This window comes from Pecten maximus, chromosome 12 (genome assembly GCF_902652985.1).
Source record: "Pecten maximus chromosome 12, xPecMax1.1, whole genome shotgun sequence".
NCBI classification, from domain to species: domain Eukaryota; kingdom Metazoa; phylum Mollusca; class Bivalvia; order Pectinida; family Pectinidae; genus Pecten; species Pecten maximus.
The window spans coordinates 30,738,840-30,810,928 of record NC_047026.1 but is presented as its reverse complement, the minus strand read 5'-3'; the positions used below and the strand labels follow the sequence as shown (position 1 = coordinate 30,810,928).

The window sequence follows — 72,089 nt, the reverse complement described above, 5'->3', positions numbered from 1 at the left end:
CACGAAAATCATTGCTAGTTTATAAGTTTAAGTATTAATTATGATTAATCACGATGAAATAAATTGTATGTGTTTTATCATAAAAAACTGAGCTAAAATGATGGTTTTTAATAAGTACCTATGCTTTATACCTGTACAGAAAGTATCAATTATATTATAATTGTTGCGAATCACTTATATAATTTCAATGGCAACGATCGTATATAAATTATATCTTTCTCAAGTACAGTCAAACTTCGATGTTTCGAAGTTCAAGGGACTAACAGAAAAACTTCGATACAGCGGGACTTCGAATTATTCATGGTTGACAATAGATCGATGTTTTCTTGATAATTAAACAGAATATGTATCGGTTACAAAACACTTATATCGCGTTTAACAGATAAAACAAAAGAAGTACAATGCACACTTACGTAAGTCGTTAGGCTTTTCTGCTAAAGACACGTGCGTTTACGTTATGTGCATATAAAATACGGAATGCCGATCGGTTGGAGAATGCATGATTGAATGACAAATAATCGATTTACTTGGATATTTATGTATAAGTTTGAAACGTGACGCTTTGAATATGAGTGAAGCCATCGCTAATTGTTTGTGTTTAAAAATGGTCCGGTTGTTTTACAGTTCCGTAAAATTTACTCACCGAACGCTGATTTCAATGGCGGCGGAGATTATCAGAGACGACTACCGAAATGTTTTACCGGAGTGATTAAATGTCATGGCTTCTAAATACACTTTTTATCTATCAATTTGATCTGATTATTAATAAACCCCATGACCGGGAGTGACAACACACGCTATCGTTATCCCTATTGTCAATCAGGGCATTTGGGGGAGAGGTGTGAAATCTTGCCGCAGGGGTCACGACAAACACCTGTCCAGTGGTCAGTACAGGTAAATTTTTTGTTCGAATCATGAGATGTCAATTACCTATAATATCATAGCTAACGGGTCATGAAAAAAGTTCGATACATCGAAAACTTCGATTTATAAAAATTCGAATCATACATAGTTTCGTTAGTAGTGTTATATAGTGAGAAAATTCGGGACCAAGCAAAAAGTTCGATACAGCGAGAAATTCGAATCAACGAAGTTCGAATCATCGAGGTTTGACTGTATTTAATCGTCCTTAATCCCTGAGACCATGGCATGTAAAATAAGGGATAAAATCTGTATATGTAGCAGTTTGTCGTAGACTTCAACACTGGTATTCATACGGGAGAGAGATCTAGTCTATTGAAGATCATGATGATTATAATACAATGTATATTACTTTCTAAACTAAGTGTCCTTCATGACTAGAAGCGGGTTTTGTATAGAATATAACGCATGAATTTACTGTACGTGTGCTCGTCTTTTCTCACAAACCAGAGTGTCCAGAACTGTTGTATTGTTGGTATATTTATTTGAATATTAGACTGAAATGGCACATTATTTTATTTTAAAATGTTGATGCTGTGTTCCTTTCTTTGGTAATGAGTAAGAAATGGTAAACACATAACTAATATACATTTATTGGTGATTGACCGATTATTGCACCAGTCTGTGTTAACCAAGCGGTCATTTTCAGAGTCAATTTCACTATATATTTTTTTTTTAACTCAAACTTATATTGTTGGATTCCGACTTCTTGCCGGCAATATTCGCCAAATTCAACAACCTCAACTCTCATGTCCAGATCGTATTCAGACATGTTTGTGATGCTACTGTTCACACTGTCCTCTATGCTACTGGCCACCATAACGGTCACTCCGTTTAACCTGTGACGTCATAGACTGAAGAGTGACTGACCGATACGCTGATTGGACCGAGACCACAATTAGCTTCGCTATATGTTTCATTGTAACATTAAAATTCATAATAAATTCCCAACATCTCATATGCAACTTTCCATCTCACCTGGCCAAGACCAACATCTGAGATGCAAAATATAAAAGTTTCAACCCAGCATGTTCGGCATTTTCTGGAGATAGCTGTCAAAATGTGTCACCAACGTGGATTATATACATCCGGGTCAGGGGTAGAGGTCAAATCAGGACTCATCACACAGGGTCCTGGAGCACATAATAAATGATCAATATTATTATTTTACATCACAAAACCTAGATTGACATCTCTGCTATAAATCCACATCAAATTCATCAACAGAAATCAAGTTCAAAGAGGCATTTGGTTTGTTTTCCTGAAATACATACATTTTTGAGGGGGACTTCATTCGGGGGGCCTGAACCCGGAAGTACTTAATTGTGGTCTTAGTCCGATTAGCAGTCGACCGACAGGTGAAAATCGCGTACTTCGATGTGCGATATCTCGGCGTTCGGCCAACCGATTTTGATGCGGTTTGCGACATTCTTCTTTGGTGATTGCAAAGAATAACATATTTGATTATCGTTTTCCGTTCAGGGTATACTTTAAATTAAATTTAACATTGACCTACCTCCGTGCGTTGTGAAAATGTTCTTCAATTAAAATTCAGTCGACCGTGTCCCAGATCGATGTTGCATGCTTTTAGGACATACGTGACAGAGGTGATTGTAAGCAACTCCTTTTGTGGTAGGAAAGCCAGGTGTGCATCTGACCGTGAAAAGTGAGAGTTTCGGGGAAATTCCTTAACTTGAAAGGCGCGATTCGTATAAAAACGCCAGCTTAACGAGCTGTTCCCTTATTGCTGGTCGGTGGAGTCCGAGTGTGGACAGAATGGAAACACTGGAGGACGACTCCATTTCTGCAATTTTGATGAACTGCGAATAATTCTGGATTTATTATTGGCAATATTTAGTCAAGGCGAAATATCTTACCAGCTGCACTAAACAGCCTTTCTACAGGCGCTGAAGTTGCTTGAATAGCCAATAATGGTGTTCACTTTACATTACATCAATGAGTCTTCCTTCCTGTTTAAAAGCATTCCTCTGACATATATGTACTGGGTTCTGACAATGTCATACCCGAAACCTGTTGACTTTTATGATGAGTGTAAGGCAAAAACTGATGATTTGTGATTTTTTTTATTGAAGGAAAAGACAACTGGTCATCATCTTGAGTAAAGGAATCGGAGACTCCGTTCACTTTCTCTTTCAACAGCTCAACATTTCTTTCATACTCTTCCTTACCTCACCATAAAACCCTAAAACAAGGATCTAACATGGTGGCTAAAACAAAAAACTCATTATTGAAGTACATTGATAATATCTTGTCAATGGATGATTTTAAACTTCAGACTAGTTTGGAATGACATGATGTTTTTTCTTTGTTAAGTTGCAGTTTCAGACCATATACTATATAGGAATTACTAGACTAGCGGTCACAGACTTTTTACCTTACACTCTGATCGTTGTATCCTCAAATGGTTCAAGTACAGTGCATAGCTGTATGCGTCAAACTCTTTCTCCCATCCGTTGAGAATTTAGATTAATAAAGATATTCCATCCATCTGGTACTTTTACAATTGATCTAAGCATGGTCAATTGGGAATTCCATTTCGTAAAATTGTTAGTGTGGAGGCGATTTTCATTTACAAGAATTTCAGAGGTCAGTACAGACTTTCTGACAAAGGATACTATGTTGGATGTTTTTGCTATCATAGTGTTAATGGTTTGATAACACGCATCCAGTCCATCTTTAACAACTAGTTGTGTATGTTCGAAACAGGGTTTGTGGTTTGGTATCTCCTCGATTAAATCATCACACTCGTTTTGATACAAGTGTCATCTTCCGTGTCTGAAGAATCAGTGTCGGACTCAGAATTAGGAGTTAACTTGTTAGAGTGAGTAATACTAATAAATCCAGGAATAGAGAATGCCTTTGTCACGTTTGATACATTATCGGTAATAATACATGGTACTGTTAATTTTGGAACCCACTGCAAAACTTGCCACTATCTCCTCATGCCCTTCTCTGATCTCCTCAGCCGTATTTCTTCCTTTTATTTTGTATAACCCAACATGACGAATTGTATGGTCCAACCCAGTGTTCTAAGCATTTTTGATAACTTATGACAAGTGGGCGCCTTTCATACTTGACATACATTCAATTCGATTCAAAAATTATTTTATTATTCCAAATATATACAAATACATGTTCAATATACATACAATCAATACATATAATTATATTAGAAATTTAAATGTTATTTATGTATATTATTATCATTTGTTAAGTTTTATTTCAAATATTTATATATATGAAATAATAGGATCAGACAACAGGATTACCCTATATAAGTCTTTTCCATAGACCGGTTGCAGATAGGTATAATAATTATACATAGTCTAAACAGCACACCTTTCACACTCATGATCACTTACACACAATTTCATAAAGGAAAGACATGAAAAATAATGATGAGCAACATAATCATAATAGTTGAAATCTTTTAGTGCTCATTATATATAAGTAAACATGATTTAAGATATATAGATTAATATCTTGAGATAAATCTATATCGCCACATAAAAGTATATGTAAATAAATCCCACACGATTGTATATAGAAGTGACATACATGTATCTTTATTCCCGAGTTCTGATCACAAGCTCAAGAGAATCTCCTTACTGTTCCCAGAAAACGCGGAACTATTTGAAGGTCTTGAGCATATACCTGCTTTATGGTTACATTTTGGACACAGCCTTTTCCTGGAAGCGATAATGATGCGAAGATTACAAAAACCATCATGGATAGTCTCTCATGGATGGAGAAAGAGGAAATGTCGTTGTTTATCGAGGGTTTAGGCAATTTTGAAGATTTGGAATCACTTGGTTTGACAACCAGACCTACACGCTAACCTTGATCGATTCATCATAAAATCCAGTTGAGTATAGTGGAGTCATATCACACGCGATTCAAGCAATAGCCGTTTTTAAAAAGACGACTTGCCTCCAATAATAACAACCTGTCACAATGAAATCCGATGACCCATACATGTACATATTAACACCAGAGCGAGACGCAAAGGATAGGGTTCTGGCTTATAAGATTAAAGCGCCTTAGTGTTCACAACACCTGAGGTCAGCCTCGGAAAGATGGGTCAGATCTCACCAGAAGGGCTAAGTCACTATTTTTCAAACTGGATGCGAGTGAGGATAATTGCGACTTCCCAAATTTAGACATGGAATACACCAATACCAGTGAGCACTGATCAGTGATGATTGTGACTACAAGATCTGAATATATCGCCACTCACGAGACATTGTACGATTTCAGATCCACTCGAGGCATATGGGCAGTTAAAAGTACTTTGTTTGGATCCAACATAACAGCTCCAACACCATTAACCCCATAAAACGATTATCATCGCCAGTGTCCTACTGGATAGAGAACCAAGGGTGTATGTGCCCATGTAACCAGTATTATATAGTATTTAGAATATTACATGCATTTGGAAACCAATAAGCCTTATTTGCATCCAAAAAGACAAAAGGTTTAAGATAAACTTAAGAAATGTAGATTTGGCTACAGCTGACAATGGAGAAACTTAGTGATCTGGTGAAGTTCCTAGGCTTGGGCAAACTGGAACCATCCTACAAGATAGTGGAAAATCGCAACCGTGTTACCCTGTCAGTACATTGGGTCGAATTTACCGTCATTTCAAAAGCGTTCTAAGTCACGCCATTAACCATCAACAGACACATCTACTGAGAAGTCTTCTGGAAACGTTAAATGCACCTATAAGTCGCGATCGCCATCCCAGAGAGCTAGGGACAGGAATCGATAGCGGGTATGGAGACGTAAACAAAGGGCCCATTCAGCAGAGAAGTGTTAAATCATATGTCTATGATGTACATGTACGCTTCGCCCGACATAGATGTTAGGGGGGGGGGGGGGGGGGTTGAGAACAATGTCTATACAGCCGATACAAGTCCAATTGAATGAGGTAAGTGAGATCTTGAATCGTGTCCACCTGTAAATACAAACAGTCCGATGGGTGGAGAGAAACCAGAGGGTATGGCCATGCAGTGTTAAATGAGTGACTATATATACAGGCGACGCGTCCGATCATGAACTTGAATACAACAGTGAAAATTTGTCTAAGTCTACCATCGACAGCGACGACGATAGTGTGATTCCCAAACACTGTTATTCATATGAACCGACAGTGACACGGACTTCGTCTCCGACCAATACTCTCCATGCATTTTTTGTGAATGTTGTGGTGTACATATATCTCAAATTGAACCCATGACAAGTTAAAACGATGCTCCCAGTGCGCATACATTTAGGTGACATACTAGATTCATACGCAAAGACTGGAAGATTGGCCATATGAAGCGTGCCACCTCGCGGCAAGGAGACGGAGATTAATGCCATAATAATTCTGACTGTGTCTGGTTTTTTTTATCATATGCAAATTAATATATATACATAAATAGACTTTTTAGTTTCCCACCGTCCTTCTTGATGCATAAAAGCATTTACTTCTTGAATTTTACACAGGGTCTCCTGCGCCGGAGAATACAGATACAGTTGCCGGTAAAGAGCTAAGCTTCGGGCGCCAGAAGAGCTCCGCTCTTATTTGTGTAGGTGTTAGTTCCTAGGTAGTAGTGAAACCAAGTATAGATATTCTATTTCAGTTCACTTCACACTATTTCAAAGCAAATTAGATTATCCCTTTTGCTCATTTTTCGTTTAAAAATTGCATAGCAATATTGTCAACCAATGTCAACTAGTTTGCACAAAACTCCTAATTTATACTAGATCTATTTTGGGCAATTTATTTTATACTGTTTAGATTTTTTGTACATATAGTTGTGCATATAATGTCTTATTTGTTTTTATTTAGCATCTTCATGCAAATGATGGAGCTTTTTTTTCAGAAAAAAAACAACAACATTGTTTTTATTATTTATTTATTTTTGTATTATTATTATTATTGTTTTTAATTTTTTGCACAAAATGGCGCTAAATTCTTGCATTTGTACATGTTTGGACTTAAATGCCTATTGGTAAGCATAGTACTAAATGGAGGCTACGTATACCAATATTATATCACATACATGATGCTTCTAAACAGTTAATCAGGCCATTCTGATACCCCACCTTTCCATTAATTGTTTGTGTACAAAATACAAAAGCAATATGCGATACACTTTTAACCGTTAAAGTAGACTAGTCAAACACCTTTACCTACAATGTAGTCAAAAAAGTGAAGAAGATATAGCGAGTCGATACGCTTGTAGATAATCCAAGAAAGACAACTCCGGCAATTTTATCACATTGACCACATTCCGGACACTGTTCACGGTTACGGTTTTACCGGCCGGTTTATTAATTTACCCAAACAACCACAGACATGGCTGTCGTCGTTAGAAAGCAACAGATCTAGACCTCCTGTTCAGAGTTGTCATATTTTATAGACCTGATGCAGAACAAACATAGGTAAGAACAGCATGGGTTCTGGGCAGATTCCGACAAAACTTTTAAACGTTCCATATTTCCTTCATTAATCAACGAAGCATGCATGTGAAGAGGTCAGTGTCGACACCGGGTCGACACCTTTGAAAGTTGGTGTTACTGAATGAACAGTTCGAACACCCGAGACTTAGGTTTTTGGCATTGTAATCATGTAATTTTGTTCATATACGGATGTATATTATAATTCAATTGGAAAGATTTCAAAAATACACCCCAATGGCCATGTATAAACTCGAATCACATGTGCATTTCTCTATGGTGGCGACTCCACTTGAACGCAGGTTAAAAAATATGTTGACCTTCTCCAGACCTCAAAGCTACAACTGAACTGAAATTTATAAGTGTTAATCAATCTTTATTATAATATGTATGATTTGAAGTAACCTGATAATATATACTTGTCATTGTTTGTCAATCTTTTAGATAGAATAATTGATTTTTAAGAATATACTGTATATTATAATTTATAAATTATAAAAATTAACATCAGGCATGTAGAAACAAATTTAATTATGTATGTAGCATCTAGCCCAGTTTTACCAGACTGTGACATTCTGACAGATAGTGATGCTAGCGCTGAGAATATATATAATATATTGGGCCGGTAGCATGCTGGGGTGAAGGGCTACCAAGTTTGTTCAAATAAATGACCTTGACCTTCATTCAAGGTCACAGGGGTCAAATCGGCTATAATCTTCAAACAACTTCTCAATAAACAAGAGGCCCAGGGACTTGATATTGGGCAGCCGCCTGTAGCATGCTGGGGTGAAGGGCTAAGTTTGTTCAAATGAATGACATTGACCTACATTCAAGGTCACAGGGGCGAAATATTTTTAAATCTTGCGATAGCCTAGAGTCACCAAGACCTGATATTAGGCCAATAGTATGCTGGAATGAAGGACTAGAAAATTTATTGACATTATTGATTACTATTTCAAAATTGATGATTCCACCAAAATGAAAATTAAAAAAAAAATAATATATATATATAGACATATACCATTCATCTTTTGTGTTAATATTTTTGCAGATTTAGAGATCAGCTGATATGAAATTGGCAGGGATGAGGATCTCATTTAGAACAGGCTTTCACTGTAAATGTGAGTAGTACATCTATCCTGGAGCAAGAGTGGTCGAAGAACTAAAATTTCAGAATCCTAGATATGCTAAGGATTATATGTTAGCTAGGGGTGATATTCACTTTCATTACTTCTGGAATTTGTCAGGGCAAAATGGAAGGCACACAACTATAGATATTTCATTGGTGCCAAGGAAAAAAAACTGAGCAATTGGTAAGCTGATACGTATATACCCAGTACGGTACCTTTCTTTTGAAGATTATAGGTCGAGGGGCGACAACCATTTTCAAAGCCAGTCATTTTAATTCTATGGCAACCTCAAGTACATGTATACGCATATTCTGTCCCTTATAGAACTCCTGTTAATACTTGTGATGTTATAAAAAAACATAATAAAAACAATCTTGTGCGAGTGCTGTACAGGTAATTATATAAGACTATATATTGTTGTTTAACCTAACTTATACCTTAATCAATTACCGGTAGTTTTTTAACACTTAATTAAATGATTAATTATGATTAATTACATTTTTTGTCAGCAAAATTTGAGATTTGCAACTGAGCAGGCGTGAAAAGTGATTAAATGAAAAGAAAAGAACGGATAATTTTACGTCAAAATTTTTTTTTTTTTAAACATAGCAACTAGAAACTTTAAAACAAATATAGTTTACAGTGGAGAATGTTACATATATATATATATCTTCTAACATCCTATCCTATTGGATTTTTGTTGGTCATCTATAAAAAATTAAATTAAATTAAAAGGCAAGTCAGAGGTGATGAGTCCGGTCCAAGTAGTATAATAACTAATCACATATAAATCTTCTTTTTGTTATATTAGAATCAAGTGGTAAATTTATGCGATAGCTCACTTACTTGGTTTTTACTGTATTGTATATTTTCAGTATGCCTGGCCCTCACAGTGGTATTGATTTTTGTGATATTTGTGACATGGATGTCCTGCTTTAGGCTTTATTGGAATGATTGGAACGGAATTGATAGACCTCATTATGCATGCTTGCCATTGCAGGGCAGACTTGCAAACCAAATGTTCCAGTACGCATTTATGTATGCTATTTCTCGGAAAAAGGAACTGGTAATCCTACTATCAGAGTCCGAAGTAGAGAATATACTCCGATCAACATTCGAAATTCAAATCAGTCCATCTGATCAATATCATCTAGGGAGTAGAGAATGTTCCTGCTTTAGGAAATATGAAGATGACTGGGACTGTGCATACGACAGTAAGTTTGAAAAACTGGAGAAAGGACAAGACATTCATGTGCATGGATATTTTCAGTCATGGAAGTACTGGAAAGATTATGAATATCAAATAAGGAACAGCTTTCGGTTTCAAAACTATATCAGAAACTCTGCTGAAGCAATTTTACAAAATATTGTAAAGAAAAGTGGCAGTAATCCTGCCGGAGGTGATGTCTTGATAGGAATACATATTCGTCGTGGTGATTACTTGAAAATGAGCGTTTTTACTGAATACGGATATACAACTGCAACTGAACAATATTTACATAAAGCTACTGATTTTTTTCGTGCCAGTTATAAAAGCCCAGTCTTCATTGTTTGTTCAAATGATATACCTTGGTCACGAACAGCACTTGGGAAATACAACGATGTGTATTTTGCAGAGGGAAACAAGCCGGAAATAGACATGGCATTGCTGACATTGACAAATCATACCATTATGACGGTGGGGACTTTTGGCTGGTGGTCAGCTTTTCTGACTAATGGCACAACATTATACTACAAACATCCCTTTGTTCCAGGGTCAGCCTTCAGTAAACAATTCCATGGCAATACCTCTGAACATTTCTTCCCTGGTTGGATTGGACTTGACTAAATTGTATCATTATATTCCTACTGTTATCCATCCAAATAGTTTACAGAAGTTGTTAAACAAGTATATTTTTAAGATTCTTAATGGAGTGTAAAAAAAAAAAAAAAAAAATTCACAAAATTTATCAATGCCTAAAAGCTAAGGTTTTTGGAATGTAAAAAAAAAGTATTGCTTCCAAAAATGGCATGTCCACTTAATTAATTGACCCAAGTACTCAGAATTAAATTTCATAGATGTCACTGGCTATGTAAAGTAAAGAAGCTAGCCTTTCACAAAATCCGATGACATTTGATATGTAATCTCATATATTTATATAGATGTATCTTTGAAATGTAGCAATCAGGGGTTGACTACAGGCGCCTGCTTCTGGTTAGTAATAATAGAAAAAAATGTTATACCCTATATCAACAAGGTGTAATACTTGAAGATCTACGATGCGTCGACTGTGAAACGGAAGTAGACTTGATTGGTCGACAGTTATAGTTAGTATTATTTATGGAGTTGTCAACCAATCAGATTGCCCCCTATATATATATACAGAGTGTACCACTAAAATATACAGACTATTTCCGTTCCACAGTCGATGCATTGTCGTCTATCACGATCGCTTTTGATCCATCTTCTCATCTTTAGATCATTGTCACACGACTAAAGAATAACATGCATTGATATTTAAGAATTCTAAACCGATGTACGTTACTGAAGTTTGCGTGCATTTGATATTTTAAAGTGAATCAAAGCTCACCCCCCGCTTCCGGTTTCTCGAGTGTTACACCTTGTTGATATAGTAGGAGTAAGGCTAATATTTTTCCCCTTTTAATACTAACCAGAAGCAGACGTCTGTGGGTTGACACAGACTTAATTGCCTTGACAGACTGCTGGGCTGGCAGGTTTTGAAATGAGGCTGCCCAGAATGCCAAAGTTGAAGCCCATTTTGGGGGATATAAGGGAATGTTCCTCCAGCCCCTACCCTCAATCCGAGGAAAAATTGAATCCTAGATGCAGTTTCCTGCATTCTTGTTCATTCTGAGCATTAAAATATTAGATCTTACACCACCAAAGGGTTTTATAAAAAAAAAAATTGAAAATAAAATTATTGAAGTGAATGAAGAAAACTTTAGCTGGACATTATAATTTGGCAGATAAATTTGGCAGCCCACGGAGCTGCCGGTCTATTGTTAGTGTCAATCCCTATTAGCAATATTGTATATATCAGTACCTCATGATCACATGCCACATATACAATTTTGCCATGCTGCAGTGGTCAAAAACGTATACCTTATAATTATCATAGCTATAATTTTATGACACGTACAGGTTGAAAAATAATCTTGTAGAAATCAATGCATTGTATTTGTTATCATGATCACATTCTATACCATGATCAGCATTATCTTGATTATTTCATCTTCCTAATTTATGTAGATGTGAAATTTAAAACGAAAATGTTAGAACAATGAAATATTTGTTAATTTCTTCAAGCATTTCTCTACTTGGAGCTCGTCATGTTGTTGAGCTATCAGACTACTGGTAACTTGACAGTTTCAGGAGAGTTGGCGACTTCATAGACTCTGTCAAATGTGCCCGTAGTTTGTGATTTTTATCCTGATCTCGAATCCAGCATTTCACACCAAAATGAACCAAAGATAAACATATTATAATGAACATATCTGCATATTAAATATTAATTACATGAGTCATCAAAGGTTATGTGTGATTTTCTTAATGTGTTATGTGAATGTATTTTTAGCTCACCGGTTACAAGTAACAGTGAGCTAATGCTGTAAACCCGGCGTTGGCGTCCCACCCGAAGACTTTTAAAATTTTGCGATAAGTTTTTTGAAAGCTTGTTAGTCCAAAAGTACACACCTCATGCCCTTTTGACTTATGGTTTATACATTCATTAGAGGCCTAGGAGTGATGTTATGGCAAAATTGTGCAGAAAAAAATTGTGTTTTTTTCGCATTTAACCATTTTGTGGGCTTAAATGTTTTCACACCAAAACCAACTTTAAAATTTAATTTTTGGGATATGTTAATGAAGGCTTGTAAGACCAAAAGTATATACCTCACACCCTTCTAATTTGGTTTATACATCCATTAGAGGTTGAGTGATGTTGTGTGACGTACAATTTCAAAATGCTTATACATACATAAAAAAATAGCACATAGTGGGATTGCTACTGCCGGTGAGCTTCGCAATCATTGATTGCACTAATTGTTTGATATAACTGACGTGTGTTTTGTAGGTGCTCATAGGCAGATGTGTGCCATAGACAGTTATATATATATATATATATATCTGTGTGTAAAATCTCCTGTACACAATGTCACGTGTTTACAAAATGTGTACATGTGTGTATATGTGGAAACCTGACTTTACACCAGTCTGGTTAATGTCATCTGTTTCTGGCTTTGTTTACAACTAGATGTATCTACTATGCCAGAACAAATGACAGACCTAATCTTCTGCAACGTCTTCTGCACGTACCTTATGACAAAACATGTCTTCTATAGCCTTAAAGATGGATATTATAGCTATATTATATCAGAAATTGTACATCAGTTTTGTATCAGATAAACTTTGTACATGGATTTCCACAATACTCATTAGTTTTATTTCATTTACATATATTAGAGGTAAGTAATACCCAAGTTTACATTTATTGATATGACTGGTAACCTGCAAGTGACCAGGAACGAAATGCTCCATCTACTGTGTTTTTGAGGATACCACACTAAAGAGCATCTATACCAGGATACATGTACATGTATGTAGGAGGTTACAGTGTAGAGTTTATAGATATTACACAAATTTACATTTACTGCATTATAAAAGATAATCCTACTGTAAACTATATTATTTTCTAAAGGGAGGTTCAGAGTCATACAAATGTATCTCGAGAGTTATGTCCCTTAGTCCAATTAATTGAAATTGGATCTTTTCTCCATGTATATAAGGTTGTTACTCTTTGTTCCTGTTGGAAAATGTATTTATTTTTAATATGATTATATACACATTGTAGAATTCCAAAACAAAAGTTTGAAATTTCTGTGTAAAAGTTCACGACAAATTCTTTTCCTTTTGTGGGTACATGTTTTCCCATTTTAATTCCAGTGAATAATTGCTGTGTGACTTTACATTTTTTGTGTTACATTATACCTTCAGTTGCAATTTTTGTGTTACTTTCATTAACAAGAATGTTTTAACAAAAGGTAAAACATATACAGTACTGAGTAAATTGTTCATTACTTAAAACTGTGTATAAGATTATGTATTTTAAACCAATCTTTGTGTCTATCAGCACATCAGTTTGTTTTATCTTTTTTATTATGTTTGCCTTTGTGTGATATTGTTAGTTATATAAGTCCCCCAGATATATGAAAAAAAACCTTTGCGTTTCCAAATCCATTGAAGACGACCTCTGACTGATTGGAAAACATTTTGAGCCATAACTTTTGTTCTATTTAGTGTATTGAAATGAAACTTTTCGGAAAGTATCAGTATAGAGCTTTAAGATCAAATAAAAAAAATTGCTCATTGTCAACAAAATCACAGGGGCTTGGCAAGATTTTCCAAATGATGGTCCATATATATGTATTACTATAATACATATATATATAATACATATATATATGGACCATCATTTGGGAAATCGTGCCAAGCTCCTGTGATCTTCTCTATAACAAAAAAAAAACGTTAAGTCATGATATTTCACCTGTAGCATGTTTGAATGAAGGGCTGTCATGTTTGTTCAAATGAATGATCTTGACCTACTTTCAAGGTCACAGGGGTTGTGTTATCTGTTATTTGATATATTAAAATATGTTAAGATCTTAATTGAATGATAAAACAACCATCTGTGTACACATCAGAACTGGGGTGACCACTAAGTCTCATGGGCCTCTTGTTCACTAGAAATCCCTCAGAAGTCTCTCTTGCTTTTGATAGTTTATTAATTCTTGTTTTTTTGTTGAGTAAATTAAATGAATCATTAGGATGGTTGATTCATGCTAGCGTGTGTCGTTTCAGAATCTTACACAAATTGATGATTTTAATATATCTCGGCATCTAAGAAATATATTTGTATTTATAGCTTAAAGCGCAATGCTTAAATCTATGTTTTTGGATTTATTTTGATATAGATATAATGGCCATGTGCTTCTTTAGGCCTTCATGAATGAATGTTGATGTATTTTCTTCAATTTGCTTCGGCCTTAATTTTGCCTTTTTAATAATCCAAGTGTTTTTCACATATGATATACAAATTATGTCATTTCTATATTTTGAAACATTCCACAAGTTCATTTTATAGCTTAACTATAGCCTTGTCATGTTTTGAACAGCTTTGTTGTGGCCATCTTTAAATTCTTTATTTACATGTATTTGAAAAATGTGAAAAATTGGTATACTGTTTAATGTTGAAAATTGGCCATGATAATTTGTAATATTTTGTGATAAAGCCTCTGTACAGTAGCCTGATAATATAATGTAAACCATGTATTTTTGTGGAGCACAAATATAATGATATTGTGATTATTTTACAAATAATCAGTGATATACATAAATGACAAAAACATTAGAAATTTGTTTAAGGTTAATCAAGTGTAATGTATATATAAGTCAATGGCGACATTATAGTGACAAAAATCAGATATGAAGATGATTAAGTATATGGATAATGTATAAGTCTGATATATGAGAACAAATGCTGCATTCTTTGTATTTTACATTGTTGTGAATACAATGTATCTCTATTTTTTAATTTATATCATTTAAATACAGATAACAGGAAGAAATATATCCAACGTATTGTTTTCATTTCAAAACAACTTTGAATAACAATCAGACATTTGTTTCGACAAACAAAAATGTACTTTTTAAGAATATCAAACATTTATGATCAAACAAAGCAATGTTTATCGGTAATTGTCTAAAGAGTTATCAAAGATATATGATTACAAACACATAATTGTAAGTACATGTACATGGAAAAAAAAGAAAATGTATATTTTTTATATTCAAAAATCAATCACAAATAAGTATTTGAAAATAAAAGTTTGATTTTGCACTATTTATATATACTTGTATTTGGTTTATGTTTCACATGCGGACGTATTAGATTTCCATTTATGATACGTGTCCTGCTAGAGATGTATCTGAATGGCCGTCTTTCTAGAAATGATATAATAAACCAATATCCACAGACAAGAAGGGACAAACACTGGATAGATGCTACATCAACGACACACTTCTTCTCACAAAAATACATAAAACGGCACCATTGTACAAAATACACAAGCGATATTATATCTTTATCGCCTCAAACAGAGTTAGATACTGTAGAGTATTTTAGAATTAAACTACACCATACAGCTGTTTTGTCATTCTATCACTCGTCAGTGATGCAAAGGGAGGCAATTTTTAGCCCACCATCATCAGATGGTGGGCTATTCAAATCGCCCTGCGTCCGTGGTCCGTGGTCCGTGGTCCGTCCGTCCCTCCGTCCCCCCGTCCGTCCGTCCGTCCGTAAACAATTCTTGTTATCGCTATTTCTCGGAAAGTACTGAAGGGATCTTTCTCAAATTTTATATGTAGGTTCCCCTTGGTACCTAGTTATGCATATTGCATTTTGAGACCAATCGGAAAACAACATGGCCAACAGGCAGCCATCTTGGATTTTGACAATTGAAGTTTGTTATCGCTAATTCTCAGAAAGCACTAAAGGGGGTTCTTTCCCAAATTTCATATGTAGGTTCCCCCTGGTGCCTAGTTATGCATATTGGATTTTGAGACCAATCGGAAAACAACATGGCCGACAGGCAGCCATCTTGGATTTTGACAATTTAAGTTTGTTATCGCTAATTCTCAGAAAGCACTGAAGGGATCTTTCCCAAATTTCATATGTAGGTTCCCCTTGGTACCTAGTTATGCATATTGCATTTTGAGACCAATCGGAAAACAACATGGCCGACAGGCAGCCATCTTGGATTTTGACAATTTAAGTTTGTTATCGCTAATTCTCAGAAAGCACTGAAGGGATCTTTCCCAAATTTCATATGTAGGTTCCCCCTGGTGCCTAGTTATGCATATTGCATTTTGAGACCAATCGGAAAACAATATGGCCGACAGGCAGCCATCTTGGATTTTGACAATTTAAGTTTGTTATCGCTAATTCTCAGAAAGCACTGAAGGGATCTTTCCCAAATTTCATATGTAGGTTCCCCTTGGTACCTAGTTATGCATATTGCATTTTGAGACCAATCGGAAAACAACATGGCCGACAGGCAGCCATCTTGGATTTTGACAATTGAAGATTGTTATCGCTATTTCTCAGAAAGTACTGAAGGGATCTTTCTCAAATTTCATATGTAGGTTCCCCTCGATGCTTTGTTATGCATATTGCATTTTGAGACTAATCGAAAAACAACATGGCCGACAGGCAGCCATCTTGGATTTCGACAATTGAAGTTTGTTATCGCTATTTCTAAGAAACTAATGAAGGGATATTCCTGAAATTTCATATGTAGGTTCCCCCTGGTGCCTAGTTATGCATATTGCATTTTGAGACCAATCGGAAAACAACATGGCCGACAGGCAGCCATCTTGGATTTTGACAATTGAAGTTTGTTATCGCTATTCCTCAGAAAGTACTGAAGGGATCTTTCTCAAATTTCATATTTAGGTTTCCCTTGATGCTAAGTTATGCATATTGGATTTTGAGACTAATCGGAAAACAACATGGCCGACAGGCAGCCATCTTGGATTTCGACAATTGAAGTTTGTTATCGCTATTTCTCAGAAAGCACTGAAGGGATCTTTCTCAAATTTCATAAGTAGGTTCCTCTTGGTGCCTTTTTATGCATATTGCATTTTGAGACCAATCGGAAAACAACATGGCCGACAGGAGCCATCTTGGATTTTGACAATTGAAGTTTGTTATCGCATTTCTCAGAAAGTAATGAAGGGATCTTTCTCAAATTTCATATGTAGGTTTCCCTTGGTACCTAGTTATGCATATTGCATTTTGAGACCAATCGGAAAACAACATGGCCGACAGGCAGCCATCTTGGATTTTGACAATTGAAGTTATCGCTAATTCTCAGAAAGCACTGAAGTGATATTTCTCAAATTTCATATGTAGGTTCCCCTCAGTGCCTAGTTTTGCATATTGGGACCAATCCAAAAACAACATGGTCGACAGACAGCCATTATCGCTAAATCTTAAATTTTATATATAGGTTCCCCTTGTTTGAAAAGTACTAGCTATAGAGGGCTGTTTCTGAATTTACACAGATTAGTAAGACTTAGAGGAAGGAAAAGTAGAGAAAAGATCAATCTGACATGGAACCTATGAAGATCATTCAATGGTGGGCGCCAAGATCCCTCTGGGATCTCTTGTTATATAATAACTGCATTCGTGTACATCCACACTCACACACTCACACACATACCCATTAATATTCCTGGTCACACTTAACATGCATATGGCATATACAATTTAAGATAAGTGACTGGTCTACGTAATTTATAGCACATATTAAAGATTAAAAAAATAGTTTCCATTTAGTGCTTGTCCAATTAGAATGAGCAAATGGCTTATTAGCGATTAAGAATGGCATTTTTTGCCCCGAAAAGAGCTCCATTTAGAAAAGTCACTTTTTCGCTTTTCAGTGTTTACAACGCTTTTTTCGAGGCGAAAAACAAAAAGCAAAATGACCTTAATCAGTCATTATATATATATGTAAACAATACAGTGTATGGAATTAGAAAAATAACATCGGACGAGTGTTATGGTAGCATGTATAACGATAGAACGAATATTCATACCCTAGCTACACAGCAGGAAGTGTCCGTCCGTCGTCCAGAGCTACATTAACTAATTAAGATTGCTGCGGTTTTATGTGATTGTTTTACTAACATTTTCAAATTCTGAGGTACATTTGATCTGTGTAATTTCCCGTGTATCGTAGTCACTTTGTGTGGCATAAATATTTTGCAAATACTACGTGTTTCATCGTTTAAATATCATGGCGTAATCCGACATTAATTTTGAAAACTGCAACCGAGTTACCCGACTCCTTTTTCACCAAGGTTCCTTCACCTAAAAATAAATAATTAATGTATTTCCTAATTAGAAATATTCCACGGGGAAGCATTAGTGGAATAAAAGGGGACGTCTATGGCGCTGGAAGGATGTCATAATTAAATATTTCTGCCTAGGCAAAAATAATTTTGTTTCGATTATTGCCTAGGCAGAAATCGAATTTTACCTAGGCAAAAATATTTTTGCCTAGGCAAAAATGATTATCCCTAGGCAAAAATATTTAATTATGACATCCTTCCCGCGCCATAGACGTCATTAATTATGAAGGGTTTCCCTATGGATGTACACAAAAGGAAAATGTTCGACATATGGGTATCAATTCGACAAAGCCAAATAACAAACTGCTGTATGCGTTTTAAGAACGTTGCACGTGCATAGTATTGAACAAAGTTTGTCTATGCATGCGTTTTGTCTGAACCACTAGCATGGTAGAATTAGAGTAAACTTGAAACTTCATTAAAAGTAAGACGATACATAATACATCAGGTTAAATATCGTATTGACAAAAACGTTTTCACGACTGGCTAGATTCCATAAATGTTCCCTGATCTGCGACATTGAAATAACACTTATGTTTCCGACCATTCTAATAAGCGGGGTCATATCCGGAAAGCCGAGTCCCGACAGTGAGGGTTCGCGGAGGATCACACTGGTAGCCAACAGGAGGACCGAGACAACCGTTCCGGTGGCCATGTACATAATACATATCAGAGCCCCACAGATAGGGATGAATATGCTCATTGACATGACAATCGTGCTAATTACCAACACGAATGTTAATATGGACAACATCATACAGCAGAGAGTTGAATTAGCACGTGACTTCCAGAAAACGACGGGATCTAAAACTCTTCATGAATGGATAGTCACCACTTGTGTTGGATCTGTATGAGACATAAGAGAAAACTGTTTTACTCATCATCATCATCATCATCATCATCATCATCATCATCATCATCATCATCATCATCACCACCACCATCAAAGTATACACCCGTTTCCATATTTCATCAAAGCTGATTGATATATTGTACATGCACATTTGGGGGTAAAGTTTTAAAAGTGTTTATCAGTTATCTTAACAACAATCAGTAAAGGTTGTCTGTAAACGCGGCGATCCAACATGTTGTGATACTATTGGCGGTGTCCTCATGGGATCCGTACTTGGACTAATAATTCTATTTTCATTATTTTATAAGTGATTTGCCTGTACTTTTAACAATTTAACCAGATTGTTAACTGTATTTACTATACTCTGTTTGGTTTCTGAGGACAAAATGAGAAGAGTAACCACACAAAGAAATGTTAACGTGTCCGCCGCTTTCCACAAGACTGATCTAGTTATCTGTCCTACAGGTTAAATAGTTATAATCTGTCCTACAGGTTAAATAGTTATAATCTGTTCTAAAGGTTAAATGGTTTTAATCTGTCCTACAGGTTAAATAGTTATAATCTGTCCTACAGGTTAAATAGTTATAATCTGTCCTACATGTTAAATAGTTATAATCTGTTCTACAGGTTAAATGGTTATAATATGTTCTACAGGTTAAATAGTTACAATCTGTCCTACAGGTTAAATAGTTATTATCTGTCCTACAGGTTAAATAGTTACAATCTGTCCTACAGGTTAAATAGTTATAATCTGTCCTACAGGTTAAATAGTTATAATCTGTCCTACATGTTAAATAGTTATAATCTGTTCTACAGGTTAAATGGTTATAATATGTTCTACAGGTTAAATAGTTACAATCTGTCCTACAGGTTAAATAGTTATAATCTGTCCTACAGGTTAAATAGTTATAATCTGACCTACAGGTTAAATAGTTATAATCTTACATACAGGTTAAATGGTTTTAATCTGCCCTACAGGTTCAACAGTTATAATCTGTCCTACAGATTAAATTGTTATAATCTGTCCTAAAGGTTAGATAGTTATAATCTGTCCTACAGGTTAAATAGTTATAATCTGTCCTAAAGGTTAAATAGTTATAATCTGTCCTACAGGTTTAATAGTAATATTCTGTCCTACAGGTTAAATAGTTACAATCCGTCCTACAGGTTAAATAGTTATAATCTGTCCTGAAGGTTAAATAGTTATAATCTGTTCTACAGGTTAAATAGTTATAATCTGTCCTACAGGTTAAATAATTACAATCTGTCCTACAGGTTAAATAGTTATAATCTGTCCTACAGGTTAAATAGTTATAATCTGACCTACAGGTTAAATAGTTATAATCTGACCTAAAGGTTAGATAGTTATAATCTGTCCTACAGGTTAAACAGTTATAATCTGTCCTACAGGTTAAATTGTTATAATCTGTCCTAAAGGTTAGATAGTTATAATCTGTCCTACAGGTTAAATAGTTATAATCTGTCCTAAAGGTTAAATAGTTATAATCTGTCCTACAGGTTAAATAGTTATACTCTTTCCTAAAGGTTAAATGGTTATAATCTGTCCTACATGTTAAATAGTTATAATCTGTCCTACAGGTTAAATAGTTATAATTTGTCCTACAGGTGAAATAGTTCTAATCTGTCCTAAAGGTTAAATAGTTGGAATCTGTCCTACAGGTTAAATAGTTATAATCTGTTCTACAAGTTAAATAGTTATAATCTGACCTACAGGTTAAATACAATGTAGTTGTAATCTGTCCTACAGGTTAAATAGTTATAATCTGCCCTACAAGTTAAATAGACAAATGTCACACCATGTGTCCTTACTCTAGGTTCATAATTTCATTTACATAAGTAAACCCTACCTAGGAGCTTCACCACTGCGAGGTCCGTCTCTACAGCCAAACAATGCTGTTAACATTACCCTTTATATAACCACTAAGTGTGCGAGGTCCGACTCTACAGCCAAACAATGCTGTTAACATTACCCTTTATATAACCACTAAGTGTGCGAGGTCCGACTCTACAGCCAAACAATGCTGTTAACATTACCCTTTATATAACCACTAAGTGTGCGAGGTCCGTCTCTACAGCCAAACAATGCTGTTAACATTACCCTTTATATAACCACTAAGTGTGCGAGGTCCGACTCTACAGCCAAACAATGCTGTTAACATTACCCTTTATATAACCACTAAGTGTGCGAGGTCCGTACTCTACAGCCAAACAATGCTGTTAACATTACCCTTTATATAACCACTAAGTGTGCGAGGTCCGACTCTACAGCCAAACAATGCTGTTAACATTACCCTTTATATAACCACTAAGTGTGCGAGGTCCGACTCTACAGCCAAACAATGCTGTTAACATTACCCTTTATATAACCACTAAGTGTGCGAGGTCCGACTCTACAGCCAAACAATGCTGTTAACATTACCCTTTATATAACCACTAAGTGTGCGAGGTCCGTCTCTACAGCCAAACAATGCTGTTAACATTACCCTTTATATAACCACTAAGTGTGCGAGGTCCGACTCTACAGCCAAACAATACTGTTAACATTACCCTTTATATAACCACTAAGTGTGCGAGGTCCGACTCTACAGCCAAACAATGCTGTTAACATTACCCTTTATATAACCACTAAGTGTGCGAGGTCCGTCTCTACAGCCAAACAATGCTGTTAACATTACCCTTTATATAACCACTAAGTGTGCGAGGTCCGTCTCTACAGCCAAACAATGCTGTTAACATTACCCTTTATATAACCACTAAGTGTGCGAGGTCCGTCTCTACAGCCAAACAATGCTGTTAACATTACCCTTTATATAACCACTAAGTGTGCGAGGTCCGACTCTACAGCCAAACAATGCTGTTAACATTACCCTTTATATAACCACTAAGTGTGCGAGGTCCGACTCTACAGCCAAACAATGCTGTTGACCATTACCCTTTATATAACCACTAAGTGTCTACGTGTGCCCTCTCATGAAGGGGTTATCTCAAACTATGTACTTAAGTTCATATTGATTTAAAATGCCTAACCAGGTCATGTACTTGCTATACATTCTCATGAGATATATTCTCTCTGAGTAACGGTTAATTAAAAGGCACGCTGCTTAACTACAATACTACATTCTGCAATAATTATGTAATAAAATATCTTGTTTTTTTAATTAAGCCCGAAGAAAATGTTAAACATAGCAGATTTTACAATTTAATTTCAAGATTTTAAGAAAATGCAGTACTAATATATTCATCGTGCAATATCAACTTCTTATCAGAATTGTACTTGCGCTAAGTGTATCTTTGAATGCATTTTGTCTGCTTATGAGTCCTCCCTAATGGCAACCTGCTGTGTTGTTGATACATTACACGACAGACTGCTTGTCATATATATATATATATATTATTGATGATTAGGATTAGGACTGGGCCCACGATTTTCCTGTGGGACTCGACGGGATTTTATGGCACCCATGCACTGTAACTCTTAGTATTGGGGCTTATCAAAGTAATGCGGTATACTTTTGTTATCATATTATATATTTCTTATAAAAGTGGTTCTTTTAACTATTAACCATTCCCGTTCAGCTCCACTTGAAATTTGAGATGCCTATTTACATAGTACTATCTACTATGTTAATCACCAAGATACACCATTTCCCCTGATTTACCCGGATTTGTATTGAGGGTGTTGTCGTGACCTAGATTTGTATTGAGGGTGTCGTCGTGACCTAGATTTGTATGACGGGTGTCGTCGTGACCTAGATTTGTATTGAGGGTGTCGTCGTGACCTAGATTTGTATAGCGGGTGTCGTCTATGAAGCAGAATACGCTTCTTTTCCGTTAAATTTCACAGAGCTACTGTAATATTTCGTTGTTGTTACATGTACAGATTCTCAGGGTTATTATGTTCGCACTTTATTTAATGACTGCGAGTATAGCCTAACTAAACCCCCCGCGGATATTATCAACTATACTGTATGTCGGTATTCTTGGTTTTTATTTGGATTTGTTTTTGTTTTTTACATGACACAGTATAGAATTTGAACATCACATGTATACCGGTTAGGTGATAGCTATTGCTTATAATTTCAACTACTAAGGATAAAAAAATTAATGCAATGTAAAAACACTTTCCTAAATTAAAGTTCTAATACAATAGAAAGAGGCATGACGCAATCGGAAGGTAACTGAGAACGGCGAGCTTCTTATTGATGCTTTATAATCTACAATATGACTTCACACGTAATATACAAACAATACATACATTGAAGGTATCGTTTATCTTCTCCACTTCATGAATACAAAGTTACTTATATGACGGCTGGTCCTCCGTGTTTGGCGATAGTCCTATCTTATAGGTAGATAGTATTTACACACGGTTTATGTAACGGTCAGTACTTGGGTTAACTCGGGTCAATGTTGTATACTGCACACTGGTCAATGTATTGTCCTTGGGATTAACTGTGCATTAATAGATACAATGGGAGGTGAACAGGGAATAGTGTAAATGGTGTGTGATACACACACAGTAACATCATGCTAGCCGTGTATATTGATGTAATTCGTCAGGACTCGTGTCCTTCTATGTCCTGGTCTATGCCCCAAATGATGGGCAATGTTTCCTTTAATGCAGACTGCTTAATTGATGATGTACGACTGTCAGGCTGCTACCAAAACATTATGGCTCTAATAGCAGGAAACATAGAGCCTTCAATTTGGTCACAATTTACATGTAATTACAGATTCCCTGGGTTCGGATTGAATTGTCACTATAACTAATAAGCTTAATCATAACAGGGACCAATATACTGCATAGGTTACAACCTGTCCTCCTGAATCTCTCATCTATTACATTGTATACTATGTAGTATTAGTGTTATAACTGTAATATATTATATGGACCATGGGGATAGCCTAATTCATTAGATAATACATATTGTATGAAAATTGGACCACGATTTGGACATGCTGCTATTTACCAACCTATTATACTGGCAACTGATTATCCAGGACTGCAATGACGGGAATAGAACATGGGTGCTGACAACGGAATCTCTTGGCAAATCAGCAGGCATTGAACACGCCTGACTTCATATTGCAAAAGGAAAAAAAATAATGTTTCAAAATGCGATCATGATGCCGACCATAGCATCAAACTGACCCATGATCTTCATCAACCTGCAAGTCACGAAATCTTTTATTGTTAATTTCTCCGTCATCTGTCACGGACATCGTGATACTGGGAACAAGCCATTGAATACTGAATCAATTGAGACATGCAAACACCGTTATAGGGGAAGCGGGGATGTTACCATCTAGAAATGGAAAATCAATAATTGGAGAGAATGGAAATCGCCATGCTTATCATACAGCTTAGCCGTAAGTTGTTCTTACTGGTAACGTTGTCAAATATTCCGTCATTCTGATGATTTCATTGGTGTAGCCTCTGTTGGCCCTAGTATCATGCTTAATGAAAAATGCTCTCGCACTGTTCACAAAGTTGTTCTTACAACGTAATTCACGCTTTTATGGAAAAGTAAGCTCTCATTACAAAGAAAAAAGGCGTTCCTGTGTAAAAAAAAAAAAAAAAAAAGAAGGAAAAATCAAACGTTTCGGCGGAGAAAACATTTTTAGGAGCAGACTTTATTGAACAACAACTCGAGACTGCAATAAAATGGTTTTTTTTATACTGATTCGAAGAGGTACAACAGAACTGCGTCAAACCGGTCAATGTGGATGTGGAGTTACCCTGGTTGGCGAGCAAGTCTAGAGCTTTTTGTAAACAGGAACTGTAATAGCGTTTACAGACCATAATCAAAAGATTACAGGCCTTACACATTCATCTTTTAGCGTGACATCGGGATCAAGAAATACAGACTTTAGCTGTTTATTCAGAATTATTTAAGTTATGAATTATATCCACTCTGACAGTGAATTCGGTGCAGCTTATGTCTGCTTGGAATTCCTATTCCATTTAATGGAGTATATATTGATAAAGGTACTTTTAATTTCGATGGGTGGACAAAAATCAAAAGATCCTTATAATGCTTTATATATTAAACTAATGTGGTATTCAATTTAATGTTTGTGATATAAAAAAATTACGTACTTGGGATTTTAAGATAATGGTCTATAGAAGTTATGTACTTAATGTGTGCACATGTTTAATATCGCTTTAACACGGAAGCTTGTACTTCTGATATATATCGGCGGAAATATAGGAATTACGACTTTACATATCTATCATTCATTATCAATATCGTTTTGAATTTCCATCGGGCTATGTCGCCATTTTGACCTGTGTTTTCTATGTTATTATATGGGTTTATTTTGGCATTAATTCATTGATAAACATTTTTCCTTAGATAACATTGACCCTTATTGGTCTTTGTATAGCTTATGTTCATATTATTTCCTATAGGTCAATCATGGGTCACCAGGGGACATAGGATATATAGGTTAACCATAGGTTAGTAGAGACATAGGATAATCATGAGTGTCAAGCGTGCCCTTGTCTTTAGCCGATTTGATAGTGACGTGCTTTATGTGCCTCAATGTATCCTTGACGCACGTTTACATTTTGAGATAAGAGTATTGTTCAACAGAACTTCCACCAACGGTCACGTTGTAGTAATTTCATCCCTCGAGGAAGAGATAATGTAAAATCTTGTAAACCATAGGGTGTTGTTATTTGAAATATCTAATGAATTGCGGATAAGACTTAACAGCAGTCCCAGAATAGCCTTCCCAGTCGCCAAAAGGAACCATACATTCCTCAGAGTACTGGGAAGGTAGGGTGTCGAAAACAATGTCTGTGTGTTCTTAAATACAGTGAATTGTAGATTTCATTTTATCTATATTATCATGATGGGTGATATAAATGTTATTTTTATCAATATGTATAATACTTTTTTTTTCAAATATTGTATAAAATGATTCGTGGATGATCTTTTTCATTTTATTTAGATAGTGTTGTAATAAAAATGTTCGCGGTGCCCCATATAAAATACCAAAGGAATATTGTTGTACATCAACTGAATTCGTTGCATTAATTTAAGATATTAACGCGGTTCCTATCCGCAAACTATGAATGGTTAACATAAAATTGCATTCGCAATATGGATAACTTTTCGATCTGGAATCATTGCACTTGATTATTACTGCGATGATTACTGGTCCTACAATCAACAAACGTGTAAGTGTGCCAATTCATAAAAGCACTATTCTGTTAAACAATACTAATACGCTAAAATTTGAGTGCGCGAAAATTAGTACATTTACAGTATTTTGTTATTACTGTTACGCATGACCCACAAACGTAACATGTTTCCCCTTTAAACAACACATATGTTGCACAACAGAAAGTAGCTCAGTAATGATAATATCATTAATACAGAAATATATCATCGATACATCGGACGACTTATGGTAAGTACCGTACATCAATATAAATCTTTTGCATCTGTATCAGTAGCGAAAACTTCAAACGTTAATTTGATATAATTTTACATAATTTAAACTTCAAATGAGCGAATGAAGCAATGGAGAAACTACTAATAACATTAAGTAAACTATTTAGTTGTGTGAGTCCTTTAAAGTTTCTTATTCCATTACTAGTGTTCTACTTCCGGTCTATGGAGGCTGCTGCGTATAATACTCCACGCAAACGTATTCATCCTAGTGCAATGTATTGTACGGGTTGTTGTGTGGGATGTTTCTCGCTACTGCCTTAACATAACCTCTTAAACTCGTGATAATACAATAAAGTACATAGGTAGTAGTAGGCGAAGACCTATATCATTTAAGATAATTTTATATATCTCCATTGATCATTTTTCATTGCTATATTTTATTCTGGATTCTGTTCTTTCTCAACACCTATCCTTTCATTTCTCACGACTCTGTGGGATGATAGGCTACTCGACATCTGGCTACACACCGTCAATTTGGCAGATACAGTGGTGACAATGATTTCGACCAACTATCGATGGCTTTCGGATAGACTTAAACGCTAGGGTGTTTTCATTTAATGAAGGGGAAAGCAGTACAATATCTATTGCCTACAAGATGCATATTTTACTCCAGAAAATCAAGACTTAATTAGAAATGAATGGGGATATGATTTTTACTATAACTCTTTAGGGTATAATGCAAGAGGAGTTGCTATCTTTCTGAATAAGAACTTTGAATTAAGAGTATAAAGAGAAAAGACAGATTAAACAGGTAATTTTTAGCATTGGATATTGAGATAAAATGTTCAAGCAAAACGTTGATAACTATATATGGTCCAAACCAAGATAGGCCAGATTTAATAACAAGTTGTCTAAAACCATCGGAATTTTAATAATGCGAGGGTTATTGTCTGTGGTGACTTTAATCTAGTATTAAAACCTTTTGATTATGATAAAAACTACAAAAGCTTAAACAATCTTCAGGCAAGGAACAAAGTTTTAGAGTTAATGGAGAATTTCAGTTTGATAATTACTTTTTAGAGAACATCATAAAGAAACAAGCAGATACTTGTATACCTGGAGTAAAAACAATCCCTATTAAGAAAGCACGCAAGCAAGCATTATTCTGTCATGTATAGACACAGGATATCTACCTGACTAGTTATTTCCGAAAAAAAAGAGGTGAAAATAAAGGAATTTAAGAAAGGTAGAGCTTGTTGAAGCTGAATAATACATTATTACAAGATAATGATTACATAAATCTTATAAATAGTTGTATAGGCAGTGTTCATAGACAAGTACTTTCTCCAACTTTAAAATCTAGACAGATTTGAAAATATACCTGATTTTGATTTACAATTTAGAATTAGCGATCAGTTGTTTTTGAAAACTATGCTAATGGAAGTCAGAGGAAAGACCATTTATTCTCCTTGTAAAAAAGAAAAAGGAAAAAAAGAAGAGACGTTTAGGTACTAAAACTGTCTAAACTTGTTTCTGACAATTTTGAAAGGGAGATTACTCACAAGGAGGCTAGTGAATCATTTTTTATCAAGACTAACTGTTAATGTCCTCTACATGTATATTTAAAGAAGTTGTATTCACCATTATCTTCAACGTGTTCAGAGCTGTATTGACTTTCAATAAAATGAAAATCTCTTTTCTTTCTTTATCTCATCGTGGCTTAAACAACATATTATTATCCCGATGTAATGCTGATAAAGACATGCAGTTATTTCTATACTTTAAAGTACCAGTTAAAATGTAGAAGTTCGATCGATGTTAAACTTCCAAGTTGTGTGAGTATAAAACGTGTAATTTTCAATATACTTTTCTTTCATTGCCCTTCACCATGAAAAAAGATACAAAAACATTGGTCCAATAAGTTGTTTTAAATAATATTCGACATGTACTGTATCGTAATTGATATAGGTACCCGGTAAATATGCTAGTCACTCGTGTGTGACTTGTACGATTCGTTGATGATGATATGTATCTAGATGTATACAACTAGGTCATATTAGTTATATAGTCAGTTTTGTGATAGACTACAAACATTGAACAGCCTCTTCTTTAGTGAATATAAAATGTTGACAATAAAGTATATGTGCATATCATTATTGTAATCAATGTTGGTAGGTACTCTAGAATAATAACATTGCGAATCATTTGATTGTTAGATACTGAAAAACGACCGAGATAGTTCATGTACAATATAAGTACAATATCACACGATGGAATGCATATAATAATTAATATATTGTTTCATCTCTTTTATTTTGATATTAAAACTGAAAAGTGATATAATTTTCACAATGCATTTGGGTACATTAGAAACTTGTAATCGAACGTTATCTATACGTTAGATTCCGGATATGGTCCACACGGTCCTCCATATATAAGGAGAAATCCGACTACCACGTACTGTGTGTAAATCTAGCTGGACTCGATATACCGCAACCATATCATGATGGCAGCGACACCGGCGAAAATATTTCCCAGTGGATTTAAGATACCATGCGTAGGTCTGGGTACATGGAAGGTAGGTTGTAGATTCAAACTAATGTGAAACTGAATATATATGTAGTAGTTTACTTTTACCTTTTTCAGACCTGACCTGATTTATAGACTTCATTGTATGCATCGAGAACTGTGTAGCCTTTAGAATATTCATCCATACACTTTAAAGTACGTACCCGTTAATATGCAAATATTCGATGTTAAACTTTCAAGTGGTCTGAGTATATAACGTGTGTCATTTTTCATATTTTTTCTTTCAATGCCATTCACCTTGAAAAATAATACAAAACATTGGTCCAATAAGTTGTTTTGAATGGTAATTCGACATGTACTGTATCGTACTTTATATACGTACCCGGTAAAGGTACTAGTCACTCGTGTGTGGCTTGAACGATTCGTTGATGTTGATACGTATCTAGATGTATACAACTAGGTCATATGTGTTATAAAGTCAGTTTTTCGGTTAGACTACAAACATTGAGCAGCCTGGTTTTTGATAAATAAATAAAATGTTGACAACTAATAAAGTAGTGTACATATAATCGTGTAATCAATGTTGGTAGGTACTCTAGAATAATAACATTGCGATTCATTTGATGTTAGATACTGAAAAACGACCGAGATGATTCATGTACGTACAATGTCACACGATTGAATAATTTGATAAATATTATGTTGTTTACATCTTGTGTGATGATATTAAAAGTGTTTAAAGTGATATTATTCTATTTATTTTTACAATACGCTTTGGCATAGTAGACACTTGTAATCGAGCGTTATCTATACGGTAAATTCAAGATATGATCCACACGGTCCTCCATATAATATATCACATGTATAAGAAAAAAATCATACTACCACATACTGTACGTTGTTCTTTGTAGCTTTTAAAGCATTATCCCATGTGAACCAAAAACATAAATAAAATAGATAAAAAAAGAAAAGAAAAGATAAAAAAAAAATGTGGTACTTAAAATCACAGTTAGCTTCAAATTAGCGCTATGATTAGTAAGGTATAGTTTATATACATCATATATAGTTGAGATGAATTAATCATGTTTTTTAGAGTTAAAATACAACATGCTATGTGATTTTAAAGATTTTTTTTACTTATTTGATACCAGAAGGTGATATGAGCAGTTTGACTTGATATTTTGTTTTATTTATTGAATACGATATATGATTGTTAATGCACCATACAATTTCAATATGCTACACGAAGATTTTCCATTGACTGTGTTTAGTCAAAACCAGGTGAGGTCGGAGAAGCTGTGAAATCTGCGATACGACTGGGTTATCGGCATTTCGATTGTGCACTTGCCTATCTAAATGAACAGGAGGTAGGACAGGCAATCAAAGAGTGTATAAATGATGGAATTGTCAAACGTGAGGACTTGTTTATTACAACAAAGGTATGTTAACCACGTATATAAAGGGATAATTTAAAATGAGTCATTTTAAAAGAAGTCTTCTGAAATCGAAAATATACCATATATATATATGACAGATTACATAGCGGATAGTTGTATATTCTGCAGCAAATGTTTTCTGTGGTCAGTTTAAATAAGCCAGCGCCAAATGTATATAATTCAAATAACATTAGAACGAAATCTCGCACCATCTGGCGGGGAAGTAGTGTGGTTTCACAAATATTTACAATATCTATAATATATCAATATAATATGTTGCAAATACTAACGACGGTTTCATCGATTTCATCGACCAAACAAGCTTTCTTGAGCCTTTGTAAACAATGTGCTCTGCGAAAGATGTTTTTGAAATAAAAATGCTCGTTGTGAATTCATATTGTATTATACTTACATGTACCGATTCTAGTCTCTGTATCACACCTTTAATGTGCCTATGCAAATAGTTAAAACAACAGACCAATTATTTGAATGTAAACAAATACAGCATGTACGTTAATTTATATTAAGTACATATGTACATGTATCATTAAGAAGGTAAGATTATCAAGCTTATTTACATAATTTGATTATTGGTTCTTTAAAAATTGAATGTTTTGGGGTTTCGCGACCTCGTTGATAATCGACTGATACGACAATTTTCGAATACCTCAAGTGGCCAGCAAGGGTGACAGCGATAATTTGATTTAAAATTAGGGGAAAAACTGAAGAAAAAGTACATTAATAAATACAAATACAATAAATACCCATTGATCAACAAAACAACAACACATGGGAATTGGGGATTCGAAATTGTCACACCATTGTCTGTACTTCATTTGAACTTGTATTTGAAAGTGTTGCATATACACATAATTATGCAATGCACATGGTTTTCTGACATGAATATTGTCTGCATTCCATAAACTAATCAGGTCATTCTTGTCAGATTTTACTGTACAATAAGCGGTTCATTTGGTATCAATAACAATATACATGGAACGAAATATTTTTGTCAATATCTTGGCATGAATATTCCGTAAGAAATATTAAACAATAATGTTATGAAAACATTTCCGACTTGAAAGAAAAGAAATAAATTCTACTAAACTGTCCCTTTAATAAGCAATTATGTAGATATAAAGCAAGTTTCGCTATAATTTTATTTATATACAATGTATATATATATATTGATAAACAATCTGTTTTATTACTTCCCTACCCGCCGGAGGGGGCTCTAGGATTTGTTTGCTTTCGTCAGTTCGTCGGAAACCTTTGGTTTTGGTTAAGCGTTTGTAATTACTTACCATTCATTTATCAATTTGATACTTTACATAGAGGTTTTAAGGTTATACTATAAATGTTGCAGAATGATTCAAGAGTAGAATATTTTCATTTTCTTTTCTTAGGTTTCAATTTAACTTTTAAAACCTTCAAACTTTTACTGGCATTAAATGTAAATAAGCTTAAAATAACCTTACCTCTATCTTTCAAGGATAATTAGCATAAAAGGGTAAATAAAAATTCTGAAGCTATGTCCACATTCTTTTAATCATTCTTTGTATAAAACGGACAATACAAATAAAATAATATTTAAATTATCTACAATTCCAGCTATGGAACACCTACCACAGTAAGGCCCGAGTATCGGAGGGATGTAAGGAGTCCCTGACCAACCTCGGCATGGACTACGTTGACCTATACATTATACACTGGCCTTTACCTATGAAGGTAAGGACACATTAAATACCTTTCTATTGAATTTATAGAGAAAACAATTCTTTCTTTTGTGAAACAACATACTGATAGTTTCCTAAATCACATTGATACTTTTTCTTTTGTACTTATATATTGTATGTCTACAAATCAAGTAAAATCGATCTTTAACGATAAACCTCATCCCAGAGATGGAAATGTCAGACACGACAAGAAGTTCTTTGTACACGTAATTAGGTCCCCAAACGAAGTTGTGCAGTTTATTAGTATGGATATTGGCCGACGAAATAATGGTACATTTGTAATTTATTACAAACTTTCCGCTATATGATTAAACAGACTCAAGTTGGGATGGTCACAAGATTAGTTTAAGATACGTGATCACAAATTGAATGTTGTAGTGGTTTAGTTGTAGTTTACATCACATAACTACCCGGGACCACATAGGCAGAAAATATCTTTATCTCTAAATTAGACAACAAAATATCGACAAAAGAGTGCGTGTGAGGAAGGTGCTGCCATACCGCAATGATGTAGATCTTGTAAATATTTCAAAGTGTGTTTTTCTTGTATTTGTTATTTGGTGAAAGGAAGGACCCGAAATGTTCCCGGTAACTGCAGATGGCAAAAGGGCTGATGTTGTCGATATCGACTATACTGAAACATGGACAGTAAGATTCTCCTATATATAGATATATCAATACAACTATGTAAGGCATGGACAGTAAGATTCTCCTATATATAGATATATCAATACAACTACATTGTATGTAAGGCATTGAAACCGTGCTACCTAACAAGATATCTTTGGCCTGAAAGACTGGCTTTGTTAGACATATACACTGTATATTAATTCAATACTTTTTTTTAGTAATATTTCATAATTATATAAAATGAAAGAACGTATATCATATTGACGTCGCGTTTTTATAACGTAATGGACTGCTAAAACAATTATATCGTCTGCTGTAACCTTGTAATTGTCACTTTCTAATCGTTGTAAATGATGTTTTATTATGATATAAACTGTAATGCTGTAACTTAGTAATGAACTACTGAGGAACATTATGAGGAAATGCATCATATGTTTTTAATTGTTAGTAATTTTGTATTGATGACAGGCCATGCAGGATTTGGTAGACCAGGGATTGTGTAGATCGATAGGTCTGTCGAACTTCAATTCTAAACAAATCCAGAGGCTTTTAGATCTTGGTTTGAAACATCCGATATCCTGTAACCAGGTAAATAGGAATAAAGAGGTTGCCGAATACAAAATGTTCTAATTTGGCGTATAACTTTTGTAAATGTTGTAAATGAAAGCATATTCCTTACGAATGAAATCCGAATATATATTTATAATTTATATATTTTTACAGTCACTTACCGTATAAAACTACATTACTATTTTACTTCACGACATGTATTGTAGAATGATTATGCTTCAATTTCAGATCGAGATATCTCCCTACATTACCAACGAAAAGTTGCTACAATTCTGTAAATCCAAAGATATTGTTGTAGTTGCGTATTCTCCTCTGGGATCTGCTGATCGACCATGGTATGCATAATTATCTTAAATAAACACATTGATTCATCAAGCACTACTGGTTAATGCGTCTTCACGTTAAATATGTACCTTACTTTAGTAGATATTTGTAGGGATTTGTCAAAGTATTAAATATTATTGTACTGTTGATGAATTGGATAATATATCTTATTTCTTTTTCAATAGACAGTTTCAGATATGCTAAATGCCTGTACAGCATTGGCATCGGGCTACTTTACACGACTTTGATTTGTTTCACTATTAAACCTCAACCCCGGTATATTTCATTATCTAGCAAATACATCAGACAAGGCGTTCCCTTGATATTAAGAAATCATATTAACATCTCTTCCTTCTTCAGCTTAGTAAACTCTGACTGCGATTAACATAAAGCAGTGAAAAAAGGCTCAGTAGATTAATAAGCGCAGGAATCGGTAACATAATTATGACATCGTCTCTTTGTGACGTTACCGGAACGTCAACTAGGCGGCGATATTTTCTAAGGATTGATCTTCGCAATTTTAGCGTTTTCTCCTGGTACCAGATGATCTCTGTATAAAAAGCTTATGTCAAGTGAGTGTTTTGTCAAAACCTAAACTGAAGATTACGGAAATAAGTGAATATGTAACCACGAGGTAGGCTAACAACAAATGGCTGAAGCGTACAGTTCCTATAGAACGACAACGTTACTAACTGCCTGTATCAATACCCGCTGTGCTTGACAACCATAATTAATGCGAGTCGGAAATCGTGGATTGTGAATATATTAACGAATTGTAAACGTAAAGTGTATTAAACAAAAATGTGCAGTTGTTTCTTTTAATTTTGTAAATAATACTGGTGTCTTTACGTATATTCGCTGGAACAATATTATCTAAGCAACTTCGACTGCCTTCGTAACCAATGTCGCAGCACATCACGACCTTTATTTTTTTCGTACGGTATTTCAGCGAATTGTTTAATGTAAATATATACATTGACGTATACAGTGTTTTTATTGTGTGTACGGTGGTATGAACGCGATGGGATACAGAAATATTCTATATAGCGCGTTCAATCCATATATATAGAGACAAGAGGCGTCGTCCAGTTTTCGTTGGATTGGGAATATGTTAACGTAATAACAGACTTTATAGGGGTTTTGGTCAATAGTTGGTAAGAATTGCATTGTCTCGTTGATGTGTACAGTATTTGGAATTAAGACAAGAACGTAAACACGACTACATAGAGACTGTAGCAAGTCCCGAATCCCCGTGAGCGCTAGGCTAATATGTTTACTAAGTTTATTTACAATATGAATTCGCCACCAAACGTTACTAGTATTCAGTGAAAGGAATTTCATAAAGAAGGTTAAATTACTTCAATGTCAATATGTAACCATATTAATTTTCATTTCTCTCAAATAACTTGATGTCAATATTTGTCATCATACTCATTTTTTTTATTTGTTCCGTTGAATGTTACGTATATTGTTGGGTCACAACTCAATGATCAGATATTACTATATTTTGGTTTACTTTAGGGCCAAACCAAGCGATCCGACATTACTTGAGGAGCCTGAAATATTAAAGATGGCAGCTCGGTGCAACAAATCTGCTGGACAGGTCAGCAAAATTTTCAATCATTGACAAATCGGCAAATTTCTGTAATAAACTAACAAGCAACCGCTCTTATATGTGTTTAAAGAGCATGCTTTGTAGTGTTGAAATTAGCAGTGAAACAAAATTATTGTGATATTTACATATCATTTAAAAGAAATAATTTGAATTTTTTGTGTTTGTTTTGTTTTGATTTTTTAAATGCTTTATTTTCAGGTTGTACTCCGATGGGGTATACAAAGAGGATATGTCGTTATACCGAAGAGCGTGTCTTCAGCAAGGCAAAAACAAAATATTGAAGTAGGTTTAAAGGCTTATTTCCATTGATCGAACATTTAAATGACATCTTTTATGACACAATATCAATATGGTTTTTTTTTTTCAAATAGGAAATTAGAGAAAACTCACGTGAATACCATTATCGCTCTCATCGAGGGCAGCGCTATTAATTGAAAACAAGGGAATACTAGACGACATTATCAGGCATATCCTAAAGAATATTCAGAGTGCCGAAAGCTATGTCACTTCACTGAAGAAGAATATCTCCCGATATGAGTGCAACCGCTACCATAATCTCCTCTATGAAATTAATTAAACTGCATCTAGCTCTTATACATTGGATTTTTTTCGTCGGCAATCGATAATTTTCAGAGTAATTCTTAAATATTTTGTCTATCTAATCAAGTAATGCATGTAAAAATAAATCCTTATTTCTGGAAAGCACGAATGTTACTATCGACAAACTGAAAATTAAGATACCATCAAACTTGTCATTTACGTATTAGTGAAAGGTTACTTACGGTGTAGATTCCGTGTTTAGATGTGCGTTAATACACCTATAGCTATGCATGTATCATTAGTGATATCTTTATTCTAATTGTGTATCAATTGATAAATCAATACAAATTCAAACCGGTGTCATATAAAATATTGACCCCCCATAAAATACCGACCCGGGTCAGTATTTTATGCATAAAATAATGACCTACCCCATAAAATATTGATCCCCCCCTACATTGTGATGAAACAATTTACATAAAAGCAAACTTGACAGCATTATTAAATCATCTAAGCTTTTATACATAATTCTTACATGTCAGTCCTGCAAGAAATAAACAGGTTGTCAGTCTCACACCTGAGGATAGGGCCAGGGGGCTAATTATAATCAGCTGCAAAGGTGAGATCATGACCAGTTGCTATAGGTGACCATGCACTCAGGTGTGGCCTTCAGGCCTATACAATATGACCAGGTATATACATACATGTATATGGCTAAAGAAAGTTTATAGTGTTAATGATTTAGTATCAATTAATCTATCCATATTTGTTCATTTGAACATGGTATACATGTATAACAAGGATTTCATATCAGAAATCTGTATAACTATATACTGTATATACAAATGAAAATGAAGTAAGTTATATATACATCTCTGATTATATATATTAATTGATTCTTTAACTTTGACAAAAGAAAGTTCAATGCTGTCTAATGTCTAACATTTTCTGTACTTTACAAGAAAAAAATGATGTACATAATTATGTAGTTTATGTTAGTTTTGGGGTAAATCATACTTACTTAAAAACTTAAGATATATAAGTTATGATGCATAAATTGAAGATGTTTTAAACCCTTCTTTAAAACAATGTTTTGTAATTATATATATACCTGTATATACAAGTATATTTTCATTGCTTATATGAGGATATACATGTATATAGATAATATTACTTTCAAACTATAATCTAAATAAATAAAATAAATGCCTCAAATAAAATTCAATTATCATAAAGGTGTCATCCTGTTTTCCCAAAAACTGAAATCCTGGATGCCCCAAAAACTTATAAAATTTATAGAATATTTACCAATTTTACTTTAATACATACATATAATTTGTGCAGAAAAAATACTTCACATTGCATGGTTTGATGAATAGGATGAATAATAGGGAGACCAACTGTTGCAATTAAGACTTTCTAAATAGACAGTGTTGGCAAATACTTTAGACATATCAATTTTTATAATTAACTTTTTTTTCCTAGTGATATATTATATTAGAGCTGTAATGTGAATAAATTCATACCATCAATTTCTTATTATATGTCATAAACAGTCCCCAATAAAGAACACCAACCTCTATGAGGCATCCTCCTACAGTAACAACCATTATCATACATCCTCTTATCGTAACAACCTATATCATATATCCTCCTACAGTAACAACCTCTATCATACATTCTCTTACAGTAACAACCTCTATCATACATCCTCTTATAGTAACAACCTCTATCATACATTCTCTTACAGTAACAACCTCTATCATACATCCTCTTATAGTAACAACCTCTATCATGCATCCTCCTACAGTAACAACTTCCATCATACATCCTCTTACAGTAACAACCTCTATCATACATCCTCTCATAGTAACAACCTCTACCATACAGCCTCCCAAAGTAACAACCTCTATCATACATCCTCCTACAGTAACAACCACTATAATACTTACTCCTACAGTAACGACCTCTATCATACATCCTCTTATAGTAACAACCGCTATCATACATCCTCTTAAAGTAACAACCTCTATCCTACATTCTCTCATAGTAACAACCTCTATCATACAGCCTCCCAAAGTAACAACCTCTATCATACATCCTCCTACAGTAACAACCTCTATAATACTTCCTCCTACAGTAACGACCTCTATCATACATCCTCTTATAGTAACAACTTCTATCATACATCCTCCTACAGTAACAACTTCTATCATACATCCTCTTACAGTAACAACCTCTATCATACATCCTCTTATAGTAACAACCTCTATCACACGGCCTCTTACACTAACAACCTCTATCTTACAGCCTCTTACACTAACAACCTCTATCATACATCCTCTTATAGTAACAACCTCTATTATACATCCTCCTACAGTAACAGCCTCTTTATCATACATCCTCTTAAAGTAACAACCTCTATCATACATTCTCTCATAGTAACAACCTCTATCATACATCCTCTTATAGAAACAACCTCTATCATACATCCTCTTATAGTAACAACCTCTATCATACATCCTCTTATAGAAACAACCTCTATCATACATTCTCTTATAGTAACAACTTCTAACATACATTCTCCTACAGTAACAACCTCCATCATACATCCTCTTACAGTAACAACCTCTATCATACATCCTCTTATAGTAACAACCTCTTTCCTACAGCCTCCTACAATAACAGCCTCTTTATCATACATCCTCTTAAAGTAACAACCTCTATCATACATTCTCTCATAGTAACAACCTCTATCATACAGCCTCCCAAAGTAACAACCACTATCATACATCCTCCTACAGTAACAACCTCTATAATACTTCCTCCTACAGTAACGACCTCTATCATACATCCTCTTATAGTAACAACTTCTATCATACATCCTCCTACAGTAACAACCTCCATCATACATCCTCTTACAGTAACAACCTCTATCATACATCCTCCTACAGTAACAACTTCTATCATACATCCTCTTATAGTAACAACCGCTATCATACATCCTCTCATAGTAACAACCTCTATCACACGGCCTCTTACACTAACAACCTCTATCTTACAGCCTCTTACACTAACAACTTCTATCATACATCCTCTTATAGTAACAACCTCTATCACACAGCCTCCAACAGTAACAACCTCTATCATACATTATCTTATAGTAACAATCGCTATCATACATCCTCTTATAGAAACAACCTCTATCATACATCCTCTTACAGTAACTACCTCTATCATACATTCTCTTATAGTAACAATCGCTATCATACATCCTCTTACAGAAACAACCTCTATCATACATCTTCTGTTTCTCAGAAATCTAGGCTCAAAACATTTGAAAAATGGACTTGAGTTATCACATCGAAGAGTCAAACATAATTTTGAGGAGTCAAAAACATATTCTCATGGGCCTATTGGATGCCCTGCCTACCCTAAAGGATATACATATCATCACCGCTAGTAATATCTACTCCCATAAAATACTGACCTACCCCCATAAAATACTGACCTACCCCCATAAAATACTGACCTACCTCCATAAAATACTGACCTACCCCCATAAAATACTGACCTACCTCCATAAAATACTGACCTACCCCCTATAATATACATATCATCACCAATTAAGTAAAACATACTCCCATAAAATACTGACCTACCCTCATAAAATACTGACCTACCCCCTATAATATACATATCACCAATTAAGTAATACATACCCCCATAAAATACTGACCTACCCCCATAAAGTACTGACCTACCCTCTATAATATACAAATCATCACCAATTAAGTAATATGTATTCCCATAAAATACTGACTTACCCCCATAAAATACTGACCTACCCCCATAAAATACTGACCTACCCCCATCAAATACTGACCTACCCCCATAAAATACTGACTTACCCCCATAAAATACTGACCTACCCCCATAAAATACTGACCTACCCCCATAAAATACTGACCTACCCCCATAAAATACCTACCTACCCCCATAAAATACTGACCTACCCCCACAAAATACTGACTTACCCCCATAAAATACTGACCTACCCCTATAATATACATATCATCACCAATTGACTAATATGTACTCCCATAAAATACTGACCTACCTCCATAAAATACTGACCTACCCCCTATAATATACATATCATCACCAATTAAGTAATACATACTCCCATAAAATACTGACCTACCCTCATAAAATACTGACCTACCCCCTATAATATACATATCACCAATTAAGTAATACATACCCCCATAAAATACTGACCTACCCCCATAAAGTACTGACCTACCCTCTATAATATACAAATCATCACCAATTAAGTAATATGTACTCCCATAAAATACTGACCTACCCCCATAAAATACTGACTTACCCCCATAAAATACTGACCTACCCCCATAAAATACTGACCTACCCCTGATAAAATACATATCATCACCAATTGAGTAATATGTACTCCCATAAAATACTGACCTACCCCCATAAAATACTGACCTACCCCCTAAAATATACATATCACCAATTAAGTAATACATACCCCCATAAAATACTGACCTACCCCCATAAAGTACTGACCTACCCTCTATAATATACAAATCATCACCAATTAAGTAATATGTACTCCCATAAATTACTGACCTACCCCCATAAAATACTGACTTACCCCCATAAAATACTGACCTACCCCTGATAAAATACTGACCTACCCCTGATAAAATACATATCATCACCAATTGAGTAATATGTACTCCCATAAAATACTGACCTACCCCCATAAAATACTGACCTACCCCCTATAATATACATATCACCAATTGAGTAATATGTACTCCCATAAAATACTGACCTACCCCCATAAAATACTGACCTACCCCCATAAAATACTGACTTACCCCCATAAAATACTGACCTACCCCTGATAAAATACTGACCTACCCCTGATAAAATACATATCATCACCAATTGAGTAATATGTACTCCCATAAAATACTGACCTACCCCCATAAAATACTGACCTACCCCCTATAATATACATATCACCAATTGAGTAATATGTACTCCCATAAAATACTGACCTACCCCCATAAAATACTGACCTACCCCCATAAAATACTGACCTACCCTCATAAAATACTGACCTACCCCTATAATATACTGACCTACCCCCTATAAAATACTGACCTACCCCCTATAATATACATATCATCACCAATTGAGTAACATATACCCCCATAAAATACTGACCTACCCTCATAAAATACTGACCTACCCCCATAATATACTGACCTACCTCCTATAATATACATATCATCGCCAGTTAAGTAATATGTACTCCCATAAAATACTGACCTACCCCCATAAAATACTGACCTACCCCTGATAATATACATATCATCACCAATTGAGTAATATGTACTCCCATAAAATACTGACCTACCCCCATAAAATACTGACCTACCCCCACAAAATACTGACTTACCCCCATAAAATACTGACCTACCCCTATAATATACATATCATCACCAATTGACTAATATGTACTCCCATAAAATACTGACCTACCTCCATGAAATACTGACCTACCCCCTATAATATACATATCATCACCAATTAAGTAATACATACTCCCATAAAATACTGACCTACCCTCATAAAATACTGACCTACCCCCTATAATATACATATCACCAATTAAGTAATACATACCCCCATAAAATACTGACCTACCCCCATAAAGTACTGACCTACCCTCTATAATATACAAATCATCACCAATTAAGTAATATGTACTCCCATAAAATACTGACCTACCCCCATAAAATACTGACTTACCCCCATAAAATACTGACCTACCCCCATAAAATACTGACCTACCCCTGATAAAATACATATCATCACCAATTGAGTAATATGTACTCCCATAAAATACTGACCTACCCCCATAAAATACTGACCTACCCCCTATAATATACATATCACCAATTAAGTAATACATACCCCCATAAAATACTGACCTACCCCCATAAAGTACTGACCTACCCTCTATAATATACAAATCATCACCAATTAAGTAATATGTACTCCCATAAAATACTGACCTACCCCCATAAAATACTGACTTACCCCCATAAAATACTGACCTACCCCTGATAAAATACTGACCTACCCCTGATAAAATACATATCATCACCAATTGAGTAATATGTACTCCCATAATATACTGACCTACCCCCATAAAATACTGACCTACCCCCTATAATATACATATCACCAATTGAGTAATATGTACTCCCATAAAATACTGACCTACCCCCATAAAATACTGACCTACCCCCATAAAATACTGACTTACCCCCATAAAATACTGACCTACCCCTGATAAAATACTGACCTACCCCTGATAAAATACATATCATCACCAATTGAGTAATATGTACTCCCATAAAATACTGACCTACCCCCATAAAATACTGACCTACCCCCTATAATATACATATCACCAATTGAGTAATATGTACTCCCATAAAATACTGACCTACCCCCATAAAATACTGACCTACCCCCATAAAATACTGACCTACCCTCATAAAATACTGACCTACCCCTATAATATACTGACCTACCCCCTATAAAATACTGACCTACCCCCTATAATATACATATCATCACCAATTGAGTAACATATACCCCCATAAAATACTGACCTACCCTCATAAAATACTGACCTACCCCCATAATATACTGACCTACCCCCTATAATATACATATCATCGCCAGTTAAGTAATATGTACTCCCATAAAATACTGACCTACCCCCATAAAATACTGACCTACCCCTGATAATATACATATCATCACCAATTGAGTAATATGTACTCCCATAAAATACTGACCTACCCCCATAAAATACTGACCTACCCCCACAAAATACTGACTTACCCCCATAAAATACTGACCTACCCCTATAATATACATATCATCACCAATTGACTAATATGTACTCCCATAAAATACTAACCTACCTCCATGAAATACTGACCTACCCCCTATAATATACATATCATCACCAATTAAGTAATACATACTCCCATAAAATACTGACCTACCCTCATAAAATACTGACCTACCCCCGATAATATACATATCACCAATTAAGTAATACATACCCCCATAAAATACTGACCTACCCCCATAAAATACTGACCTACCCTCTATAATATACAAATCATCACCAATTAAGTAATATGTACTCCCATAAAATACTGACCTACCCCCATAAAATACTGACTTACCCCCATAAAATACTGACCTACCCCCATAAAATACTGACCTACCCCTGATAAAATACATATCATCACCAATTGAGTAATATGTACTCCCATAAAATACTGACCTATCCCCATAAAATACTGACCTACCCCCTATAATATACATATCACCAATTGAGTAATATGTACTCCCATAAAATACTGACCTACCCCCATAAAATACTGACCTACCCCCATAAAATACTGATCTACCCTCATAAAATACTGACCTACCCCTATAATATACTGACCTACCCCCTATAAAATACTGACCTACCCCCTATAATATACATATCATCACCAATTGAGTAACATGTACCCCCATAAAATACTGACCTACCCTCATAAAATACTGACCTACCCCATGATATACTGACCTACCCCCTATAATATACATATCATCACTGTTTAAGTAATACATGCTGTCATAAAATACTTACCTACCCCCTATAATATACATATCATCGCCAGTTAAGTAATATGTACTCCCATAAAATACTGACCTACCCCCATAAAATACTGACCTACCCCCTATAATATACATATCATCACCAATTGAGTAATATGTACTCCCATAAAATACTGACCTACCCCCATAAAATACTGACCTACCCCCATAAAATACTGACCTACCCCTATAATTTACATATCATCACCAATTAAGTAATATGTACTCCCATAAAATACTGACCCACCCCCATAAAATACTGACCTACCCCCGATGATATACATATCATCACCAATTAAGTATTATGTACTCCCATAAAATACTGACTTACCCCCATAAAATACATATCACTAATACCCTTTATAACACACCTATCAACTCCCACAATGTATACAACCACCCTATGTTTGGCTTACTTAGAATATATCCATGAAATACATTTTTGTTTTGTAAAATACTCATATATTCTTTTTTTAAACATTTGTATGCATCCATAAATGATGATGTGATTTACATTATCATTGTTACTATGTTATACAGTGATGTCAAAAAATAAAACCTTTCATTTCGCACAAAGAACTTTTAATTGCTCTGCAAGCAGGTGAAAATACCTTGATAACAATATAAATATCATCAGTAATAATATATATTAAAAAACACGGATTCATTTAAATTGTTATATTGGTATAAAACTTGTTTCACTTAATTAAATTGTACACATAATTATACAATAATGTTGTGAAGTTCCTCATTAAAGGACAGAATAAAATCACCCTTTTTTTTGGGGGGGGGGGGGGGATGCTATATCTTTGGCAAATGATCATTGTATTAATGTTATTGTTATATATTAAATCTATGGAAACTATACAATAATTATAGATGCATGTATGCCAATCAGTTAGAAAAAAAAATTACCTATATATGGTCACCTACTTGGCAGCATGGTGTTTATGTTCAGTTCTTCAATATCGAATGAATTTTACAGCATCACCAATTAAATCAATGAAATAATCAATGATTGATGGAATTCTATAATCTTACCATCGGTAAAAACTTATTTCACTTACACACCTCCTTCCAAAATTTGTTTAAAAATATGAAAATATGAAAGAGAAGTTTGCATTGTATATATAATTAAACATATCATAAAGCACTCATCTACCCTCATAAAACTCATGTTTTGTTTGAATGCAGTATATTCAAAACATAAGATATGAATGTTTATAAAAGTAAAATTTTAGTGTATAATCTTAATTCATTTCACTTCTACAGTATTTGGTAATTACAAGCTTTATAAGGCTTCAAATTAATTTCTCTTCAGTAAAATATCACATCTATATAGGTGTGCTGGTCACCTGTCTGTGTCACCTGCTCACACCTGTACTGTTATAACTATAATTAGCCCCCGGGGTCCCCAACTCAGGTACACATATATGACACCCTGTGTATTACCTGGGCTAACTTGTGGAAACAATGAATTACAGATTAGATGATTTAATAATGCTTAATCTTGTATGATGTAACTGTTTCAGCACAGTTAGGGGGGGGGGTCAAGATTTTATGGGGGGGATCAATATTTTATGCATAAAATACTGACCCGGGTCAGTATTTTATGCATAAAATACTGATCCGGGTCGGTATTTCATGGGGATCAGAATTTTATAGGACACCGGAACTACTGCTATAATCTTACCGTATATAATGCGATTTAAAGTAGTGAACTTAGATTTCAAAATGGGAAGTAAAATGCTAGAAATTTGAGACATGAGGAAATTCTTAAAATATGTATAAAATGTAGCCGAAAAGTTTACAATGTTACTTATGAACATAACAGATTGGTCTGCCCATTAATTACATCTATTTTAATTTTAGCTCTTTGACTTTGCATTGGATGACGACGAAATGAAGATCATACACGGGATGAATAGGAATTTTCGTGTTTGTAGATGGGAAGACAGTTCTAAGTAAGACTCCTTTTGTAAATATAATAACTTCATACCAGTTATCATTAATACACTATTTTTTTTCTTTGCTTTGATAATTTATCATAAGTTTGGTTAGGTAACATGTTAATTAACGTCTCGTATACGGTAATCACTACAATTGGCTGTGTTCAGGTGACGCCATCTTATTCCGTATATATGCTAACATATTTTTCCTATTTTCGATACTTATAAAGTATTTACTTATTTAATAGACAGTGCTTGATATTTAAGAGTAATTGCACATTATCGTTGTGTCAGACTGGATTGATGTTGGTGTCTCAGGGGAGATAATCTAGTATAAGCATTTAGCTAAGCAATTCTTAAGAAAAATCTTAGGTGCCGGTGGCCAGTCTATCGTTGACCTTGCTCAATGAAATTGGTTAAGTGTTACAATACAAGTCAGAAAATATTTATTCATTCATTGACATACACAAAGGACTGGGTTACATATCAAATCATATTTTAAGCTGTACAGTATTGGTACAAATGTAGCTGTTGTAATATTTTAAGCATTTTCAAACTGTACAGTATCGGTACAAATGTAGCTGTTGTAATATTTTAAGCATTTTCAAACTGAACGATTATGCGTCCCTGCAATTTGTCAATAATGATATTGTTATTGTTTCTAATACATTACATATTATATCATTTCACATAATGTAAAATCTACCGTAACCGTATCCTGTAAATCCTCACCCTTGTAAAAAAGACACAGACGATATTAGCATAGTTCAAAACAAATTGTGAGTTAGATGCAGTATAGAGCCGAAATGAATTAGAATGCATCATACAACGGCTTCGTCCTTCTAGGACTCGTCAGTAATGCTAAGGGCGTAAAAGTGATTATAGGAGGCGACTACACTCTATATAGATATAGCGAATCTGACTTTGGAAATACTAACGAGCCATACAATTTCAAAAACATTCATAATGTTCAGTATTGGATTTATTATTAAGTATATTTGCATATTTTGAACCGTGTCCCTATTCAAATGAATTAAAATTTGACAGGCAAGTTACGATATAACGTGGGTACAAACGCCAACACTGTTTACTTCCAATCTCAAGGGTTGTACAAAAGATGGATTGAATTGCATCATGCTGCTGTTTCATACAGCTGTTTGGAGCAGAAGAAGCTACACCTACAGGATAGAAATATATACTAACACCAACAAATAAAACAATAATAACGGCGTACACGATTTACTGTTCTTTACAGAATGTTAACTCATGAGAATGGTCCCAATGGAATAACCGCGAAATTTTAGCCCCGTGCAATTTACCAACCATACAGTATGATCAGAAAATATAGAAGCATAGAACGATATAATTTCTCTCGGATGCGATTGATAATTTATACACTTTAATTTTATTGTAAAGGTAAAATAAAAATTTCAAACTTATTGTCGTAAACTTGTAAAGAATATAAAGTAAAGAATTGTGTAAAAATATACATCTTATATTTTAATTGGTCTTAAAAAAAACTCTCTGACAGAGATAGTATATTTTTATACAATTGGATTACCATCCATAATCTTACCACATCCTGTTATTTCAGTCATTTAAGGATATATTAACGATTCGAAGTATTTCAGGAACTGTTTCAATCTGAGAATCTTATAATCGAAAATGAAAATTTGTGACGAATAACAAGATGATTTAAATTCTTAATCTGATTTGTAGGTCTGGCCGATCCAATTTAATTTTGACTGAAATGCACTAACGTTTATTTATTGGATTTGTTTCAGTCCGATACTCTATGCAATGCACAGTCCCTACTATCCGTTCCACGAGGAGTTTTAGGATATGAGACGAACAGAAAGCAAAAAGGGATATATATATATTATATATATACTTTCACTTCATTTATACCGTGATTCTGGGACATTACTTCAAATACTGTCATTTTTATTATAAAATTATATTTTAGTAATAAGATTGCATGCACGAATAAATTTGTCACAAAGAAATTAAATTGGCAATTATTTATCAATTGTTTTGTGTTGTAATACAGTATTGTGTTGTATTGTATTAAATACAATATTGTAATAGAGTACTGTATTGTAGACTTGATGAGGAAGACATGCTGATAAAAGATAAATATATATTTTCACTTGCCACCTGTGTTTCATTTTTTATGGTTTTGTTATTGGTATGTAATTCAGAGGGCATTTAAAGCATCTGGGAATGGTACCTGATTTCACTTTCCATTTGTACTGCTTTATTTGTTTTATATTTATTCATAGTAATGTAATTCCGCGGGCTATGTGAATGTATACTAATATTGTTTTCTAATTTCCGATTGTGTACATTAAATATCCAAGTAATGTGGAAAATGTCAGTTCGTACAAGGTGAATATATTCAGACCAGGACTAGCTAAGATTAGAGGGGTTCCAGACGAACTGATTGTGATTGGGTGAGCACAATCATTTACAGGATCTAAACACAGTATACACAATTTCCACGTTACTTAAAATCGCTAAGGACATACATTTAAATAGTAAAAATAGGGGGAAGTCGGTATGCTTTTAGCAATCCACACTGGATCACATGACAATAGTAACATGCATCAGAAATTTCACCAAGGAGATAGATAAAACGCCTTCCATTTTCAACCTCGCTTCATATAATCTATTCTTGGATTGATAAATACAGGTATCGGCCTCAGTCAAATGCTATAATTGCAAAACTGATTATTGTTACATTATGAAATAGTGATGAGTAATGATGTTTTGAAGTGATGAATAGTATAAAAGTGTAAAAAAAAAAAGCTTTCAAAACCTTTATATAACCGGTTGATTTTAAATTGATAAATTGAATTCAATTTACGCCATCGTATCACTTTCCTTGTCGTCAATATACATAATCCATCGAGTCAATATACAGATCCTACTTCACCTTTCTTGAATATATCACTACATTATCACCCAAAAACTCTTTGTTACATATTGTTTTTGGAAATAAAAGCTTTTGAAAAGTTTGTGTTATCTTTGTTTATTTCTTGTATATTTGGAGATTGACTTTTATGTATCAGACCAGCGAATTGTACATATCAAATAATCTTCGTATTCGTGACTGAAGTCCTGGCACAATCTGATTTTGAAAAAAACGTATCAAAGTTCCGTCATCACCAGCTTTAACCGCCTTTCTCACTGATAAAAACATGAATCACAGATACGTCATCACAATCTGTAACCGTCTCTCTCACTGATAAAAATATAAATCACAGTTACGTCATCACAAGCTTTAACCGCCTCTCTCACTGACCTGTTGGCTTTAGTCTTATCAAGTCAACGGGTGATTACAAGGTCGGGAACATCATAAGATGGAAAAAAAATTGATACAGAGAAAATGAAAATAAAATCTCTGAAAAGTTGATTGATTAAAAATGACATTAAATACAAAAAAAATGATATTGCCGGATTTAATAACATTTGTATACTTGATAATAATTTCTTGTCAGGGTCATTACTTCTAATCCATTGAAGAAACTTTAAAAAAAACAAAATGTACTTACATCACCTAAAGCCAATGTCAGAGCATTACAAATATCAAGGTCAAACAAGTGCAATTTTCTACCAATCTATTGCCCAGGCCATACCTTCCATGCATTTGAAGATGTTGATGAAACTGTAGTTATATGGTCTAATAGACTGAAGGTCAATGGTCAAATAAGTGCACATTTTTACAATAATGTTTGTCTGGGTGATAACTTTTCAATTGTCGAAAGATCACTTTGACCTCTAGGTCAAATGTAAAATTGCAATTTTTTCTCGTAATTTTGTATCCAGCAATAACCATTCAATATTTATCACCCCATTGACCAAATGCAGTGCTGTATTTGGATCATTGTGTCCTTGACATCAATGCCAAATGTCAATTGAATGCAAAAGAAATAATTTCAAGTTAACAATAAATAAATCAATATGCAGTTTTAATATTTGTCTTAAAATCCAATACCTCAAGTTAGTTAAAATGTAAGCAAATGACATTTGGATATGTTAATTTACCATTAAAATTAAAATTTGATATAATTAAGAATTCTAGTTCTGTAAAAATTTAATGGGAATATTTCAAGTTCATGTGTAATAAAAGAGAAATCAGCTGTTTTGTCACCTCCACAAAGAAATCCATTTTCCAGCTGCTACTTATTTTCATTAATTGATGTTATGAAATTAAGATAATGAAATAAAATCAATTGTTGAATATGTTTGTCTGTAGTCGACTAAATTATTTCTATCCCCACGTTTAGATCACTTAGCTGCTTTAAAAGTGCTTATAAAAAGGGACAGCTTCCATCATCTATTAGATGTCCTCCACATTATCTTTAAATTGCTACTGGTCCTGAATGAGTGGTTGATTTCAATCAACTTAAGGGGGACTTGAAGGGGGAATCAATGTAGTATTTAAAAAAAGGTCTGGCTCCCCTTTGGGTGAGGGAAGGGTCCAAAAGGGGGATTTGAGGTAAAGTATTTCAATTCCTTCTATGCAGCCCGATGGATTGAAAATTTGACAACGGAACAGAACAGTTGGCTCTCCTAGGGGACGGACCAAATTGAGATATTAAGTATTTTTGTGAAGTGGTTCTTTACGGAGCTTGTTTAAATTTAGTCTTCAGCATCATTGGACTGCAGAAACTGAATATTGTATCCATGTGTATAACTAAAATTATTGGCCTCAGTCTGAGAAGACTCTAGTCAAACTTTGTTATTAAAGTTACAAAAAAACAACAACATTTGTATACGTTGGATTATAATTTAGAAGTGAAAACAGTTGATCAACACATACATTGACATTGGAGGCTATAGCTATTGTTAGTCTAATATAAAATTTTATTTCTATATGGTATAATTTGAGGTATAATCTAAATAAATATTCTTATAACAATATGATTAAAACGTTAGTGAAGATATATAAAATACATTATGTATACATATTTTGTGCAGCATTGTTCCATCGTTTGCTGTCTGATTCCTCAATTTCTAAAATTCTTCATGGAACGGATAGTAGGGGCTGTGCGTGGCACTGTAAGAAAACCAAACATGTGTATGAGATTTAACGCCATTTCTCAGTATTTCAAACGTTAAAAAAAACTTAAATCAAAATGTGTAAGGTTATCCTGGTTATTCAAAAACTAATGTTGGGAATAACATAACATTTTATATTCATATAATGTTAACAGAAATCAGGAATATCCTTATTGGATAGATAGCAAATCCCGATGACTCATCGATATAAAAATCTTCGAAACATAGTTTCTATATCATAAAATCATCAATCGTGTAGGGAAATAACGTGAGATAAGAAAAAGTAGAAAACATACATTTTGTAGACTCTAATATCTGTTTTGGGTATTAAAAGTCTAAAACAACTGGTTTGAACTTATAAAACAACTTTAACATTTCAGTTTCAGAATTAATAAGATAAAAACCTCTTTTATCCAGGAAATAAGCTCTCTTTTCGTTTTGTTTAGCTATCCAGATCCTAATAGACATCTTCTAATGGCAGAATGTGTCAGTCTTAAGGCCCTGTCACACTATAGCGTTTTGTTGGACGTTTGGTTGCGTTTTGAAAAATTGGAGAAACGTCGGGGAACGTCGACGTTCTTCAAATTGAGTTTCTAGGTCAACGTTGTTATAACGTTCTTGTAACGCTTGGGTAACGCTCAGACAACGTTCACTCAGCGTCAGATGACATTTGTGGTCGAAAATAGCAGCAAAATCTAGCGTTCCATTGCGTTCTCTGTCATTCTTCTGAGGGCTTTTGACTCTGTGAAAGTTCCAACAGGGCTGGCGTGGCCTCTGCAAGCCCCTTATATATGGCAAGTGCCTGTCAAACGCTCCTGAACGCTACCAGTAGGTTACAGGCGCGTTACAAGGACGTTACATGGACGTTACACTGACGTTGGAAAAATTCAGAACGCTGACATACGTTAAAAGAGCGTTGCATGAGCGTTAATAACGCTCAGTGAACGCTCAGTGAACGCTGAGAAACGTTGGCGACACGCTGGATAGACGTTCGACGGACGTTACACAGGCGTTACCCAAGCGCTAGCCACGCGCTGGACACTCGATCCTGATGGACCGTCGTCCGCCTAGCGTCCAGGGAACGTCCTGACGTTCGAGTTACGTTCGAGTAACGCCCGCCAACTTTCGTGTAGCGTTCCTCTAACGCGTAAGTAGCGTTTTGGTAGAACGTCGTGAATTTTTGTGCACACCCAAAAATATTTTTCACCCTCAGCGTTCGTCGGCGTCCCTCAACGTTCCTAAACGTTTGTCGACGCTCGTCTATCTTTCTTATAACTTGTTTCCAACGTTCTCGACGTTCCTCTGCGTTTCGCAACACGTTACTCGAACGCTGGTGAGAACCCCGTAGTGTGACAGGCCCTTCACGTATAGTCTCTGTATAGAACCAACCGCCGACCTATTTACCATATATTTACCTGTGTATATCATGAAGGAATGATGGGTGTATGCTAGTGTTCACTGGTACACGCGGATGAACAAATATATCCGGTAGTGCAAATTAGAACAATGTACATCTCCCAAGGTCGTGCTCCCATCGAAGGTCAAGCGCTATAAAGCATGCCCGGTCAGACAAATTTGAGAGCAAAAAGGAAAGTTGCACTGTATGCTTTAACTTCATTGCACTAAATGAAAGATGTGTAATATGAACTGCATATGCGGTTGCCACTAACAGTTACAAGCAGGCGCGTAGCCAGACCTAAATGAAAGTGGAAGCCCGGTCGGGCAAAAGGTCCGACGGAAGGACGTAGGGCTTCCTATATATCTACTGAATGCCCTCTCGCATGGAGGGGGGTTGCGGGGATATCCCCTGGAATTTTTTGGTATTTATAGATAAACAGAGGTGATTAGCATATTTTACGAGAAACATACTAGCACAAAACATCGATATTGATTCAAAATATGAATCGTGTATATGTTCAGTTGATAAATCATACAAATGTCATACACATGTATATGAAAACTAAAGTGTGTGTTTTAATAGACGATGGATTAATAGCTTTTATATATAATTAATAAACATGGTCACCACTGTGTCTAAATCTACAAAATCGCAACACGCATGCAACAATGTCAGAGAGGCATGGTTGATCTTAGGTACGAGGGCTGATTGATATTCTGTGAGCCTCATATTGTATTGTTTTTCAACAAAATTCCATTCAGTATCTATACACTTTTGCCAGCGGTGTTTAAGGGCCTGGCTGTTAACGTCATCGTCGGACTAAAAGTGGGTACCTGAAATACTGTATCTGTTTTCAGTTTTGGAAATAGATGAAAGTATAACGGAGCGAGATCACGTGAATAAGGCGGATGATCAATCAATTTAAAGCCACAATCGTCAATTGCAGCCATGGGAATAAGAGACTTGTGAACAGGAGCATTGTTCTGATCGAATATCACCCATTTAATGAGCTTTCCGCGCCGCTTAAGTTTAATATTTTCCCGTAACTGCTTCAGAAGTGAAGCGTAGTATGTGCCGTTGGTTGTTTGTCCCTTTTGGAGATACTATAAAACCAGAGTACCATTCGCATCCCAGAAACCTTCCCAGCTGATGGAACAGTCTTTGCCTTCTTTGGCGGGGGAGAGCCAGGGTGCTTCCATTGTTTCGATTGTTGTTTGGCCTCTGGGGTAAATTTAAATGATGGACCCATGTGTCATCCATAGTGACAAATCTCTGAAGAAAGTGGGCAGGATCTTCCTCAAAAAGGTTAATATTAGCATGCGATGATGTGCTTCAGATCAAGTGTCAGAAGTCTTGGTACCCTTCGGGATGAAAGTTTTCTCACTGCCAGATCCTCGGTCAGAATGGAATGTAATCCTTCTTGTCAAATACCAATCATACTGGCTATATATATTTCTGGTACTCGTCTTTCAGTCATAACAATATCATGAAAACTATTAAACATTTCTGGGGTTGCAACATGGACAGGCCTTCCAGGCTCTGTCGGCCGCGCATAAATTCCGCCACCCACCTTTACACTGTAGCGTATGAAGGCGCATCTTTTCCTTGTGTTGCTACCATATCATTATGGATATCCTTAGGTGTTAAACCTGTTTTATGCAAATATTAGATCACCCCTCTTTCACCGATTTTGTACATTTTGCAAAAACCGCTGGTCTTGCTTACTTTAGAGTGCTACTTCGTCGATATAAATTAACCAAATGAGACCAGTCCTTGCATCATTCAATATGAGGCTCACAACATATCAATCAGTCCTCGTATGTCTTTAGCCGACGCATGATGCTGAAGACGTAACAGACATATATATGTAGAATCTCTAGACACCTGGAGACGTTCGGATACAGTGTTAAACAATCTAGACGCCGATGAATAGGCCTACATTAATTACAGGTTAATATAGGGTTTGGTTGGAAACCATTCAAAGGAATTTCAACATTTTCATATCATACTATTAAAACAATAGATCTGTTTGTTTGAAAATTATCTCATGAAAAAAATGTCATCTTGGCAAAATGATGTGGACGCCCGGTGGTACTGGCGTACCCCTGGCTACGCGCCTGACAAGTATGAAGGACAATATACAGGTATAGTCACGCTAAGTCATATCAATTTGACGTAAAACTTAGGTTTCGTTCTAAATCACACTACCTGAATTTGTTACATAACTGATAATTTTGATGGAAAATGTTCAATCAGAACAAAACTCATGTGGTTCGTTTTTGTATCGGGGGTTTTGAGGTCATTTAAGATAATGAATCATAATTATGTTATATGGTGGAAAAAATGAGACACAGTCTTCGTACTAGGTGGTGCCTAATGTCTGCAGGCTATATTTATGATACGGAAACAGTCCAGTTTGTTTGTTTTTTAAGGCATCAATACAAATTAGCTGGATTATTAAGTTACACATCTGGTTTCATTTGCTATTCAGCTGAAACAGGTAATCGTTATCATTGTTTTGGTCCACGATATCCTTTATAAGTAGGAATACAGCAGATCGTAACCCCTGCAGTAACAAGGGTGTGAAAGACAAACATGATTGTATCAATTCTACAACTCTAAGATGTGAGTAAACATGCAGGCGAAGCCATATCAAGCATAAAGACAAGATTGTTGTGTGAAATATAATTTCTACACAGCTATGCTACTTTACAAAAATGCGTCATACTCAAAATCTGCCCAGGTACAAACACGGAAATTCCTATTGACCCTGTTGATGGCATTCATTTCGTCTTCATCCAGCGCAAAGTCAAAAAGCTGCAATATAATATGAGAATGTGCCAATAAACACAACGATCTCAGTTTTGCTTATAAGACTATTTAGTTATTTGCTATTATTGCTAGAAAGTTCAGAATTTTATCATGAAGGTGAAATTAATACATTAATAACACATGATATTTTCTTAAAAGTCGATGGTTTGCTTAACATTCAGAACCTCTTCATGTATTTACTCTATGTTGAACTGTTATGTTGTAGACTGAATTATAATATACCAACTAACCAGTACGTTTCACTAGTATTATGTTATTTGTGACAGTTAACATTTGTTTAATACGACGTACCAATACATTTACCTCACATTGTATAATTTGAGTGATACCGGAGGTATTCGTGTTTGTTATAGAGTTACGTACTCTAAAACGTTCTCAATTACAAAAACAAATCATAATTTTGTGTTTATTTTAGTCACACTTTCTGCCTTCACATATCCTTTCTATTGTTTTCATTTTTAGAATATTTTGTGATGTCATAAGGTATTATGGTCAAAATGTTCCAAGTAATATAGTTTATTAAAAACAGTGGAAACCACTGAAGCATACGTTTGTTTTTCAAAATAAAGTACTGAACCGAACAAAAATTTCTACATATAGTCCGTAACACCCTGTATATTGGCCGAGGGATGTACGATTTTAAACACTAAAATGCCTACTGTTGGATGTCTGTTGAAGTGGGCTATATTACATTATCAATGTATTTTGAGTACTACAATTTTGGTAATCTCATCTTACATTTACCCGACATTAAAGTGTTAGTAACATGGGTCACTATTGCAAAGATATTTATTTGTCAGTGTTTAATTAAGTACTTATAAATAAAACTATGTCGTGTCATTTGCAGTAACAATTACACTACACATACAGAAATAGTATTCGAACCTACTTCAATGTTTTGCTTTTGTCTGGATTCGGACACGCTCTTCGGTATGACGATATAGCCTCTTTGTATGCCCCATCGTAGTACAACCTTGATATGAATAAAAACAGTCATTAATTGTTTTATTTGATTCAAAGATATTTGATTGCATTCTTTAAATATAAATAATGTTATTAAATGATCGAAGGGAAGCAACTCCTGTTAACAGACATTAAGATACTTTGTAACGAATGAATGATCCACCACAAAAAATAAATCATCATTATTTCATTATTTCGTATACTAGATTGGATACTCATATATTTCCTTATGAATGTAAAAAGGGGTTTTAACGAAAGCGACGATCCTCTCCACTATAATTCGCACATCAATTATTGAAAGAAACAAAAAATAAAATACATTCAGAGTTGTTTCCAAAGTACATGGATAAATATATGAAATAGGAAAAACTTGAGAGCTTATACATCACCAGCATTCAGAGACATCTCTCAAGACGGATCTCGTTTAAGGATCATTGTGGAGATTGTCAGTGTTAAGCGAGCTAACAGAATTACAGAAAGACTGAAGATGAGCTTGTTACTTCAAGTACAGTGTTTACGATGTATCCGTACACGTCTCTTTTCAAAAAATCTTAATATTATGCGTTTACAATTTTCAGTGCGTTGGACAGACGTCCTCCTTCACTCCTAGATGTGTATTGATTTCTATCGTTGTTACATGTAGCAAGTATTTTAGTATGATTGCTTTTTTTTAGAATAAAACCAGAAATATCTTACTGACCTGACCAGCAGATTTGTTATACCGAGCTGCCATCTTCAAAATGTCTGGCTCCTCTAGTAATACTGGATCGTCCGGTTTCGCCCTGATAGTCACACAGTATATTGTAAGATTGCATCGTTAGGATTTACTCTAAGAACTTAAAATCCTATGTCGAATCTCCAACCCACTGATATACGGAAATACTTTGAATACTTTGTTTGGTATTATGTTTCTAATCATTACATTCTTGAATGCTTTGTTATGCATAACACATAAACATAAAACATGTATCGTTAACGTAAATTCGCAAAGCATCAATGTTGACTAAATTCGTGTTGATAACTATTTATACACAGGCAAAATGTCTTGAGGTCAATTTGACCTGAAAAAATATTGACTTGAAATTGACCTGAATTTGACCTGAATTGACATGAAGACATTTTGCCTGTGTATAATACACGTAATGTATTTCTAGACATTCGTTTTACACTTACCATGGCCGCTCAGCAGACCCAAGTGGGGAATAAGCAATTACAGCAATGCCTTTGGATTTACAGAATTGTAATAACTTTTCGTTGGAATTGTGGGGAGATATTTCGATCTGAAATTTAACAAAAGCAGTCAATAAAATGCCGTTATAGACAATATTTGAGATACATGTTCAGGAATTAAGGCGTTTATACATTGTGCGTGTTTAGTTTTAACGTCAAATGTGTTTTGATATTACTTTTGTTAAATTCGAAGAATAGAATTTGTTCTTACCTCGTTACAGGTTATCGGATATTTCAAACCAAGATCCATAATCTTCTGGATTTGTTTTGAATTGAAGTTTGATACCCCAATCGATCTACACAAACCCTGGTCCACCAAATCCTGCATGGCCTGTCACAAATACAGCATTTGCATAATGCATTGAACATCCCTTATAATGACTATTTCTCATATAAGTTTTTTTGCAGATTATTTAAGTCAAATTTAAAGAAAGATTCAAAGAAAATGATATATCCTAAATAAGCACATTTTACATAGATTTCTTGTTGTGTATCATTGCCTGGTACAAAAGTGTTCCCCAAAGGTCTAATATGTCTGTACTGTAAGGTCCTGATGACATATATAACATCAATTATATATCATCAAATGCCATTGGCAGTATAATAATGTAATTATCAGAACATCAACATATCATACATTAGAAGCAACATAGATTTTCAATACATTTAGAACAGAAAAATAATGAGAAGTCCTTCCCGTCCATGTGTCAGTATTTTCTGCATAATAATCATCAAAAGCCAACACACCCCTGCCTCCATGTTTCAATAGCGTCTGCATAATGATCATCTGAAGTCAATCCCACCCCGCCTCCATGTTTTAATAGCCTCTGCATAATAATCATCAGAAGCCAAACCCAACCCTGCCTCCATGTTTCCGTATTATCTGCATAATAACCATCAAAAGTCAACCCCATTCCCACCCCGCCTCCATGTTTCAATATCGTCTCCATAATATTCAGCAGAAGTCATCCCCACCGCGCCTCCATGTTTCAGCATTGTCTTTATAATTATGAGAAGTTCTCACCGTCCATGTTTCAGTATAGTCTATATCGATAACATCAGCCTTGCCATCTGGTGCTACGGGGAGTAATCCGGCATTTTCCTGAAATATTTAATATTGTAGAAAATCTCACTATGTCAAAACACCAAACGGTCTCGTACGTTTCGATAGTACTCTAGTTAGTTGATAATTGAGCAGCAGGTGTGTTAACACCCCATCCAGCTAAGTATTTTTATTTGACTAAAAAGTGGTGTTTATTATTTTTTTCTTCGTTCCATATTTATCTATATTATGTTACATATATACAAGGCAAAATATAGCACACCTTCTGTATACGATAGTACAAACTGTACTGCAGATGTACATTTAATAATTTCTCTTCAATAATAAATCAATTTTACACCTATTTTCAATTCCGACATTCTATTATACTTACTACACGCAGTATTAAGTGATATTGCTGCTAGTATACATTACCCTTAGTATACAGGACAAAACGTTCGTAAATTAAACAGTGACATGGAAATTAATTTACAAAACACTTAATACAAATGCAAACGAAAATGAACACAAAACTAATTCAGTGTTTAATAGTGTATGTCCTTACCCGCATAGGAAAAGGCCAGTGTATAAGGTACAAGTCAACATAGTCCATACCGAGGCTGGCCAAGGACTCCTTACATCCCTCCGGTACTCGCGCCTTGCTGTGGTAGGTGTTCCATAACTGAAACGTATAAGATGTATACTATTAACGTTTTTGAAATATGATATCAAATATGTTTACTGTAATCAGTTTGAGGAAGTATGGATAAATGTATCATAGGAAACCCCTGGTAATTCTGTTTCCGTGTTTCGGAGTGTCGAGGTTTTACGATGATTGGGTGAATGCAAATCTTAATAATTAATGCACAACACATATATGCCCTGATACAGAGAGCTTAAATTACAGCTTTTAATGTGTCCATATGTGTTAAAAGGATGTTAGTAAATAGGGCATAGATATTCTTTCAAATAAATTGTACATGTACATATGTTTCATGTAATTCTCCGTATTAAGATACGAGACAAGCTAACGTTTACTTAACATCAGACTATTTTATATTAACATCGTATTAAGATTATGCTTCATGCATCTGATAAAGTATAAATTAGTTGTCTGATCCATTCCAGCTGTTCCCATTTTTCGCCGGGTATTAAGATCAACACTATTTTCACCAAAGTGTATCCACCCTTTTTCCTTGTCCAACACGTCACTAATATTTTATTTGAGTTTAACTAAATCGTAAAGGCATTCGTTTCAGATTAGATTTTACATCAGATTATAAAGAATGATATCAGTTGTCGTTAAACGTTGATATCATTAAGTAATGGAAGTGAATACTCATGACTAAAAACTTACTTTAGAAGTGATGAACAGGTCCTCCCGTTTGACAACTCCGTTATCAATACATTCTTTAATTGCCTTTCCTATCTCCTGCTCATTTTCATAGATTAACGCACAATCGAAATGTCGGTATCCCAGCTTTATTGCGGTTTTCACAGCTTCTCCGATACTTGTTTGTCCTGGTTTAGACTAAAGCAACGTATGTATATAATAACATGGAAGTTGTCGTCAGATTATTTTGTAAGACAACCAGTCACACACAATGTTCAAATCGAAAAATATTTCTAAGAATATGTACAATGTTGTACAACGTAGGTTCCTAGGTTATTTTATTGTAGATCGGCCGTACCACATAAAGAAATGTTTTTGCAATACACAGCGCGCCAATAGACCTTGGTGATCTACTTTGAGAATCACTGAGGTCACGTTATATTTTACCTGTATTTTTACCCCAGACCTACCTTTTGTCTTACTTATATGTCTTTTATTGTTGATAGACCTTCTACCACATTAACAAATGTCTTAGATGTCTCATACGTTGAATTAGGAAAACTTTATCACACGGAAAAACGAAAGACACTCATTCAAGTTTCATAACTAAAACCTTTGTATCTACAACTCACCATACACTATCTATTACGTCATGTTGGAAGTACAGTCGGGTATTTGTTGGCAGCCCTCACGCCCTAATTTCATATCATCTACTAGACAAATGTACCTCAACACAATAACCAGTAATACGAATATACTTATCAGGAATACAAATACAAAAAAAGTACAAAAGAAGTGAGTCCATTTGCAATGTTTGGCATATCGTTTATGTTAATGCAGACTAATATTTGCTAAAACATGTCTACCCAGTTCGGCCCATCTAATCAGAGATATACTACTAGCGGAAGTCATTCGCAAAACACAATGTTTGATATTCCTGTTTAAATCATTTTCGTAAACAACCTACCATCCAGGTACCAAGTCCAACACATGGTATCTTATACCCATTAATCAGCGTTTGTTCTGGTATAGCTGCCATCGTAATATGGTTATATGGTGGATAGAAATCACAAAATGTCGTCCAAACACTTTATCATTCAATGTATGGAGGACTGTGTGGTTATCTATCCGGCCGCGTTATGTATTGTATTAGCATAAAGACATCATACGTTCAGTCAAATATAATACAAGCATGCCTTCTATATGGTCTTAACAAATATAAGACAAACATGCCTTCTATATGATTTTAACAAATTTGATAAGGTACAAAATTGCAGAATTAATTGAATTTATTTGATCTGATAATATAATATTGATATAATATTTCATCATCGACATCTAATGCTACCCGAGTTCAGGTATATGTAGCAATGGTGTTATTTTGTTATATATACGACATAAAAGGCTACCCGAGTTCAGGTATATGTAGCAATGGTGTTATTTTGTTATATATACGACATCTAATGCTACCCGAGTTCAGGTATATGTAGCAACGGTGTTATTTTGTTATATACGACATTAAAGGCTACCCGAGTTCAGGTATATGTAGCAATGGTGTTATTTTGTTATATATACGACATTAAAGGCTACCCGAGTTCAGGTATATGTAGCAATGGTGTTATTTTGTATACGACATTTAAGGCTACCCGAGTTCAGGTATATGTAGCAATGGTGTTATTTTGTTATATACGACATTAAAGGCTACCCGAGTTCAGGTATATGTAGCAATGGTGTTATTTTGTTATATACGACATTTAAGGCTACCCGAGTTCAGGTATATGTAGCATTGGTGTTATTTTGTTATATATACGACATTAAAGGCTACCCGAGTTCAGGTATATGTAGCAATGGTGTTATTTTGTATACGACATTTAAGGCTACCCGAGTTCAGGTATATGTAGCAATGGTGTTATTTTGTTATATATACGACATTAAAGGCTACCCGAGTTCAGGTATATGTAGCAATGGTGTTATTTTGTATACGACATTTAAGGCTACCCGAGTTCAGGTATATGTAGCAATGGTGTTATTTTGTTATATATACGACATTAAAGGCTACCCGAGTTCAGGTATATGTAGCAATGGTGTTATTTTGTATACGACATTTAAGGCTACCCGAGTTCAGGTATATGTAGCAATGGTGTTATTTTGTTATATATACGACATTAAAGGCTACCCGAGTTCAGGTATATGTAGCAATGGTGTTATTTTGTATACGACATTTAAGGCTACCCGAGTTCAGGTATATGTAGCAATGGTGTTATTTTGTTATATACGACATCTAATGCTACCCGAGTTCAGGTATATGTAGCAATAGTGTTATTTTGTTATATATACGACATTAAAGGCTACCCGAGTTCAGGTATATGTAGCAATGGTGTTATTTTATTATATACGACATTAAAGGCTACCCGAGTTCAGGTATATGTAGCAATGGTGTTATTTTGTTATATATACGACATTAAAGGCTACCCGAGTTCAGGTACATTGTATATGTAGCAATGGTGTTATTTTATTATATACGACATTAAAGGCTACCCGAGTTAAGGTATATGTAGCAATGGTGTTATTTTGTTATATACGACATTAAAGGCTACCCGAGTTCAGGTATATGTAGCAATAGTGTTATTTTGTTATATATGTCACAGGAAGAAAATGCGGGACATAATAACAAACTCCCAAATTCCTGCTGGTTCTTTATTTATTTAGTAACCGGAGACATTTCCAGACGTACAAACATAAAAACCCCTGAAACATAAAAACAGCCGGACTAAGTACAATGTATATACGGTATATATCAATATATACCGGCTAATACTACGTGTATACGAATACGTGCTTCATGTTGATATTCAATAAATATCTATTACACGGTAAATACGAATTCTGTATAGTATATATACCTTCCAAGACTTCAGCAGTCTGGTGAAATAGTGTCACGTCGTATAATACATCGTAAGGTAGTAGTTGCTGGACCCCGGAGGATATGTCTCAGCCAACGGTTAAATGGCAACTGCGATGATTCGCGCGAGTTATGGAGTTTTATCCAACGTTCTCTCACTCTTGCACGCTTTTTCACACTTTCACACCCTAATTTACATATAAGACACAAACAAGACTAAATAAGGACAATCACGAGACGACCACCTGAACTACAGACAAGATACAGACGTTACTATAAATATATAAATAGACAAGGTACTTTCCACAATACAAGTAACTCGACGACACATACATATTTGTAAATCATATATACAAATATTTAATTAGCCCCATACTTGTACCGGTGACATTCTCTCCCTGTCGGGTAAATGTCGTCCCGGCATTTCACCTAGGAAACTGACAAGTAACCTCAATTACAAAAATATCAAAATTAATTCAACCCTGAAACAAAGTCAAAACAATTATCTAGTTAATGAAACCCTGAAATTTCAGAAAGAGATCAAAATACAACAAAATATGAATGCTGTAGTATCCAATGAATCAATACTTATAAATGTAGTGCAATTAATCAAATAATTGTCAATACTTTGCTCCAAAGAAACCTGAAACAAAACAAGATCAAGTCTGTATGGTTACATATCCTGAAATTCGAAAACATTAATTTGTATCAACACATTTTAATCTCAATCAATGTATTAAAGTCAAATCTGCAATGAAACTCATAATGATTAATAAAACCAATAAGGGATATTCAAATAACCACAAGCTAAAATAAATTCATATACTATCTGAAGAACCTGTAAGCAAAACAAACTCTTATATCAATGGAAAATAGAAATATGTACAAAATGCAAACAAATCTGGAAAACAATTATCAACATTACAATTTTCACACTAACAACCAGTCATTCTCCACAATCTGTTCCATTACGAACTGGTCAAACCTCTGTGGTAACTTCCTGTTTCTGCAGGATCTCCTCAACTGTGGTGGCTCCTCCGCATGTGGCACCACAGGAACAACCTCTGGCAGACAAGGGGAGGCAACTCGCCCACTACCTACAGTTTGATCAACACTAACATGACCTCTAGATAACTCACCACCACTAATATTTACACTGTCAGAAACAGTATTTCTGCTCTGGTTCAGCCCAACATTAGACACTAAATTTGACATGTCAGAACTACCCGAATTGAAATTATCTAACAAAGTCCTTGAAACAAACTCTCCAGCTCTAGGATTCAACCTCCCTCTAGTCACAGGCCTAGAAATATACACCCTGTCTGAATCAGAATCAGAACTGCATGAAGAATCCTCATCCCTACGAGTTTGATCATTTCCTTCCCTAGTTTTTGACACGACCTTGGACTTGACCTTGAGCTTTGAATGACCTTGACCTTCTGGACCGACAACCTCTGAACCAGTATATGGAAGAAGCATATTCCTATGTAGTGTTCGTACCCTACCTTTTCCATGTTCTACTCTAACCCTATACACTGGAGTTTCAAAATGAGGTTTCGACAATACTTTATAAGGAATTCTTTCCCACTTATCTGCTAATTTATTCCTACCTTTGAGATTGACATTCCTCACCAACACCCGGTCCCCAGGCTGAAGAACGGAGTCCCTGACGTTGACATCATAATGACTTTTGTACCTATCAGCCGACTTTTTAGCATGTTTTGATGCTGTCTTGTATGCAAACTGTAGTCTCGACTTCAGTTTTTCCACATAATCAGTCTTAGGCTGAAATTGGTCAAATTTGCCTTCATTAAGACCAAAACCTGCATCGGCTGCTAATCGAGGATACCTCCCAAACATTAAATAGAAAGGGGAATAACCCGTACTGTCATGAGACGCAGCATTGTAAGCATGGACCAAACTTGGAACATACGTCTTCCAATCTCGTTTCTGTTCCTCATCTAATGTACCTAGCATCTTAAGTAAAGTCTTATTAAACCTCTCTGTCATCCCATTCCCCTCTGGATGAAATGGGGTCGTCCTGGTTTTCCTAATCCCTGTAAGTTCACACAGTTCCTTAATGACCTTTGACTCAAAGTTTCGACCTTGGTCACTATGTAACCTAGCTGGAAACCCATAATGCACCACAAAGTTGTCAAATAAGGCTTTGGCTACTGTACTAGCACGCTGGTTACGGGTAGGTATTGCCTGAGCAAACCTAGTAAAATGGTCCGTTATGACTAGAACGTCTTCAACACCACCTTTACATGACTCTAGCGAGAGAAAATCCATACAAACCAATTCCATAGGTTCCGATGTGACTATGTCAACCAACTTTGCTCTCTTAGTGACAGGAGTTTTACGCCTAATGCAGCGATCACATGACCTGACTCTTGACTCAACATCAGTATCCATACCTGGCCAGTAAAATCTTGCCTTTAGCAAAGACAAAGTCCTATCTCTACCCTGATGACCTTGATTATCATGATAGCCTTCAAACACACTGGACCTCATATTCTTGGGAACAACAATCTGTTTTACTCTAATACCATCAACCACAACTACGTGATACAGAACACCATCCTGAATTTGTAAGCGTTTCCTTTCTCTTACTAACTTTCTAACAGCTACGGATTCCTTTTCTAACTGTTTACCTGACAACTCAACACCAGAGCTTAACAGCAGTACAACTCTATTTACATCAGCATCAGCTAACTGCTCCTTCACCCAGTCAACCTGACTGAAACCACTACAGCCAACATCATCAACTGTGCCTTGCACTGAATTTGTTATAACCAAACTCTCGACCAAAGGTAGACAACTCCTATTCACAGAAGCGGCGTGACATACTGCCTTAACCACATCTGGAAAAACACACTCAGTATCAACTGGTCTACGTGACAAACCGTCTGCATCTTTGTTAACCTTACCTGAACGATAAAGCAACTTGAATGAGTAATTAGCCAACTCTGCAACCCATCGGTGACCTGTTGCATCCAACTTTGCAGAAGAAGTGACATATGTCAAAGGGTTGTTGTCAGTATACACATCAAACTGTTGACCATAGAGATAGTCCTTAAACTTCTCTGTTACTGCCCACTTAAGACACAGGAACTCCAACTTATGTGCCGGGTATAATTTCTCTGTAGGTCTTAACCCTCGACTAGCATAAGCCACCACACGGTCATGACCGTCTTGGTTCTGATACAACACAGCTCCCAACCCATCATGAGAAGCATCTATGTTCAACCGAAACGGCTTAGTAAAATCTGCGTATGCTAACACAGGTGGAGTGGTAAGTTTCTCTATCAACACATCGAATGCAGTTTGACAATCATCGCTCCACACAAATGGGATTTTCTCGACCTTTGACCTCCCCTTGACCTTGGCCGTAGGGTGACCTATTAGCAAGTCATTTAAAGGTCTGACTATCTTTGCATAGTCCTTAACAAACTTTCTATAGTAGCCAGTAAATCCTAAAAATGTCCTAACCTCTTTCACTGAACTACATGGTTTCCAAGATTTCAATGCTTCTATTTTCTCTGGATCAGCTCCAATCCCATGCTCACTTATAATGTGACCTAGATATTGTACACTGAGTTTGAAAAATTCGCACTTTGTGGGATTAAGTCTCAGACCATGAGCTTGTAACTTCTGAAACACACCTTCCAACCTTTCTAAATGTTCCTTAAAAGTCTTAGAGAAAACCAGAATATCATCCAGAAATATCAAACATTCGACCAAGTTCATATTGCCCATACAACGCTCCATTAACCTTTGAAAAGTAGAGGGCGCATTACACAACCCGAAAGGCATGCGTTTGAACTGGTAAAACCCTAGTGGGCCTACCGAGAAAGCAGTTTTCTCTTTATCTTTCTCATCTACCTCAACCTGATAATAACCAGCTCTTAAATCCAACTTAGAGAAATACTTGGATCCTACCAAACAATCCAACACCTGGTCGGTTCTAGGAAGACAGTACTGATCTTTCACAGTCTTTGCATTCAATGTACGAAAATCAATACAAAATCTCAACTGTCCATTCTTTTTGCGAACAAGAACTACATTCGAAGCATATGGAGAACTAGAATCCTCAATCACATCTGAAGCTTTAAGATCCCTTAAATGATCTCTCACCTCCTCATACATCGCAGGTGGAATTCTTCTGTATGGTAACCTGAACGGTTTTTCGTCCATCAGCTTAATCTGGTGTTTACCCAAGTCTGCACGGCCAATATCAAACTGACTAGTTGAAAATAAAGATTTCCAATTGCCCAACATACCCTTAGCTTCCTTCAGCTCATCCGGGTTTAAACTCTCAGTGTTAAGCTTAATTCCTAAGCCCTCAAAATCTAGACCATCCTCAGACTCAGTATCCGAAATACTATCCTGATCACCAGCTGGATCCCAATGTTCCACTACTCTAGCCTCATGCACAGAACACAGTACAGACCTAGGCCTTATTTGTACAGGGTGAGCTGTAATGTTACATACCCTAACTGGAATCCTGTCTGTATTCCCTGGCTCTAACTTAACTAATCTAGGACATACCATTAATCCCTGAGGAGAATCCGAACAAGACTCAACAATCACTACATCCTGCCTATCCTTGTTACGTACAAGTCCATGAATGACCCTACTCTGCCCAGGACCAATACTGAACGAGGTTCTATTGGTGGTTTTGACGTTCAACTGACCAGACAAACTCTTCAATGCCTGTCTCCATATCCTAGCTTCTCTACTATCCCTTACCTCACCTTCCTCAAACAGGTTCAATACATTGGTACCAATCACCAAAGGCACTCTACTATTATAAGCAGTATCTGGTACCACTAACACAGGAATCCTCACTGGCACTTCCTGATTTAAGCTCGACAACAAAATATCTGCCTCAAAGTAACCTAAGTAAGGCATAGAACTTCCATCTGCACAGTACAAATCAAGTCCAAAATCTACTAATGACAGTAACTGACTACCTGGTAACCGTTCAAAAAATGTCTTACTACAAGTCGACACCATTGACCCAGTATCTACCAAACACAAAGTTTTGATACCACAAACTTCCAAAGTAGCCTCATTAGCACTGCCAATTAAAGCCTGTTTAAATCTAACACTGTTCAACTTATTAGGGCTTACCTGATTGCCTCCCCCCATCTGCCCTGAAATAGTGGAGGCTAATCTTTTGGCTGTTGTCCAGATGCTTTTCCCTTCCCAGTTGAGTTGTCATTTCTCTGTGGTCCTGAATTGTTCTGCTGCCTGTTCTGTCTGCCTGATCTGGAATTATTAGAATTGTTTGAATTCCTACTGTTAGACTGTAACCCAATCACCTTAGAATCTAGGTCCTTTATTTTCTCACACAATGTCGTGAGCTGTTCAGCCATAATTTCGATTTTGCTTTGCATCTGTTCAGCATGAACGGGCTGATGTTGACCTTTCTTGGCAGAACTTTTCACTTTGTCATTATTTGTCAACTCTAACTCAATGGCCCTGACCTCTCGTACTAGCATATCAAATGACTTGATAGTCTCATACTTATTTCTAGTTTGCGTTTTCAACCTTTCATTTAAAGAAGTCCAAAACTTTGACCGTAGCATAGTTTCCTTGGCTACCCTATCTATATATCCGCTCTCTATGGAAGCGTGGAGTAGAGTCTCCAACCTACAGGCATAAGCCGTTACTGACTCACCTTCTTGTTGGGATTCTGTATAGAATTTTTGAAGAGTCGCTTCATCCGTCTCAACATTACCATACAATCCTTCTAGTTTGCTCAGGATTGCAGTACCTGTTGCAGTTTCCCCTAAGGGTATCAGCATCTCTCGAGCTGTACCTTTTAAGGACTGCCTTATCGCTTGTAACAGCACCGTCTCAGGGAGACTAACGTCCTTTAACAGGCAACGCACCTCATACCTCCATACATTAAAGCTGACATCGCCCTTTTGTTCCTGGCCACTAAATGTTGGAATCTTGGGGATTCGCCCCAAGTTTGAGTCAAGCTGGCCCGTACTGAGGGTCGATCTAGTTATACCTACACTACGAGGTTCCTCCTTGAAATCCTTCAAAGTATAATCTAGTGACCTAGCCCTACCTCTACCTATCCGATCCCTGACTATAGGCTTTGGCGTACTGGTTTTATCACCAGGAGGGTTGAACTCTAGCTTCTTAGATGCCAAACTTTTATACTCTTCCTCTGTCACAACTCTATACCTGAGCTTTGACAAAGCATCAATCATCCTACTCACCTCCAGCTCAGGATCTACAGCCACTGCACCATCCTGGGCCTGTGTCTGTTCCGTAGCCATCTCAACACTTTGCTTGTGATACCTATAAGAGCTGAAAGTGTTGGGCAAACATGCAATAATACACAGTGTTATTAACAACCCACCTATTCCCATAATATTTCACCTGTCAAACGAAAACTGGTTATATTAATTGAGAAAACATATAAACACAGAGTGAAACACATAATGAAATGCAACATATAACATGTAACATGAAACATATAACAAGGATAAATATACTACACCCAATACCCTCAATACTCTCTCATTCACCAATAGTGGCAACACGCTGACGACGGAGCGAAACTGTGCACGCGTTCAAAACACGTTTATATATCAGTCAGTCAAACTGTCTCAGTCTCGTCAAACGTCTTAACAATAGACTATAGCTTTCAAAACCTAAAACCAACACCTACCATCCGGCAATTCTATGAAATATACAATAGTTTCACAAAACAAAGAGTTCGTATGAAATTTACTGTCTATACGTTCACAGTTCTCCTTCCGGTTGATGAGAGTTCCTAGTCGCCGAGACGCTTTAAGACGAATCCTGACGCTGTCGCACATGTGCTTGAATTCCGTACGGTATACACGTGTAGAAATATCCTATCCATGGCAGTTTACACACGACGGCCTGGTCGTGGAATTAAAGTTGAAAATATACCTTGTTGACAAAATTCCTGTGTTCGACAATATGAGGACTGCAAAACGTAGCTACATGGTTGTTTTATATCGTCGGGAACAATTTTCCAAAACACTGGGGTATCGTCGTCGAACTCCGGTCCCTACATGGGCGCCAAATGTCACAGGAAGAAAATGCGGGACATAATAACAAACTCCCAAATTCCTGCTGGTTCTTTATTTATTTAGTAACCGGAGACATTTCCAGACGTACAAACATAAAAACCCCTGAAACATAAAAACAGCCGGACTAAGTACAATGTATATACGGTATATATCAATATATACCGGCTAATACTACGTGTATACGAATACGTGCTTCATGTTGATATTCAATAAATATCTATTACACGGTAAATACGAATTCTGTATAGTATATATACCTTCCAAGACTTCAGCAGTCTGGTGAAATAGTGTCACGTCGTATAATACATCGTAAGGTAGTAGTTGCTGGACCCCGGAGGATATGTCTCAGCCAACGGTTAAATGGCAACTGCGATGATTCGCGCGAGTTATGGAGTTTTATCCAACGTTCTCTCACTCTTGCACGCTTTTTCACACTTTCACACCCTAATTTACATATAAGACACAAACAAGACTAAATAAGGACAATCACGAGACGACCACCTGAACTACAGACAAGATACAGACGTTACTATAAATATATAAATAGACAAGGTACTTTCCACAATACAAGTAACTCGACGACACATACATATTTGTAAATCATATATACAAATATTTAATTAGCCCCATACTTGTACCGGTGACATATATACGACATCTAATGCTACCCGAGTTCAGGTATATGTAGCAATAGTGTTATTTTGTTATATACGACATTAAAGGCTACCCGAGTTCAGGTATATGTAGCAATGGTGTTATTGTGTTATATATACGACATCTAATGGTACCCGAGTTCAGGTATATGTAGCAATGGTGTTATTTTGTTATATACGACATTAAAGGCTACCCGAGTTCAGGTATATGTAGCAATAGTGTTATTTTGTTATATACGACATCTAATGCTACCCGAGTTCAGGTATATGTAGCAATGGTGTTATTTTATTATATACGACATTAAAGGCTACCCGAGTTAAGGTATATGTAGCAATAGTGTTATTTTGTTATATATACGACATTAAAGGCTACCCGAGTTCAGGTATATGTAGCAATGGTGTTATTGTGTTATATATACGACATCTAATGGTACCCGAGTTCAGGTATATGTAGCAATGGTGTTATTTTCTTATAACCACCATCTAATGCTACCCAAGTTCATTTATATGTAGCAATAGTGTTATTTTGATGTACCAAAGTCATATACAACGAAGCACCCACCTGTCGGTTTGGTTTTCTTTGGAATTGAAGCCGAGACACGGAGTAATCTGACTGTCGTAGTTGTGTCCTTCGGCAAGATACTTCAAGCCTCCCCTTTTGTGTTCAGTGAGATAGTAACCAACTACTACAATGAATGTCAACCCCAAAATGATCCTGCCTGTTCAAGGGCCGATTAACCCAGCAAACAAACAAACTTAATATCGGGCATACAATTAGTCATTGGCAACAATTTGGTCTGCGTCACGTTTGTTTACGATAATTTATTGATTTGAAGTCCTACAGATCCTGCCAATCCTGGTCACTCAAAAACTTTTGTCACATCCTGTCAACCAACAATATCCTATCAAACGTCACCTGTAAGCATTACCACATCCAGCAAACAATCATCTACCATGTACAATATACCGGCACCACCTCTCCTGTACACCGTCCCCCATCTCCCCTCTAAACAGCCACAACTCTCCTATAAACCGTCACCATATCCTGTAAACCGTCACCACATCCTGTATATCGTCACCACCTTTCCTGTAAACAGTCACTACATTGTGAAAAGCGGGCCGCGGTGGTCGAGTGGTTAAAGTGTCCCGACACTTTAACACTAGCCCTCCACCTCTGGGTTGCGAGTTCGAAACCTACGTGGGGCAGTTGCCAGGTACTGACCGCAGGCCGGTGGTTTTTCTCCGGGTATTCCACCTTTGCTCCACCTCCAAAACCTGGCACGTCCTTAAATGACCCTGGCTGTTAATAGGACGTTAAACAAAAACAAACAAACACTGTGAAAATTTTCACCACCCCCCTGTACACAGTCACTACATTCTGTAAACTGTCACCACCTCTCCTGTACATACAAATGTAGTCACCACATCATGTGAACTGTCACCACCTCTCCTGTACACAGTCACCACATCATGTAAAAAGAGTTTTCCACATGGTGGTTCCCCAGAGCACTGTTAATGTCATGATTACTGTCTTTGCTAGGAATTGTGTAATCATACCATTTTAATAACGTCATTTATCAGGTAGCGAAAAACTTAAACTTAAACTTTATAGAGATTTCATATCATTTGAACTTCAAACGAGCAAATGTAGAGATGAAGTCACTAGTAATAACATATAGTAAAGTAGTAAGTTGTATAAATCCTAAACCGTCGCCAGCATG

At 35.6% G+C, this 72,089-nt stretch overlaps 4 protein-coding genes across 4 annotated transcripts; 2 read left to right on the top strand and 2 right to left on the bottom strand.

Moving 5' to 3' along the window:
* The first annotated feature begins 7,274 nt into the window (after positions 1-7,274).
* LOC117339436 (galactoside 2-alpha-L-fucosyltransferase 2-like) lies at positions 7,275-10,453 on the top strand. The gene is made up of 3 exons (XM_033901011.1): positions 7,275-7,371; positions 8,438-8,507; positions 9,392-10,453. Exons 2-3 carry the CDS (start codon positions 8,456-8,458, stop codon positions 10,342-10,344), a joined length of 1,005 nt encoding a protein of 334 aa, XP_033756902.1. The 5' UTR covers positions 7,275-7,371; positions 8,438-8,455; the 3' UTR covers positions 10,345-10,453.
* Positions 10,454-29,016: 18,563 nt separating this feature from the next.
* On the top strand, positions 29,017-48,882 carry LOC117339853 (aldo-keto reductase family 1 member B1-like). Its single transcript, XM_033901562.1, has 10 exons — positions 29,017-29,341; positions 30,564-30,731; positions 32,340-32,456; positions 33,032-33,112; positions 33,563-33,682; positions 33,893-33,999; positions 35,510-35,591; positions 35,802-35,885; positions 45,789-45,880; positions 47,650-48,882. The coding sequence occupies exons 1-10, from the start codon at positions 29,267-29,269 to the stop codon at positions 47,702-47,704; spliced, it is 981 nt and encodes a 326-aa protein (XP_033757453.1). The 5' UTR covers positions 29,017-29,266; the 3' UTR covers positions 47,705-48,882.
* A 1,752-nt stretch (positions 48,883-50,634) lies between these two features.
* Positions 50,635-60,821, bottom strand: LOC117340092 (aldo-keto reductase family 1 member B1-like). Its single transcript, XM_033901879.1, has 10 exons — positions 60,696-60,821; positions 59,753-59,926; positions 58,961-59,077; positions 58,378-58,455; positions 57,565-57,684; positions 57,297-57,403; positions 56,824-56,905; positions 56,050-56,133; positions 55,057-55,145; positions 50,635-50,927 (listed from the first exon to the last, which is right to left on the bottom strand). The coding sequence occupies exons 1-10, from the start codon at positions 60,765-60,767 to the stop codon at positions 50,885-50,887; spliced, it is 966 nt and encodes a 321-aa protein (XP_033757770.1). The 5' UTR covers positions 60,768-60,821; the 3' UTR covers positions 50,635-50,884.
* A 6,960-nt stretch (positions 60,822-67,781) lies between these two features.
* LOC117339721 lies at positions 67,782-69,410 on the bottom strand. The gene is made up of 2 exons (XM_033901437.1): positions 69,325-69,410; positions 67,782-68,951 (listed from the first exon to the last, which is right to left on the bottom strand). Exon 2 carries the CDS (start codon positions 68,927-68,929, stop codon positions 67,805-67,807), a length of 1,125 nt encoding a protein of 374 aa, XP_033757328.1. The 5' UTR covers positions 68,930-68,951; positions 69,325-69,410; the 3' UTR covers positions 67,782-67,804.
* Positions 69,411-72,089: the final 2,679 nt, after the last annotated feature.

Excerpts from the sequence above, each read along its gene's own strand:
- LOC117339436 (XM_033901011.1), top strand. The coding sequence starts at position 8,456 with ATGAAATTGGCAGGGATGAGGATCTCATTTAGAACAGGCTTTCACTGT. Across the intron at positions 8,508-9,391 it reads AACAGGCTTTCACTGTAAAT|TATGCCTGGCCCTCACAGTG; the intron begins GTGAGTAGTACA and ends GTATATTTTCAG.
- LOC117339853 (XM_033901562.1), top strand. The coding sequence starts at position 29,267 with ATGATGGCAGCGACACCGGCGAAAATATTTCCCAGTGGATTTAAGATA. Across the intron at positions 33,683-33,892 it reads ATCCGATATCCTGTAACCAG|ATCGAGATATCTCCCTACAT; the intron begins GTAAATAGGAAT and ends CTTCAATTTCAG. Across the intron at positions 45,881-47,649 it reads AGATGGGAAGACAGTTCTAA|TCCGATACTCTATGCAATGC; the intron begins GTAAGACTCCTT and ends GATTTGTTTCAG.
- LOC117340092 (XM_033901879.1), bottom strand. The coding sequence starts at position 60,767 with ATGGCAGCTATACCAGAACAAACGCTGATTAATGGGTATAAGATACCA. Across the intron at positions 56,134-56,823 it reads ATAACAAATCTGCTGGTCAG|GTTGTACTACGATGGGGCAT; the intron begins GTCAGTAAGATA and ends ATTCATATCAAG. Across the intron at positions 50,928-55,056 it reads TGTACCTGGGCAGATTTTGA|TGCCACGCACAGCCCCTACT; the intron begins GTATGACGCATT and ends GTTTTCTTACAG.
- LOC117339721 (XM_033901437.1), bottom strand. The coding sequence starts at position 68,929 with ATGGCTACGGAACAGACACAGGCCCAGGATGGTGCAGTGGCTGTAGAT.